The sequence below is a fragment of the Gadus morhua genome, chromosome 10, assembly GCF_902167405.1.
Source record: "Gadus morhua chromosome 10, gadMor3.0, whole genome shotgun sequence".
Lineage (NCBI taxonomy): Eukaryota > Metazoa > Chordata > Actinopteri > Gadiformes > Gadidae > Gadus > Gadus morhua.
In genome coordinates this window covers 12,021,785-12,093,873 of record NC_044057.1, presented here as the reverse complement: position 1 = coordinate 12,093,873, position 72,089 = coordinate 12,021,785, and the positions used below count along the sequence as shown (strand labels likewise).

At 46.1% G+C, this 72,089-nt stretch overlaps 2 protein-coding genes across 4 annotated transcripts in view; one reads left to right on the top strand and one right to left on the bottom strand.

The window, feature by feature from the left end:
• The first annotated feature begins 22,578 nt into the window (after positions 1–22,578).
• On the top strand, positions 22,579–45,953 carry adad1 (adenosine deaminase domain containing 1 (testis-specific)). Of its 2 annotated transcripts, none has more exons than XM_030369306.1 (13): positions 22,579–22,689; positions 22,969–23,131; positions 26,042–26,182; positions 29,030–29,206; positions 29,565–29,648; positions 29,776–29,898; positions 36,843–36,966; positions 37,339–37,509; positions 38,013–38,088; positions 38,620–38,770; positions 40,472–40,715; positions 41,584–41,716; positions 45,732–45,953. In XM_030369306.1, the coding sequence occupies exons 2-13, from the start codon at positions 22,987–22,989 to the stop codon at positions 45,843–45,845; spliced, it is 1,683 nt and encodes a 560-aa protein (XP_030225166.1). In that variant the 5' UTR covers positions 22,579–22,689; positions 22,969–22,986; the 3' UTR covers positions 45,846–45,953. The 2 variants fall into 2 exon arrangements, with proteins under 2 accessions (XP_030225166.1, XP_030225165.1); XM_030369305.1 differs by having other exon boundaries at positions 22,969–23,143.
• A 21,942-nt stretch (positions 45,954–67,895) lies between these two features.
• Positions 67,896–72,089, bottom strand: part of LOC115552915 (uncharacterized) — a 4,810-nt gene continuing 616 nt past the window's right edge. The window contains exons 2-9 of one of the 2 annotated variants that reach the window (XM_030369300.1): positions 71,829–71,949; positions 71,612–71,667; positions 71,423–71,497; positions 70,930–70,992; positions 70,675–70,821; positions 70,262–70,482; positions 69,740–69,895; positions 67,896–68,061 (exon numbers count right to left, since the gene is read on the bottom strand). In XM_030369300.1, coding sequence (XP_030225160.1) covers positions 69,863–69,895; positions 70,262–70,482; positions 70,675–70,821; positions 70,930–70,992; positions 71,423–71,497; positions 71,612–71,667; positions 71,829–71,949 — 716 coding nt within the window. In that variant the 3' untranslated portion in view covers positions 67,896–68,061; positions 69,740–69,862. Of the gene's footprint in view, positions 68,062–69,739; positions 69,896–69,925; positions 70,483–70,674; positions 70,822–70,929; positions 70,993–71,422; positions 71,498–71,611; positions 71,668–71,828; positions 71,950–72,089 lie in introns of those variants that run through there. The other variant, XM_030369299.1, reaches the window with a different exon arrangement.

Below are 72,089 nucleotides of genomic sequence, written 5' to 3'. Positions count from 1 at the left end.
GACTTATGGTTAACAGTCAGTGTAATGTGTCAACATAACTAATCTTATTGTTTTGTATGTTATTCTCAATTTGTAAATAGATAATTAACATTTGCATGAAAGAAGGATAGTGACTTTTGTTCATCCCTTGTATGGAGTATCTCATTATGCGATATAAGGTACTGAGACCGGTAGATGCAGGGGCCCCCAAATGACTGTTCGCCTGGAGCCCCCAAAGGGCTAAGTTCGCCACTGTACCTGCGTATCACGTAGACTACACCACTGGTCGAATCCAAAGGAATAGCTTTAAAGAGACTTTATTTAGTATAAAGTATTTTCGGTATGGTAAACTGATACTCTGAAGCAAAGAGAGATAGAAGATGTGCCTTAGCACGTGCGAGAAATTCTCCTAGCTGAAAAATAGACCTTTACGCCTCGTTTCCACATGCGTACATTCTCGTATGCGATCCAACCGTCTCCGACCGAAAGTCCATTCATTCCTATGTGATTCTCCGTAATGTCCGTTTTTACTCCGAGACTCCTCCCCTCTGTAAAATTTCTGTCCAGTATGTCCGTAATATACGTTCAAAAAATTTAACTTTCGCCGTCGTTTTACGGAGATAACGTATGAAAGTTTTTATGTTTTTCACAAAACTTGTAGGCTAGGTACCTTGCAGGCCAAACTCCTCAGCGATCTTTTTCCAAGCCTGTTGGTTTTGTTTTTATCTCTGTATATGTCGATCCTCATGTTCCAAAGTACCGGTCTCCTATCCGCTTATCCGGGGTCGGGTCGCGGGGGGAGCAGCTCATGCAGGGGGCCCCAGACTTCCCTTTCCCGGGCCACATTGACCAACTCTGACGGGGGGATCCCGAGGCGTTCCCAGGCCAGTGTTGAGATATAATCTCTCCAACTAGTCCTGGGTCTTCCCCGAGGTCTCCTCCCCACTGGACGTGCCTGAAACACCTCCCAAGGAAGGCGCCCAGTGGGCATCCTTACCAGATGCCCGAACCACCTCAGCTGACTCCTTTCTAAGTAAAGGAGCAGCGGCTCTAATCCGAGTTAGGGAGACGCCAGCCACCCTTCTGAGAAAACTCATCTCGGCCGCTTGTACCCGCGATCTCGTCCTTTCGGTCATCAACCAACCCTCATGACCATAGGTGAGGATAGGAACGAAGATCGACCGGTAGATAGAGAGCTTTGCCTTGCGGCTCAGCTCTCTTTTCGTCACAACGGTGCGGTAAAGCGAACGCAATACCGCCCCCGCTGCTCCGATTCTCCGGCCAATCTCACGCTCCATAGTACCCTCACTCGCGAACAAGACCCCGAGGTACTTGAACTCCTTCATTTGGGCACTCATTTCCTACCCGGAGTAAGCAATCCGCTGATTTCTCCTAACATCTTTTGTCCGTAAATAAATTCATGCCCGTACGTAAAACACTAGCGACTCCTTCCGTAAATTTACGGAAGCACGGACACGAAAAACATACGTATGTGGAAACGAGGCGTTAACCCATGTCCAATCGCTGCCGGAAGAAATCTGAAGGCCTCCACGATCTACAGGCTCTTATGGTCTGGACAGCGCGGACCGGAAGTAGTGGGAGGAACCGGTGTGACGTAACCCAAGGCTTCCCCGCCTGGTCTGTGGTGCTGCCTTCTGTGGCTAAAGTATTAATTGCAGCCTTCAGTAAGGTCTTGCTCCCCTTGTGGCTATGTGTAGTATTTACGGCTTATATGTTTGGTCCTACCCCCTAGTGGTTAAGTGAGGGAAATACAGCTTGTGTTCTTAAAATACGTAACAGCGTGTAATCCTAATCATTATAGCATTACATTATGAGGGTAATGGTCTTAGTAGTTTATAGTGATAACCTCCTGCATTCACCACTTTGGCTAAAGACAATAGCCCTCACATAGCTAGCCCTCACATTGCTAGCTCTCACATAGCTAGCCCTCATGTTGCTAGCCCTCAAATCGCTAGCGCTTCGTCGCTAACTCTCACATCGCTAGCACTCCGTCGCTAACCGTCACATCGCTAGTTCTCACATCGCTAGCCCTCCCATTGGGGGTCATCCCTTTTTTTTTCTTTTTTATCCCATGTTCCCCGTTTTTCCCAAAAAGGGTCCTATGTTCCCCTGTAGCAATACATATCGGGGAACATAGGACCCTTTTTCTGAAAAAGGGTCCTATGTTGATGACAGCCAATCAGCGTTCAACAGCGTGGCCACTGAGTGACATGCATAACGTAACAGCCGATCAGCGTTCAACCGGCCAACTCAGTGCAGTGCAGTCCGGGGTGAAACGCAGCATGGAGTAGAAAGTTATTTTTGCCGTTTGCGCTCCCCGGAGCTAATAATAATAATATAAAATAGTATATAATATAATTGTATAGATAATATCACGGCCAAAAGCTCTGTGCACCTCCGGATGGCCGTAGCGCGGGGAGCTCTCGTAGGGATTGGGCTTCTCTGGGTTTGTTTACCGGCGTTGCTATGGTTTCCGGTATTGTGTGTTCCAACGGTTTATTAGGTAGGCCTATCTAATAAATCTCTGTCTAATCAATACTTCATTCACTGCCTCTTCCGTGGTCATTACAATATTATGAATAGACTGCGTCGGGTTCTCCGACGTCTCTCCCTCTTCCACAAAAGGTAAAGACATTTAATGGTGGTTACCTCGGCCTTAATTTGGCAGTAATGGGGGAAAAAGTAACAGACAGGGGAACATAGGACCCTTTTTTAAAAAAAAGGGTTTCCCAGTCTCATACAAAGAGGGTAACATAGGACCCGGGGAACATAGACACGCTCCCTCACAAACTCTCACGTCGCTAGTGCCTCGTCGTTAACTCATTTGTGTTTTCCCTGAGCATGGGAGGAAAGTGCTTCTCCTGTTAAAGCCAGTCTTGCCTGGAGCTAGAGAACATGTAATCTGAGTTGTATAGCTAACGTTAGCTCCCTCATCACTTACTGTAGTTTCATCAACTGTTGAAAGCCCCTCTTCAATATTTAACACAAATATAAACCAGCATTCACTACCACAACTATAACCAAAATTATTATCACCAAAACATTCATTAAAAAATGCACTGTTATCACCAAAACATTTACTATAGCATGCACTATTATCACCAACATATTTACTATAACGTGCACTATTATCACCAAAGCATTCACCATAACATACACTATTATCACAAAATCATTCACTATAACATGCACTATTACAAAAATAACATTCACTATAACATCAACTATAATCACCAAAAAATTCACTATAACATGCACTATTAACACAATAACATTCACTATAACATTCACTATAGCATGCATGATTACAACAACAGCATTGACCATAACATCAAACAGCACTAGTAACATTATAACGTTCACTCTAACATGCACATGTACCATTTCATGTACCGTCCATCACTCAGAACATGCGACGCACTAGATTTAGATTTAGACAATTATGGTAGTGTGTGTGTCTGTATGCGTGAGTATGTGTGTGCGTGTGTGTGTGTGTGTGCGTCTGTGTGCGTAAGTGTGTGTGTGGGTGTGTGTGTCAGAACGCCTGCAGGCACAGGCTGAATGGGACGTGGGAATGGATGGGGGGGGGTGAGGGGGGGAACAGAGAAGAGGTCAAAATGAGCACCATCTGGGTCCAGGGAGGGAGGGGGGAGTCGAGGGAGGGAGGGAGGCAGGGACGGAAGGGAGGGAGGGAAGGAGGGAGAGAGGGGGGGGGGGGGGGGGGGTGGTCACCCGCCAAACAAAACAGCAGCACCAGCAGTACCAGTATGTAGCGGTTACCCCCGACCCCTTCACACACACGCCCCCTCCCTCCCTCCCCCCTCCTCCCCCCTCTCTCCCACCAGCAGCACCAGCAGAGCCATCAGGTGGAAGGCCCCCCCCCCCCCCCCCCCCAGCCCTGGGGGCCCCTAGGGGCCAGCTCCCTGCCAGAGGAGCCAGAGCGAGGAGCCACAGGCCACTTGCAGGCTGACAGTGCGGCCCTAATGGGCCCAGGCTGTTTATTTTGTAGCGCCTGGAAGTGGATTAGCTGGAGGTAATTATGCTTAATGATCCGCCTCGCCCCGCCGATCCGCAGGCCGCCGCCGGCTAGCGTAGCCGCCGGCGCCATTAGCCCCGGCTAATGTTACCTATTAGAGCGGGGGGGGGCGGAGCTACAGCCAGGGCGCACAGCGAGGGGGGAGGAGCCAGCCCTGCCAGAGGACACGCCTCAGTGTGGGAGGGTTTTGGGGAAGAGTGTCATGGAGGTCTAGAGATGGTCTGACTCTGTCTCTGGTCTGACTCTGGTCTATGGTCTGAGTCAAAGGTCTAGGGTCTGACTCTGATCTCTGGTCTGACCCTCAGGTCTCTGGTCTGAGTCTCAGGTCTAGGGTCTGACTCTGGTCTATGGTTTGACTCAGGTCTATGGTCTGAGTCTCAGGTCTATGGTCTGACTCTCTGGTCTATGGTCTGACTCTGTTCTATTGTCTGACTCTGATCTATGGTCTTACTCTCAGACCGGTCCACCCAGGTCCAGGTTTTACGTCTGCCCTTCTTGGTGAAGGCTGGTGCTCCGTTCTGCTGACCCCGTGGTTATTTTATGTGACAGTTTCTGTGCTCCTTCATCAGGTTCATGTATGTATGTGTGTTTGTGTGTTTGTGCATCCCCGGTTCCTGTTTTTATGCCTCTGGAGCACTTTGTCGCTTTTATTCGACCAACCTTGAGTGTTCTCAGCATTCGCTGTGTTTCAGAGGAGAGGATTATTCTATCTATAGAAGAACGCTTTCAACCTAAAGACCACTCAACCACCCTACTCCTGCCCTCTCATATGAGCCAACGTCAGCATTCATTACCTCCAACCGGTTAATCAAACTAAACATTGAATCTTCCTCTCCCAAACAAAAGAGTCTTGTGTGAGGTTCACATTAACGCCAGCTCAAGCAGCTTGTGTTACATGTCGACCTCCATTTAGAGCGAAACCAGATCAGAGTGACGTGAACATGAACACCGCCGTCCTCCCTAGAAGAACCAGCTTTAGCATTGCTATTTTCATTAGCGCCGCTACTCGCTGCAACACAGCCCTCCAGTAGCCCCGCCCCCTCCATCCGGCACGCCGCTGTGCTCATCACACACCTAATGCTACGACCGCCGTGCACTTAATGCTGCCGTCCGCACTCAGCGCTAGGCTATCAGCTCAGCGCTATGCTATCAGTGCGGCGCTATGCTATCAGCACGGCGCTATGCTATCAGCACGGCAGGAACCTGAGAGGCGCGCTGATGAAACCATCAGGAGAGGAGCAGCAGGGCGACCGGACCCTCCTCCACCGGCCCCCGTCTGCTGCCTCCATCAGTAATAGCAACAAAGTGGTTTTTCGGCCCAAAATGAAGTTTCCCGGGTCCAGCTCGGGTCTGAGGAGCACAGGACACATCAGCACTAACCCGGTTAGCGCCGGCCAAACGCTTGCCTCTCAGACACGTTTTTGCTGCTTTTTCCAGTAATTTCTGAAAGCCTCCATTCTGTAATAAAATATCACTTTTTGGTGCATTCTGTGCATTAAACGCCCTCGTCTCGTTGCTACTGATGATAATCTCATTTCCTCCCAAGCGTATTCCCATCTCCCCTCTTAAAGCACTCTGCAGCAGGGGGGAGGAGGGGAATGACACCGGAGGGGGCAAGGGGGGCTCAAAGATGGCGTCAGGGTTCCCTTTGACCTCCCCCCCCCCCCATGCTGGCCCCCGATCAGCGAGGCTCCCAGGGCTCTCTGAGGACCTCGTAATGGGCTCACAGGCCCCGTAATGCAGATCATTACCCAGAATGCAGCAGCAGCCCTCCACTTACAGCGGGAGAGGGGGGTGTTATGTATCTCTGCAGACGGGGGCACCGGGCGGTGAGGCCCCGCCCCCCCACCGCGACCACGACCTGCACCGACGCCCAGGTGTCTTCAGCGCGCGTTATTGAAACTTAGAGGGATGAAGACGAGGAGGAGGTAAGACGTCGCTGCAGGTGACCCGCCCCGGGAGCCAATCAGAGGCCGGGAAACGACTCGTCCAACGAGGACCCCCTGCTGGGAGGAGGGGCGTTAGGAGACCCCCCGCTGGGGCTAATGGCGTGTGATTATGAGAGCGTCGAGTGCTCCGGAGTCGGGGCGATATAAAACTCCTGGTTCTTTGTCTGGAGCGGAGAGCAGAGTTCCACCATCAGCGAAATTACTCCGGTGTCTTCTGGAAAGACGCCGGTGGAAGTCTGGTGTCTTGCTGTCGAAGACACAGCGCCTGTGTCCCCCTCGACCAATCAGCGTTGACCTGACCTATTCAGGGCGATGTGTTGGGAGACAAGGTGAGGACAACGTGTCTCTGCGTTGAGCGGCATGTGGCTCAGGAGGTACAGCGGGTTGACTGGTAATCGGAGGGTTGCAGAGTGTCGAAGTTTCCCTAACTACTCCCGACGAGCTGGCTGTCGCCCTGTGTGGTTGACTCCGCCGTCGTCGGTGTGTGAATGTGTGAATGCAGGGTTGTAAGTCGCTTTGGATAAAAGCGTAGGAAAATCCCCTAAATGTAAAATGTAAATGTCTACGTACGATAGGTCACAGACGGTCTCTGAGAAGCGGCGTTGATCTCAGCAGGCCTTCTCACTTCAGCGGAGCGCAGAAGAGTCGTTTGGCCTTCAGTCCCAAAGGAATGCGTCCTCCACTCTGGAACAATGCGGTCAGAGCATGCCTCCTTCCTGCCCTAACCCTGTGCAATACTTTAACCAGTCCCTGCCATCGTATCTAACTAACACCTGACAAAACAGCTAACCAGCCAGGACCGTGTTGTCTGAGTTACTTTTGTGTTACATTGCGTTACAGCCTTGTATTGTGTCATGTTACACCATGTTGTATTGTAACACTACGGTGGGCTACATCTTGATGAGGCCACTTATGTAATGTTCTCCATCTACTATTACAGTCATTGATCAGACACTAGTATCGTTAACACCTTACAGATATGGTTTAGGGGTAGGGGTTAGATGATGCTTGATCTAGGATGACCTACAGGTAGGGGTTAGATGCTTCTTGATCTAGGATGGCCTACAGGAAGGGGATAGAGGCTTCTTGATCAGAATGGTCTACAGGTAGACTGCGGAGAATGGGGATTGATCCCAGAACAGGATACATTCTAAATTAATTTCTGATCAGTTGTCTCCGAAAAAGTCGTGGAGGAGTATATCTTCATGAGGAGCAGCGAGGAGGAGGAGAAGGAGGAGGAAGAGGAAGAGGAGGAGGAGGAAGGAGAAGGAGGCGGTGGATGGAGGAGGGAGGAGGAGGAGGAAGGAGGAGGAGGAGGAGGAAGGGGGCTCCTCAGTACGGAGGCTGTAGCGGGGACAGCTCGTGCTGGCCGCTACGCTAGCAGGCGAGCCTGTAATGAAAGCCTCGTCCTCACCGCCGTGATGCCTCCAACCAAACTCCCAGCATGCCTTGCCAGACACTTTAATTACCTCTCCATCTGATGGTGAACACGACCCCTAAAACATGACAGACAGGTGCGGGCGTGGTGATTAATTAAAATAATAAAGCGTGTGTGTGTGTGTGTGTGGGGGGGGTATAAGGGGGAGGGGCGACATTGATTCGCTCGGTGACAATGGGCCAGCCTTGAGGCTCGACACGCAAACCAGGGCCTGGTGTGTACGGGAACCAGTGTGTGAGTGCATGTGTGTATGTGTGTTGGGGAGGGGGGGGGGGGGGGGGGTGTGGGGTGTGGGTGTGTGTGTGTGTGTGTGCGTGCATGATTGTGGGGGGGGGGGGGTGTGGGGTGTGGGTGTGTGCGTGTGTGTCAGTGTGTGTCTGTGTGACATTCTATAGTGCCTGGTCTATATTCTCTAGCACCTGGTCTATATTATATAATGGTCTCTATAGTACCTGCTCTGTAGTACCTGGACTATATTCTATAGTACTTGTAACTTGGTCTATACTCTATAGTACCTGCTCAATATTGTAGTACCATGACTATATTGGATAGTACCTAAATACTACCTGCTCTATATTGTGGTACCTGGACTATATTCTATGGTACCTGCTCTATATTCTATAGTAGAATACCTGATGTATGAGCTGGTGTTTGGAGATGCCGTTTTGTCGTACTAGTCTCAGTAAACCAGTCTAGATCCATCATCCGGTCTATGGGAGTGAGACTCTCTGTGTTCCCCCTCTCAGTCCCCCCCTCCCCCCCCCTCCCCTTCCATCTCAGAGATGAAGTTAATAAAAGTTTCCCCCTGGGGTTCATCAGGCCTAATGTCCGTATAGATTACAGCGCGAGACAGATAGAGAAAGGCATTCTGGGTGATCCGCCCTGAGAGAAGGCCGCTTATTGTTCCGTCAATCCCCGCTCCGGGGTGACGTCACGTCACGCCTGTCAGAAGCAGAGGCGCGCGGACGTGGAGAATGAACGAACACTCGTTCGATGTCAATGTCCTTTAGATGTTATTGTGGATCAGAGTTACCGCTGCCTGAATGATTAGGTGCAAATAGGAATTAATTTGACGATTCGTTTTCATTCTACATGGATTTTATTTATCATTAAGTGATTTTAAAAAGTCTATGAAATTGCTGAATATCCTTTCAATCCTCTAGATATCGATTTATCGGAGGAATGCCTTTTGCATATTTGAGATAATCCCAAGAACTGAGTCTGGAAATCCGAATGGATTTGGAGTTTTTTATATTCGGGATGAAATATTGTTAATTTAATCCAATTCAATAATCTCAATAATAATTAATGATCTCTAATTTAAAACTATTTCATAGAGTATTCTCTGATTTAAACCTATTTTAAAGGGTAGCATTTGATCTACAAGTCTTTGATTAAAAACTATGATATAAGTCAAATTTGATTTAAACTATTTGATACATTACTCTGTGATTTAAAAGGATGCGAAGGAATAATCTCTGATTTAAAACTATTCTATGATAGTCTTTGATTTAAAACTATTTGATACAAAAGTCTCTGATTTAAAACTATTTGATACAGAAGGCTCTGATTTAAAACGATTTGATACAGAAGTCTCTGATTTAAAACTAGGCCTATTTGATACAGAAGTCTCTGATTTACAACTATTTGATACAGAAGTCTGTTATCAAAAACTATTTGAAGCGTCTGATTTCAGTTCCAGGCAGGACGGCGACCCCCAGTCACCTCCCCGGGCGTCAGAGTCTCCACCCCGGGCCTCAGAGTGCCCACCACCGGGCCCGCACTCTGGAGGGAGCGCGTCTACCGCCTGCAGGCCCCCATCCCCTCCCGGAGACATGGGGGTCCGGGCCGGCCTAGCAAGGACTCCAGCCCGACCGGGGGAATCAAACCCGCGGGACCGCAGACCGCCTCGAGTGGAGCAGGCTGTCCAATAAACCGAATCCTTACTTCACTTCAGACAGGCTTTCAGGGTCCGATTTGGCTGCGGGTCTTTTTCGGTCACAAGAAATGACCTCAAGGGTCGTTTTAAATCAGCTGGGATATATCTTCAAATTATTCAGTTTGTCATAGCCTATAATAACTATGAATAATTATTAATAAATTATGCTACTCTTGCGCAATTTGATTAAATTAATTCTGAGAATTAAGGATCCTATTTTTACTGTGTGCTATTATACTTTAACGTAGATGTATAATATGCTTGTTTGGATGTAGCCTATTTTTATTCTTTATTTTATTTATTATTTTAATGCGAGATAGGAAAGGACACTTAAGTTATCTTATTGTAGTTGACCTTACTAGTTATCTTTTTCTCTATCTTTTGGGTCAAGTTGGCCTAAGTGGCACTAGCACAAAGAAAGTCACATGTGCACGCACACACGCACGAACGCACACACACACACACACACACACACACACACACACACACACATACACACACACACACACACACACACACACACACACACACACACACACACACACACACACACACAATATATTTTTATATAGATAATATTAGCACATATACATATATATATATATATATATATAGGCTATATATATATACTTTTTTTGTGCGAGTGCCACTTAGGCCAACTTGACCCAAAAGATGGCCTAAGTGGCACATACATACATATACACATGGATATATATATACACATGGATATATATATATATATATACATATATATATATATATATATACATATATATATACATACATACACATATATATATATACATACATATATATATATATATATATATATATATATACACATGTGTATATATGTATGTATGTACATATGTATATATTTAGTATATATGTAGGCCTATATAAATAATAATAATAATAAAAAATACATATATTATATAGATGCTATGAATAAAGCTGGTTTCAGAGGTCACCCCTCTGACTGATGGAAGCTATCGAGCTACCAGGCTAATAGAGTGTGACGCGCCCCCTAGTGGACACGTCAATAAAGACGACTTCCTGCTTCTGTCTCCAAATGAACACTTTATAATCACTAGTTCATCATCCTGACTCGAATCATTCTTATGATTACGACGGTGACGATGACGTCAACGAAGATTATCATTGGTGTTATTATGACTAGTGGTGATTGTGTTGTTTTGTAATATGATTCTTATGATTATGATTGGGCCAGGTCATTAAGCTGACTAAACACCCCGCAGACTCCTCATCGGTTACCTCTGAGTGAAGATCCACAGAACAGAACAAATCCAGAGGAAATAAAACATCATTGCAATTATGTTATTCGTCATTGCATTAAATTATTAGCAGACACTCATATCAGAGTGCTATAATCTCCTGATTAATAGTGAAGCCACTGTTACATGTGAGCCTCGTCCGGAGTGATGGGGAACACGTATCAGTGGTAACGATTTAAATGAAGTTATTTAATTGTACTCACTTTTATTCAATAATGAATTTTATTCATTATTCCAAAGCAGAGAGTTTATATGTTTAAGAGACGTTTATTAAAGATGCAATAGGCCTACATAGATGTTATGTGTGTTTATTGGATGTGAATTATGTGTCACACTTAGGTTTTATGTGTTTATTTTATGTTTATTAAAGGTTTAATGCATAGATGTAATAAATGTCTGTTCAATATTTATTACATATCCTATCTAATAAAGAGTTGTTATATATTTATTCGAATTCTACAACAGATTTAATAATCAGATGGTATATTTATTTATTACAGGTTTCTTTCAGATGTATCAAAAATAAGCAGATTATTTGATATCTGTTGATGAGATGTTTATTAAATATGCAATATATAGATGCTATATAGGTTTATTAGACGTTTATTGAAGATGAATTCATGATCATTCATTCAAATCATCAATCATTCCAGAAATATGTGTTTATTAGATGTTTATTACATATGTGATACATAGATGTTATAAATGCTTATAGATGGCTATTACAGATGTAATACAAATATCATATGTGAAATATTACTACTACTAAAGTATTGCAGATGTAATAAAGAGATGTCATCGGTCACACCCTAACCTAAACATATCTACAGTCTGTATTTCTATGTATCTCCATTCTATATTGTATATTCCTCTTATCTATACTCTGTCCAGTGGTGTTTAAAGGTCATGAAGCCATTTTAACTGTTGGGTTTCATTGAGTCCCACTCAGGAAGTTCCTTTGATTAAAATGCCTCAATGACTTCATGTAAACCTTTCTATATATTATGGACATTTCGGTTTATTATGACCACTTATTATGGGCTGTTTTGTATTTAATTAGCAGTAATTGCAGACGTTAATTAATTTGCAGTAATTGTATATGTTATATATTTACCGCTGGACTAGTTTCTCCGCAGGGCGGGGATCTGAACCAGTGGGGATCTGAACCAACAACCAGCGAGGATCTGAACCAGCAGGGAACTGAACCAACGACCAGCGGGGACTGAACCAACAACCAGAGGGGAACTGAACCAACAACCAGCGGGGAACTGAACCAACAACCAGCGGGGAATTGAATCAACAACCAGCGGGGAACTGAACCAGCAACCAGCGGGGAACTGAACCAGCAACCAGCGGGGAATTGAACCAACAACCAGCGGGGAACTGAACCAGCAACCAGCGGGGAACTGAACCAGCAACCAGCGGGGAACTGAACCAGCAACCAGCGGGGAATTGAACCAACAACCAGCGGGGAACTGAACCAGCAACCAGCGGGGAATTGAACCAACAACCAGCGGGGAACTGAACCAACAACCAGCGGGGAACTGAACCAACAACCAGCGGGGAACTGAACCAACAACCAGCGGGGAACTGAACCAACAACCAGCGGGGAACTGAAGCAACAACCAGCTGGGATCTGAACCAGCAACCAGCGGTGAACTGAACCAACAACCAGCGGGGATCTGAACCAGCTGGGATCTGAACCAACAACCAGCGGGGATCTGAACCAACAACCAGCGGGGATCTGAACCAACAACCAGCGGAGATCTGAACCAACAACCAGCGTCTGCTCTCAGATCCAAGAACTCGGTCTCCTTTCATCCCAGCTTATGTTTCCTCTTCCCTTGGATCAATTAAACTCTGCGGACCCTCTCGGCCCGCCAGGAAAAAGCAATTTCCCGAGGCAAGCTGTTTGGCCCCCTCACTGGGGGCCACGCGCTGGGGGCCCCCAGCCAGCGATCCGGGACGCGGGTAATATTAGCTCCTCTTTGATTGAGGGATCCATTAATTGCAGCCTACTACCAACGACCCGGTGACCCGGTGACCCCTGGACCTCGGGTTACCTACCGTCCCGGTCGGATCGGGTCCGGACCCGGTCTCTCCTACGCATCCCCCCCCCCCGGGCTGTCCCGCTGGGAGGGGGAGCCGGGGAGACCGGGTCTAGAGCTGTGCCGCCATCTCGTCCTCCACCCTTGTAAACAACTAATCCTCCTCTTTTGAAAAAGGTTCTTTTTTTTTGTTGTGAATTACATTTGTGTTTTGTAACCCGAGACAAACTGAAAACTGAAAACTGAAAAATGAAAAACACGAGCACGAATATTTCGCCCGCAAGAGGAGAATAGACGATATCTCAGCAGCTGAGCGACAACACATTAAGTCCGGCGGTATCGCGTGCAGCCGTGGTATGCTGGCAGCTGATTGGCTGAGAGCACTTGGCACGGCCCTCACACCTCGGGGGGCCAAAACGACACACCGTCGCTCGCGGGCCCCGCAGCACCTCGCTATCCGTCTCCTCGCCACGCCTGATACCGGTGTCCGGTTACAGCGGGATAATTCCTGACATGATTGCGAGGCTTGTTTGCAATTAAGCAGCCGAGTTGTGCTGATGATGCAAAGCTTGTGCAAGGGGAGAGCTGTCCTCGACACATCCTCCAGCGCCTCTTATCTGTCTCCACCCGCGAGGAAGTGTCCTCCATCAGCAGGGGGTATCAGGGACGACCAGCCACCTCTGAGCACCAGTGCCGGCGTAACTTTAGAACGGATCGTCTCCGTTTTAAACGCCACTCCCGGTCGCTGGGTCGGTCGGTGGGTCGCCCGGGTCGGGGCTGGACGGTGGAGGACCGGGGCGTTGAAAACAGATACCTGATTGTATTAGTGTCTCTCCTGCAAGCTGTTGTCACCTAGCTGACCGATTATGGGCAATTACCTGCTCTGTCGGAATCCTAGCCGAATAGATTGAATTCAGATTGATTTCCGCCCAGGAAAGAGGAGGGAATTTAAAGCCTTTTTTAATTGGGTATTTGGTGTGTGCTGATCTGTACAGCGAGGCCCTCCCCAGGGCTTCTTTATGGGCCAATAATGGCATTGGAGGAGGTGGGAGGAGGCAGAGGGAGAGGGAGGGAGGCAGTCTCGTCTGCCGTCTCTCTCCCAAGGCCATAACCCTGCATTTGCGCTGAGTGCTTTTCTATTATGCATTGATAGTTGAGCATCAATCAATAAGAGGAGAAACAGAAAACCCAGCGAAACCAACTTCTTAAGTGTAAAACGCCTCTTAATACCCGGGGCCTTTCAAACAACTTAACCTGGACGCTTTCTGGCCCCCTCTCTCCCCCTCTCCTCCCTCTCCCCCCCTCCCCCCCTCTCCGGGCTCTGTGAGGGACCCTCCCCGGCGCCTGGCGACACACGTTTGATTCGGGGGGGGGAAGTCTGGGAGTACGCCCGCCCCTTGCTTAGCATCACCTCGCCGACGCCGCGCCTGAGTCAAATGGAACGACTCGCCGTCCATCAGAACACACAACACACTCGTGGTTTAATCTGAGGGGCCCCCACTGGGGGGGTACAAGCCCCCGGGTAGAAAACCGAGGACCGAGATGGCCCCGAGAGAAGAGACCAAAGCCTTCACATCGACGCGGAACGATCGCATCCAAATGGCCATTCAGTGACAGAGGGGCTGTGGTTCTGCGGGCGGGGGGGGATAAGGACAGCCGGTCCCAGGCTGATCGCATTATCAATATAGTGATGTCCTCGAATCAAATCCCCTCCGTGATTAAAAGAAGATACCGAACAAGATGGCTGCTGCCCTCCTGAGCGGCTGCAGCGGGGAGCGGGGAGCTGGGAGGAGGCAGCAGCAACAGGCCGGCGCGTCCCGCCCCGCATTACCCCCCCCTGCAGCCCGCTAAACGCCCGGGTTCCGGGAAGCCGGTCCCAGGGAACTCCAGCCTCCCAGATAAGAGCTGGGGGGGGGGGGGGGGCAGGACCCCTGCTGACACAGATAAGACTGAGACAGTCACAGCAATGGCGGCAAGCTAATACACAAGCCCACCTCGGGCCGTCTAAACCTGCCATGGGGCCGGGCTCCCGGGGGCCCCCCTGTCACCACTAATGCACGCCGGGCTCCGGGACGGAGCACGGCGAGCAGAAAGCTTATCTGAGCCTCGCCAGGGTTTCTGGGAAGCGGCGAGTTCACCTTTCCTCGGGTGGCGATGACAGCAGATGATATAGTCTCGCGGCATCGATCGCCCTCCCAGCCGTCCCTCCCCCCCGCTTCTGACGGCCGCCGGCCCTTCAAGACCCCACTTGAAAGTCGGCGTTTGGTTTGTCTGTACTTATCTGTGATAGAGTAGTGGAGTTCTGTAGTAACTTTAGAGTGGGAACAGCGTTTAAACGGCCGTGGAGAGGAGCAACGGACCGGTCTGTCCATCCATCTCTTTAAGGGGGATTCGCTTTGCTCTTGTTTAAGTCACAATAACAATATCTGCTGACCGGGTTCCGATGAAGGCTCACTAAGTGTCCTCTTCCTTGTGTTCAGAACAGGGTTCCTGGACCGGTTCCTGCTGTCATCACACGTCCAGGAAATAGACGACTTCACACAAAATACACTTTCTACTTTTAACACGGCCTGACTCACAGATACATCTCACTCACGCTTTTATCCAAAGCGACTTACAATAAGTCCATTTGTCAGAAGGAAGAGACGCAACAATATATCGCTGTCTGTACAGGGAGGATGTACATAGAAACAAGTGCCAAGCACTAACAATCGCTAGGTTAACCGATTCCCAGGGGGTAGGGTTGGGGAGGGATGGTGTGGTGTGGGGGAGGAGAGGTGGGATGGGTTGGGGGAGGGGGGGTGTGTAGGGGTGAGGAGATGGCCCTTAACTACTTTGGTTACACAAACTTTGTTTTCGGCCCCAGTGCATCAGAGGGCCTCTCTCCATCTGCCATCTGCTCGTGAAGAATCTGTTTCACTGGCTGAGCCAAGCCCAGCCTTTATTGGTCCTAATGGCACTATCAGCTGAGCCGCCAAACCCAATTACCTTCTAGAATGGGAGGCCACCCGAGCTAATCATGGCTGCCTAACCTGATTTGGTTGTGATGAAGAGACGGGATAAAGAGCAGTTAATGGAGGGAGAATGATCTCACAAATACAAAAAACTCAATTCATTTCTCCGGGAGAGCAATCTGTCCGATTCAGCCGTAATGGAGTGGGGATTCATTAGCAGGCCGGCTTTAGGAGACGCCGGAGCGTCACAGTATCAAATGAAGGACAAAAGAAGAACGCCTGCCACCGCGTTGCTCTTATAATGTCGCCGGTGAGCGGGGCTAGCGGCCTGAGCGTGAGCGTCAAGCACCTCCGTGACACAGATGTGTCACGGAGGTGCTCGGCGCTCATGCTCAGGCCGCTATGCCCCGGATCAATCAGGGGTGGTTGATCATTAGCTGGAGGGTATTGATTCATCGTTGCTACATACAGGCCGTGTCGGTCTCAGCGTTGTGTGAAAGCAGGGTGACAGAAGTCGGCCTCCTCCCACAGAGGGACGGATCACCTGAGGAGACCTGGGTCCATGTTCTAGCAGAGACAACAAGGCATGGTTCATCGTTGGTCCAACATCACATTACCTCCAAGGTCATAAACAAGCCGGCAGCCGACCAGCGCTGCGTCCGACAGCTCGAGGCCCTCCCATCCAACGAGTGTAAGTGAGTTACAACGGTCTTCTTTCTCCTCCAGTATTCAGAGGGCCTCCAGCCCTGCTCCTCTCCACGACTGGAACCTCTGCAGCTCATCCTAGCCCAGTCACGCTCTCCCTCCTCCTCCATCACATTCTCCCTCCTCCTCCTCCATCATCACCATCTCCCTCCTCCTCCTCCTCCTCCTCCTCCTCCATCATCACCATCTCCCTCCTCCTCCTCCTCCATCACCATCTCCCTCCTCCTCCTCCTCCATCACCATCTCCCTCCTCCTCCTCCTCCTCCTCCTCCATCACCTTCTCCTCTTCCTCCTCCATCACCTTCTCCTCCTCTATCCGGTTCTCCCTCTCCCTCCTCCTCCTTCTCCCTCCCCCCCTTGGACGGGGGAATCCTGACGGATGGCCAGTGTCTCCTCTCTGGGACCGGGGCCATGAGTCACAGCAGACAGGCCCGAGGGGCCGGGGGCCCTGCCCCCCTTCTCCAGTGCGTCGGGACCCTGGTTCGAGGGTCCGTCTCTGGCGGGCACAGGAGCCAGAGGGCGCTGCAGTCCGGGCACAGGCCACCGCCGCCCGCCTCGCAGACGGACATTAGGCCCTACCAGAGTTAAAATCCTATTAGTTTGAGTCGGGAATCGGATTATCGTCGTCGAGAATCACTCGTCTGGCAACGAGGGTCTAATTTACGCCAATCAACGGCAATTATTGAGGGGAAGAGAGCCCCTATTAGGGGGCTCATCCACTTAGTCTAATGAATGGGGAGATGGAATCTGGGCGGTGGACGGCCAATAGCAGGCCGCAGCTGAACGCCAGTGACCAGTGGCTGAAGAAGAGCCACTGTTATTCCTCTGGAGAGACGGACTGGGCCAAGGGGCTGGCAGGCTCTGGTCTCCCCCATCACGGGGGGGAGAGCGGGTGAGGGAGGGGGAGGGGGGGGGGGTGGGGGGCGGTGCAGACAGCCTGGCTACCCTGGAAGCCATAACTCGACGGTTTGGTGAGACGGCGGTGAGAGATGTTGTTTCCTCAGCTGCAGAAGGTCGGAGCTGCTCTCTGTCTGCTTAATGTCCTTCTCTGAGGCCCAGCAGCAGACTGCGTGTCAGTCTGGCGGCCGGGGCTCAGGACAGCGGGGTCATCGGGGCACGGAGCGGCACAGAGAGAGAGAGAGAGAGAGAGAGCTGGAGGGTCCTTGGCGTTTGGGGCCGCCGTCAGTGGATTCGGGTAGAAAGCGTGATAGCTCAAAAGCTGAAGTAACACTCCCCTCTGCTGTCAGACGACAGAACTACAATAAATAGTATTTTAGAAGAGGGTTATAGCTTGATGCATGAGAGCAGCATTTGCTTCAGGTAAAAAACAAGGCCATGTATTGTTCATCTCTGTGTAAATAAGGTGTGTTGAACGCATGTTTTCAACTTCAGTTGTGTGAGCGTGCTTGCGAGATCAAAGGTCAAAGGTGAATCTGAAATGGAAAGCTGCATTAGAGCCCTAACCCTGATTCATAAGACTTTTTAAATCAAAGCCTTCTCCGTCAACATGCAGTCGGTTCTCGTCCCCATACTATCACAATGCCAACACTGGTATTGTTGTATAAGTATTTTCTGAGCAGATCTGCTGAATATTATTGAACTGAATATTAACAACAGTGTTTCAGTGTGGATGGAAGGGTTTTTTGTGGGGCTTTTATGCCTCACTGTTGTGTTTCTTCAAGATTTTAGACTGCTGAACCTGACTTTTCCAGGGTTCAGAGAGTTTCCGTTTCAATCAGTAACCCACTGTGGTGACAAACAACTAAGTGCAACAATCCACAAAGGCAGGGCAATAAACAAAACGAAAGACAATAGGCCTAATACACTCACTTCACACTCAATGTTAAACCTAGGGGAGGGGAGGGGGTCTTTGACTGCATACAATAACACAAGCGATGCCGTGATCTGGAAATCGCGTTGCAACCAGCAAGCTTCCGATTTCTGCACGACTCGACAGTCAGGGGGAGACAACGGCAACACACAATGGACTCTCGTCAAATGCGTGTCAGTTGTTTCCATTCCGAGGCGTTAATACAGTGAAGTACATATTTATGACTCATTGTTTCCCCGGGCCCCGCGGGTATAGCAGGCTTTCAGAAGAAGACGACCAAGAAAGGCAGCGAGCCTGTCCTCTCTCGGTTCCCCGGCAGGGTGAGGGATTGCTGGGACCCACACCAGCCTGCCACAGGCTGCGTGGGCTTTATTCCATCACTCTCTCTCTCTCAGAACAGCTCATCAGCTAGTGGCCTTCAGGGTGGAAACTTGGAAGAACCGAGGTGAATAAGTGTCCCATTTCAAAACAAGTCACTTCTATTAATAAAGTGACTTATATTAATAAAGTGATGCTCCAATCTGCAGTAACGTTTTAACTCAGAATATGGATATCGAGCATTTGTTGGTTTAGTTATAGTTATGCATGTAGTTATTCTACATGCTCTTATTTTCCTTTTTAATAGGCCTATTGTTTAATTCTGTCCTGTTATTCTGCTGCCTTGACGGACTCACTTTCCTCTTAAAATTGATTAATAACCTACTTAATAATACATTAACTTATATTATTATAAGTTAATGTTATCTTGAAAACTCAAATGGTCACAGAGCCAAACAAAAAGCGAACAATTATCTCATGAGCAGCCCTAATGACTATGGCTATGGATTATGTCTCAGAAACCCATGAGAAAGGAAACGGAAATTTCAACTTTTGAGTGGGTTGGGGTGATAGTGCACATAATTACACATCTGAGCCGCCAATACTGTAACTCAATAAAATGGAACTCCTCAAAAGGATGTCAAATATGAGGCAAGGAAGAGACTTAAACAGAGTATGTTTCCTGTGAATGGACCTTCCATAACTTTAAAATAAGCAATATATATGAAAACTAAATAATAAGAATAACTTAATTAAAAATAATCGGTAAGCCTACGTATGATAACGAAATTATTCAATTAAATGAATTAAAAATAAGCTATACATATGAAAACAAAATAATCAAAATAACTGAATTGTCCATTTCCGAATGCGTACGACAGAACGGCTGTACGCCTCGTTTCCACATACGTATGTTTTTCGTATCCGTGCTTCCGTAACTTTACGGAAGGAGTCGCTAGTGTTTTACGTACGGACATGAATTTATTTACGGACAAAAGATGTCCGATTTGGGGACTCATCTCGGACTCAGACTCACAGAGTTACCCTCCTCTGTAGCCTCAGGAAGACCTCCAGACCTGGGGCCACCAACTGCACCATTCAGTCCGATTTGGGGACTCATCTCGGACTCAGAAGCAAAGTGGTCCCGCTCCCCTGGATGATTCTCAGGACCTCCAGAACGTTGGCAACCAACCTCACCGCTCAGTTCGATTACGGGACCCATTTCGGACTCAGACGCGACGTTGTCCCGCTACTCTGGAGCTTCAGGAAGACCTCCAGACCGTTGGCAACCAACCGCCACACTCAGTCCGATTACGGGACCCATTTCGGACTCAGACGCGACGTTGTCCCGGCCGTTTTTAGGAGACCGGTACTTTCGAACATGAGGATCGACATAGAGATAAAAACAAAACCAACCAGGCTTGGAAAGAGATCTGCGAGGAGTTTGGATCGCATACGAGAATGTACGTTTTTGGAAACGAGGCGCGCCTCGTTTCCACATACGTACATTCTCGTATGTGATCCAACCGTCTCCGACCGAAAGTCCATTCATTCCTATGTGATTCTCCGTAATGTCCGTTTTTCCTCCGAGACTCCTCCCCTCCGTAACATTTCTGTCCGGTATGTCCGTAATATACGTTCAAAAAATTTAACTTTCGCCGTCGTTTTACGGAGATACCGTATGAATGTTTTTATGTTTTTCACAAAACTTGTAGGCTAAGTACCTATGGAGTCAGTTTCCTGCCATAATTCAAACCTGAAAAAAAAAGTTTCACAGACTTGTAAGTCTGGGTTTGAAAACTCAACACCTTGTAAAAAAGGTTTTGCAACACTGAAAAAAGAGATTATAACCTGAAAAAAAATAAAACTAAAATTCAAACATCTGTAAACATGATTTTGTGTTCTATTTTATCTTCTTCATCATTTTCAGCAACACATTTTCAAAGTTCAAACAATTTCACCACCGCATTTGCAGAGTTTCAAATCTGGCACTGTTCTAACGGTGTATTTCATTGTTGCCCGGTTTTGAAACCTTGTAAATGGGATTCTGCAAACAGGTGTTCATACATTGAGAAATACGTTTTGAAAGGTTGAATATTTAGTTTTAAAAACTTGTAAAGGTGTACGTTTACGACATTGCAACGTATTTTTTCAGAACTGACTTTTCAGAGATTTGAGCGCAAGCTTTGAGTCACGTGAATATTGGCAGTGTTCTGACGCCACTCGTTTTGAAACTCCTGACAGTCGAATCTGAAAACGTTCCTGGGGGCGGGACCATTTAGCTCTAAACCTATTGGTTGCTCTCGGCTGACGTACATTCCAATCACATGTGCCGTTCACCGGGCTGTTCGTGATTGACAGTGCTCTGCCGATGACACGAATAACAACGGGTTGATTTCGCGGTTGATTTTGATTTCCATTTTCTGGAACCAGAGTCTCATCTCCATAGGACGCGACTAGCAAGGAAGCGTCCTAGCAAGGCTGCAGCCTTCACTTTGGGAAACAGCCATGGTTCCAGAAAATGGAAATCAAAATCAACCGCGAAAGTCGCTTGTTATTTGTGTCATCGGCAGAGCACTGTCAATCACGCACAGCCCGGTGAACGGCACATGTGATTGGAATGTACGTCAGCCGAGAGCAACCAATAGGTTTAGAGCTAAATGGTCCCGCCCCCAGGAACGTTTTCAGATTCGACTGTCAGGAGTTTCAAAACGAGTGGCGTCAGAACACTGCCAATATTCACGTGACTCAAAGCTTGCGCCTGTGTGGTCAAATCTCTGAAAAGTCGGTGCTGAAAAGTCAGTTCTGAAAAAATACGTTGTAATGTCGTTAACGTACACCTTTACAAGTTTTTAAAACTAAATATTCAACCTTTCAAAACGTATTTCTCAATGTATGAACACCTGTTTGCAGAATCCCATTTACAAGGTTTCAAAACGGGGCAACAATGAAATACACTGTTAGAACAGTGCCAGATTTGAAACTCTGCAAATGCGCTGGTGAAATTGTTTGAACTTTGAAAATGTGTTGGTGAAAATGATGAAGAAGATAAAATAGAACACACAATCATGTTTACAGATGTTTGAATTTTAGTTTTATTTTTTTTCAGGTTATAATCTCTTTTCAGTGTTGCAAAACCTTTATTACAAGGTGTTGAGTTTTCAAACCCAGACTTACAAGCCTTTGAAACTTTTTTTTTCAGGTTTGAATTATGGCAGGAAACTGACTCCATAAGTACCTGGCAGGCCAAACTCCTCAGCGATCTCTTTCCAAGCCTGTTGGTTTTGTTTTTATATCTGTATATGTCGATCCTCATGTTCCAAAGTACCGGTCTCCTATCCGCTTATCCGGGGTCGGGTCGCGGGGGGAGCAGCTCATGCAGGGGGCCCCAGACTTCCCTTTCCCGGGCCACATTGACCAACTCTGACGGGGGGATCCCGAGGCGTACCCAGGCCAGTGTTGAGATGTAATCTCTCCAACTAGTCCTGGGTCTTCCCCGAGGTCTCCTCCCCACTGGACGTGCCTGAAACACCTCCCAAGGAGGGCGCCCAGTGGGCATCCTTACCAGATACCCGAACCACCTCAGCTGACTCCTTTCTAAGTAAAGGAGCAGCGGCTCTAATCCGAGTTAGGGAGACGCCAGCCACCCTTCTGAGAAAACCCATCTCGGCCGCTTGTACCCGCGATCTCGTCCTTTCGGTCATCACCCAGCCCTCATGACCATAGGTGAGGATAGGAACGAAGATCGACCGGTAGATCACGGGTAGATCTTTTCGTCACAACGGTGCGGTAAAGCGAACGCAATACCGCCCCCGCTGCTCCGATTCTCCGGCCAATCTCACGCTCCATAGTACTCTCACTCGCGAACAAGACCCCGATGTACTTGAATTCCTTCATTTGGGCACTCATTTCCTACCCGGAGTAAGCAATCCGCTGATTTCTCTAACATCTTTTGTCCGTAAATAAATTCATGCCCGTACGTAAAACACTAGCGACTCCTTCCGTAAATTTACGGAAGCACGGACACGAAAAACATACGTATGTGGAAACGAGGCGTAGGGCGGTCCCCTGTAGTGGGTGCTGCGTCACCGTAAAGCGCAGCTGGAACCAACGCAGTACTTTAACCCGCATTTCGTCTCGTCGGGGGAAATAGAGAACGACGCGTCGCGGAACAATGTATTGTATAACGGTCAAAACGCAATGCATGTCATGTATGAAACATAACCTCGACGCCAGTACCGTGTTTTTTTTACACTTTATTCTCTCTTTACCGTCGCACGTAGCCGTTTCATTCCTCAGGGCGTGATTTGAGTAGCGCTCGTCGGTCATTGCTAGCGACCAACGCTAGTCCGGCCTAGCTTAGAAGATGACGCGCGGCGAAAAGATTTCATGTGTGCGTTGTAATGTAATGTGTGGAAATAAAAACAAAAATTCCCCTTTTCCATCTCCTTCAAGAGTCCAGACTAGAACACGATGTTTGCAACGAACAGAGGAGCGAGGCGGACTCGTTTCGACCAGATCCTCCAGAGGAACCACATCGGTCTCCCCGATTTCCCTGGCCCGGCGGGAACCCCCAGCTCCCCCGGCCGCGCGGGGACCTCCAATGCTACCAAACAAGGCGAGGCTAGAGGTTAGCATTAGCTCAGACTTAGACACATGTTGTTGCTAGGTATTACAATCAAATTAAATAAAGTTGCCATGTGGCACCACGATAGGTGCGCACTTTTAATTTGAAATCGATTTGAGTACATGGGTAAAGTGTATTTATATTATATGAATGCATTAATATTCATATAATCAGGGGTGCACATAACTTTTTCAGTGGGTTACTCAGGTGAGTACCAGGAGATGGCGTTTGGTACTAACCTCATAAGTAGCGTGGTCTTAAAGTCTTAAAAGTGCAGTCGTCCTCAGTGTCGCCCCCACTGTCCACTGCTTCAGCTTCCTGCATGGTAGATGATGAAGATGCTGCAGATGCACCTCCCTGTCCTTGGTTGAGCCTCCGATTAGCTGTCTCCATCCACAGGTCAACAGCCTGATTTGGGTCAAATGTCTCTGGTGTGCATTGACAGGTGAATGTGCATCTGGGCTGAGAGACGAGCATGTGACAGACGAGATCTGTACTTGGTTTTTATTATGTTGAGATGTGAGAATCCCCTCTTAAAGGCAGTGTAAGAGACAGCTTAACCACCTTGAGGATGTTGGAGTAAGCATCTGGGTTACTTGTATTTACTATTTGGACTAAGTCATACACAGAAGAGGCTCCCAGGCGTTTTCCTGCTTGCTTTAAAGGGAAACTTCATCCATTTCCATTAAGCTTCGTATTGTTAGAAACCCGCAGAAACTAACATCCACAGCATCTGAAGCTAAGCTAACAGAGGCTGTTGATAAAAGTGAAGTACAATGGCGGAAGGTACCGGATCTTCACTAGAAATGTTGTGTGAAATGATTTTCAAGCAGTCTTGCGGTATCAGCTTGGTAGATGGAACAGCGAGGTGTCCAATAGGAGGAGATCTAGATCAGCGGGAGTGGCCAGCGAAGCTGTGCATCGTGGTGCATGGTGGGAGTTGTTGTCTTCAATCCACAAGCGCCAAAAAGTCACTTTCTGCCTTTTCTCGGTCAAGACGGCACCAAATTAGAATTTTATTTTATTATTCGACTACATATAGGACCCAATTTCAATACATATTCATGCCTCCACCGATGAAATGCTTCTTTAAGTGCATCCATTCTGTCACAGTGGTTTCTTTGTCATGTTGCAAGGTGGCCTCATATTTTTTGAGAATGCTGCAAACTGTAGTGTTTCCAAAACTGTGGAGGTCTTGCATTTCCTGAGGCCATGTTGAAGGATCAAATACTAAGAAATGATCACATGACTTGAGGGAGTCATATCTGATTTCAAACTCTTCAATTAACCCCCTGAGTAAGTTTGTCTTGATTCTGTCATCAGCATTAGAAACTGTGTGCCCTGCTGTGGCCTTCACCATCAAGCAGAAATGTGAACTGACCAATGGCCACCATGAGTTCATCCTTACATTCTCCAATGGTCAGTTTTTCCTTCTGAAACCTAATGGATGTGGTCTTCAAAATGTTGCCAATGTCGAGCATGTTTGATAGAAAGCACTGAAAACGCTCTGTGCAGATATGCTGCAAGTCACTGTTATCACTCGAAGCCAGTTGCATTTTAATGGCTGGCAATAGTCTTGATACTTTTAACAGAATTTCATGCCTCCATGCAGACCACCTGATATTATGAAACTTACCCAGTTTCACAAAGGAAATCTCACACAGTTTCTTCAGTGCAGCAGTTTTTTTTGCTCCACCTTTTTGTAAATAAAACTGCAGCAGCCTGACCACAGCGCGATTGAATGTCTCGCAGTAAGGAACGTTGCAATCAGCTGATTTTGCGCAATTCTCCAGTGTATGTGCTGTACGCAGAACGTGCACAAGGGAGTCTCCAACTGCTGCAAGTCGCCGGAGTTTAGGCACAACGCCGTTGTACACACCGACGTTGACAGCAGCCCCGTCTGAGCACACAGCGACCAACTTTGTTGTCCAGTCATCCAAGCCTTTGTCCTGGAAAAGTCTCACAAGTCCGTCTGTTATGGCCTGCGCGGTTCGGTCAGCACCCAGTTCAATCAGTCCAACAAAGTCGGAGGAAATTTCTCCGTTGCTGGACACACACACAATGTAAACGATTTCCTGCTCAGTTTTTCGTGATATCCTCAGATCCATCAAACATCAGCCCCCAAAATTCAGCAGACTGCAACTTTGCTCGTAAATCCGCGCTGATGGTGTGCGCGATGCTCTGCATGATCCGTGTGCCCCCCTCACGTGAATGATATGCACCTCCGACGTTTACTCCTAGCCGCTTCGGTAAAGGAATATCCTCAGAATAGGAAGACATGGGACGCGTGTGTTTAGCTTTATGGAAGGCCAGGAGAAAAATATTAAACGGAGCTTGCCGCTGTTCCTCATTCAGCTTGTCTCGCCATCTGGTAAGTGGGCGACAGGCTATTTCCTCTCTGCTAGCTTGTTTATTAGCAATGGCTTGCGCCACATTCGTGTGCTCCTTGCTCTTTTCATGTCTGTCAAATAAAGGATGGTTGAAATTCTTTGAGCCTTTATAAAACGCACCTGTTTTGTCTGGTAGATGTGGATGTTCGCGGCAAAACTTGCACCACATTTCAGTGCGCTCATCGTTAGCTTCAAGCCACTGCACATCTTGCAGCCACTTTTCCGAAAAAAGTATTTTTTCGGCTCTGGCTCCAGGTGGCGAAACGCCAAAGACACTGCTTACTGTTGTCTGTTGCTTTTTGGACATCTCTAATAGTAGTTGACTAGCGACACGTGTGTAAGGTTATAGGAGAGATCGGTCAAGTACGCAAAGGCGCGCAGTAACACAAGTGGCATTACGCAATCCTGATTTTTGACGCGCATGCGTACCTGCGTACCAGTTATGTGCACTCCTGCGTATAATATTCATGTTCATGCTACATAATAATGATGTATTTCTAATCGCCCATAGGCTACACCAAGAGGCCTCGACTCCCCATCAAGGAAGTGATCGCCAAGTACAAGAGCGGGGACATCCACCCCATCAGCACCCTGTACGAGCTGGCTGAAGCGCTGCAGAGATCTCTGGAGGTGAAGGAGACCAGCACCCCAGGTACTGAACCCCTGACCACGGACTGAACCCCAACCTGGTACTGAACCCTCGCCCAGGTTAAGAGAAGGTACTGAACCCTCAACCGTTTGAAGAGCAGGTACTGAACCCCAACCGGGGAGACCGCTACCGATAGCTCCCTCCCCCACGCTCCCTCCCCCACTCTCTCTCCCCCAAGTTGCAAATCTCCCAGCTTTCTTGCGGCATTTCACTGAGGCACGCCCCCTTTTGGTCTGTCCCGCACGCTATTCTGAAAGTAGAGAGAGTTCAGTGAGGCCCAACGTACGACTCAACAACAAAAATGGCTGCGCCCGTAAAGAGATTCATTTTCTTCGTATTTGCGCCACGTTGGTAATTTTAATGTAGATTTTAAATGTTCTTAAGGTGCGAACACACCAAGCGCGTACCTCGCGTATAGACGCGTATAAAATCGGCAATTTTTCCATTGGGAACCATTGGTTTACGCGCGTATGAGGTGCGTACACGCGTATCATGCGTACCAAGCAACATTTTACTCGCGTATGGGGCGTATGAAATAATAATAATACATTTAATTTAGAGGCGCCTTTCAAGACACCCAAGGTCACCTTACAGAGCATATAGTCATCATTCAAAACTATGTAAAACAGACAAGGAATAAAAGGAAAACAGAGGTTAAACATGAAGAATAATAATAATTAAAAACACTCAAAGACGCCTAAAGTGAAGGGGGGACCTCACTAACCACCGGTAGCGGTATGAGGCGAGTACATATACGCGCGTACGCGAGGAGTTAAAAAAACTGAACTTTTTACGCTCATACGCGTGATACTTAGCCGCAATAGCCAATCAGCGTGGAGCTTGACCCGACGTCACTGGCAGAGAGTAGTGACCCTTGCACAGAAGCATACGGCCGACATCTTTCTTTATTCTGGGTGGAAATAGTAACATAGTTAAGCCATTAAATGCGTTTATGGAAACATTTTTAGCGAGAAATGTGCATTTTACTTTCATAATGTTCACTCGGTGAATGTGAAGGATGTTTGGTTTGATAGTTATGACGAAGAGTGAACGCTCCGTTCACTTGCATGGACAGAGTCTCTGGTTGCTAAGCAACCTCAACGTCTTGGCGGACTATTTCTCTGCCGATCAACACTACGAATGCTGGAAACACACCAGACACACCATGTGAAGTTATTTAACCCGATTATTGTTATTTATATCCGAGATTTATTTAATCTAACCCGATCAAAGCTCTATCATGCACCCAAACACGGTTGCGTTTGGGTTTCCTTCCTCGGACTCCTAAATCCAGCGCAGCCACAGGCGCGTAGCTGCGTACGTAGGACCATTTTTGACACAAAATGGTCAAGCAACATTTTAGCTGCGTATCGCGCGTACATGGTACGCGAGGTACGCGCTTGGTGTGTTCGCACCTTTACACACTTGATTACATTGCTACTTTATGCCGGTCTCCAATTTATGCATTGCACGGTCTTGCTGTGCGTGCAACACAATGTAAAGTTGTGTTGTTTGTTTTCGAGCTGGTTTGCTATAGAGGCTAATGTAGCTAACAATAAACAACTTCTAGCCGATGAGAAACGGAAAAGCTACTACGACCAAAAGGGGACGTGCCACCACAAATGCCACAAGAAAGCTGGGAGACTTACAACTTACGACTTGCACGTACCGGCGTACCATCCAAATGGATCACACCATCAGTCTCCTTGGTGTCCTGTACTCTGACGCCTCGTTTCCACATACGTACATTCTCGTATGCGATCCAACCGTCTCCGACCGAAGTCCATTCATTCCTATGTGATTCTCCGTAATGTCTGTTTTTCCTCCGAGACTCCTCCCCTCCGTAAAATTTCTGTCCGGTATGTCCGTAATATACGTTCAAGAAATTTAACTTTCGCCGTCGTTTTACGGAGATACCGTATGAAAGTTTTTATGTTTTTCACAAAACTTGTAGGCTAAGTACCTTGCAGGCCAAACTCCTCAGCGATCTTTTTCCAAGCCTGTTGGTTTTGTTTTTATCTCTGTATATGTCGATCCTCATGTTCCAAAGTACCGGTCTCCTATCCGCTTATCCGGGGTCGGGTCGCGGGGGGAGCAGCTCATGCAGGGGGCCCCAGACTTCCCTTTCCCGGGCCACATTGACCAACTCTGACGGGGGGATCCCGAGGCGTTCCCAGGCCAGTGTTGAGATATAATCTCTCCAACTAGTCCTGGGTCTTCCCCGAGGTCTCCTCCCCACTGGACGTGCCTGAAACACCTCCCAAGGAAGGCGCCCAGTGGGCATCCTTACCAGATACCCGAACCACCTCAGCTGACTCCTTTCTAAGTAAAGGAGCAGCGGCTCTAATCCGAGTTAGGGAGACGCCAGCCACCCTTCTGAGAAAACTCATCTCGGCCGCTTGTACCCGCGATCTCGTCCTTTCGGTCATCACCCAGCCCTCATGACCATAGGTGAGGATAGGAACGAAGATCGACCGGTAGATCGAGAGCTTTGCCTTGCGGCTCAGCTCTCTTTTCGTCACAACGGTGCGGTAAAGCGAACGCAATACCGCCCCCGCTGCTCCGATTCTCCGGCCAATCTCACGCTCCATAGTACCCTCACTCGCGAACAAGACCCCGAGGTACTTGAACTCCTTCATTTGGGCACTAATTTCCTACCCGGAGTAAGCAATCCGCTGATTTCTCCTAACATCTTTTGTCCGTAAATAAATTCATGCCCGTACGTAAAACACTAGCGACTCCTCCGTAAATTTACGGAGGCACGGACACGAAAAACATACGTATGTGGAAACGAGGCGTGAGCCCCCCCAGTTTTGACGCGGTCAGTGTTGTCTCCGTCTCCATCTCCAGGCAACACCCCGGGCTTCTACTTTGCGTTCTGCGTGCTGGTGGACGGGGTGACCTACCAGACGGGCATGGGCATCACCAAGAAGGAGGCGCGGAGGATGGCGGCCGAGCTGGCCCTCAAGGACCTGCTGCCCCTGCTGGAGGCAGACCTCAGCGCCGCCACCGGGCCCCCCCCCAAGGGTGACCTTGGCCTTTGGTTACGCATTCACATGTCACCGACACGAAACGCCATTGAGGATCTCTTGCAAACTCACACACACACACACACACCACACACACACACACACACACACACACACACACACACACACACACACACACACACACACACACACACACACACACACACACACACACACACACACACACACTTCTCTCCATATCCGGTGGGTGGACCCGCCCCCTTGTGATGTCAAAAATGGGTTAATTTAGCAGTTTCTTTGAATGACTAGTCAACCTCCCACCGGGAGGACCTTTACATAATTGGACCCTGTGATTGGCTGTCTGATGTGACCTTGTTTCCTGTTGTGGTGTGAAGCCCCTCCTCTTCCGCCGTTCCCGGAGCAGCTGGTGTGCAGTGAGGTCCCGACCCGCGGAGCCCAGAACGCCAGAGCTCTCCCAGGTACCAGACCCTGGCTCAGGCCTCTCCCCCACCCTCCCCCACGCTGCCTTCCCCACTCTCCCTCCCACTTTCCCTCCCACAGTCTCCCTCCCCCACTCTCTGGTCTGCTGTGTCCTGTTACCTCCAGGCTACAGCTCTCAGAGCGAGAGGATGTCCCAGGCGGTGAACGCGCTGCTCAGCGGCTTGCTGCGGGACCAGCCAGAGTTCTGGCCCTGCGGCTCCACCGTCGCCGCCTTCCTGCTCCACAGCCGTGAGTCCAAGCGCCGAGCCCGGCATCTGGGGATGATGAATGAATCCTAGTTCTGATTGGTTTGAATCCGTCGGGTCATGGATCCGGTCGGTGATCACAGCCATCGATGCTGAAGGCTGCAGCTTTAAAAATGACATGTTTAAGCCTCAGGTAAACTGAGACGGGCGGAGGACGTTATCTAGTACTGCAAATGATCCATCATGAACAAGCGTTGTCACTTTCTCTGGTTCCACTGGTTCTGTTGGCAGGAAGTGAGTCATCAAGTAACGATTGAAAACTAGTTTTTCAGCACCTTTATCTATGCTGCACTGGCACCAGTGTTTCCACTAGAAAAAATTGGTGCCAGTCATGTGACCTGGAAGGTTTCATTTTAACCTTTTTTTTTTCTTTTACTTCTTTCGATATTTGGCAGCTGTGAAGCGTGCCGCTGTTGACTTAAAGTCAAATGCATTGAGAGTGTCTCTGCTGCTTGCAATGCGCATAAGCCTCGTGACTCTTCCTTGCCCAAGGCGGCTTCGCTGAGCAGTCTTTATTAGAGCTTAGATCGGGCCCAGAAAATCAAGCCCGCACCGGCTCGAGCCGTGTACGTTCTGTCCGAGCCCGGTCCGGTGCGACACATTAACTGTAATTATGAGCCCGAGCCCCGACGCAGAGTCCCCGACGCAGAGCCACGACGGACAAAAAAAAACTCAAACAAAGTGTTTTGGCTATTATTTTTACTTAAAGGTCCCATGACATCCCATGACGTGTTTGTGTGAATACACGCACTGTAACGCAAGTGTTTCTTGTCGGTTCTTTGACGTGTCTTGTATTTCCACAACGAGACTGTTGTGGGGGTTATCTGAGCCATGGTTGAGAAGGAATTGGGGGAAAGGAACTTTGGCTTTGACTCGCTGAAGTACATGAACTGTGACATGCCGCCGGTTGCCGCAAGGCACCATCGCCCGGCAGCGGGCAGCCGGCAGCAGGCAGCGCGCGATTCAGTCGACTTCAGGTTGATGTGAAAGTGGAAGAACCAGAGACGTCGCAGAACCTGACAAAGTCGTTTGTGATTCATAATATCGTCTGGAGGCGCACACAGCTTTTTGCCGTGATAATATGTATTATATGATATAGATATCTATGTATTATATGATATTGTTTAGATATAGAGCTCCAGGACTGTAACGCAAGTGTTGTACACTTCATTGTTACTTGGATAACCGTTCTGCTTTTGGTGTTATGGCGCATAACACGTCGGACTCTCGTCTCTGGTATTTCTACAACGAGACTTGTATTGGGGGTTATCTCAGCCAAGGTTGAAAATGAATTGGGGGGGGAAGGAACTTTGGCTTTGACTCCCTCAAGAACATGAACCACGACATGGAGGAGAAAGGGATTGTTGGCGGCGAATGTCTCCTGCTTGAGCCCCGCTGAGGGACCACCGCCGGAGGCAGAGGTGCCTAAGCGCTGCCCGGCAACGATCCCTTTCTCCTCCTTGTCGCGGTTCAGTCTACTTCACATTGATGTGGACGTTGAAGAACCAGGAACGTCGGAGAACCCAACGCGGTCGTTTGAGATTCATAATATCGGCTCACACAGCTTTTGGCCGTGATAATATATATTATATGATATAGATATCTATGTAGGCTATATGATAATATTTAGATATAGAGCTCCAGGACTCCCGTGTGTTCTAGAATATTTACAGAACACGGCTAAAGGCTGTGTGCGCCTCGCCATTGCGATACATCCACTGTAAACAGAGCGCATGGTACCGTGGCTGCAAGCTGCTCAGGGCCACACCCCCACCCTCCTCCTTGACCCGCCTCGCTCCTCCTCATTTGCATTATAGCTACAGACACCAAAGCAGCGCATTTCAGGGAAGCTCAATGTGCCACTGGCTCGGAGTAGCTGTAACTCTGCACCACGGCTGAATTTCGGGAACGTCTTTGAATACTGTGTTAGTTGCCCACTAATACCTATATTAAAGAATACATAAAATAGCATGTCATGGGACCTTTAAAAAATGAAAACTGCAATGGTATAACCACCAAAACTGAAATGGTAAAAATACTATAAATAATTATGTACAAATAAACAAAAATAAGTAAAATTACAATAACAATGTGAAAATAAACAAAAATAACTATTTACATGATTCCCTCTCTCCCCCTGCTTTCCTCTCCGGGCGTTTAGGCATCTTTCAAAATGTTCATAAAACCAAACTCACAAAAGTAAGTAAAAATAAAACCAGACACATGCGCGCAAATCAACCACTTGCTTCACACTCGCACTCTGGGGAAGAGCCTGCTAGTTTACGCACACCCCTTGCGCATTTGTTTTCTCAACCACAGGTGAGACGGTGTTTGACATGATGGATATCGTCAGAAAGGTATTTTCATTGGCTATTAGGATATCTAAGGCCCGTCCCCGACCCTTGCTGTCGGCGAACACAGTGGATTCCATGAATCAAACGACAATAGCGGAATTCAAACCCTAAATCGCAGTTTTCTACCAAAAAAACATTGCAGCGTTTTCGGTTTTCTATTTTTCGGCTGCTTTGTATAAGATGGCTTGTGCATATACACAATGTAATTAGACTAAAATAATATTGATATTCGATTTCTGTGGACTCTTATGAACATTTCAAGACCCAACATGAAGTATCAACTCATTGCTAAGGATATCCACAACGACGAAGTTAGAGTGGACCAAGGGAGGAGGAGGGTGAGGGGGGCTATTTTGACCTAAGACACTAGGATATTTTTGAACTATATTCGCTAAACATATTTATTCCACCGAATGGTTGACATTTGATGACATGCCTGAGATTCTTAGCTTTCAAACGGTGTATGCAGGCATGCAAACTAGTCACCTTTCGGCGAAATTCGCCGTTTTGAAGACAAAATTGACCACTTGTGTGATTCGTGGAGATCCGTTGAGAAAACATTTGGGGGGGGGGGGGGGGGGGGGGGGTCTGATGGCCAGCCATGGAGTCCTTGTAGCGCCTGCTAATACATTCTCAATGGAGAGGCGAGCGGACAGTGAGAAGGCGCAGCATTCTGTCAGGCGGCACGACAAGTGGGCGCACTCCCGTGGAACTGTCGCTTCCGTGCTCGTCGAACGCATGCGCGCGCTCGTGAAGCCGCGCGGCCAACGGACAGCGCGAGCGGAAAGTCGCCTACCATCTGAAACGGCCAAGCGTGAGCCCACCGGAGCCTTTAAATGCCTCGATTCCACCGAGCGTTTCCACCGCCGACAGTACCCTCATGGTAGGCCGGATGTCGATCGCAGCGGCAGCTACGTAAACATCCCGAAGGTGAACGACGAGAACTGATTCCCAAAACAAAAATGGTCACGTAAATAAAATATACAAACGAACAGAGCTTCGTCTCCCCGCGACCTTATATTATCGAAAACGTTCTCATCGATTCAGCCAATGAGAGTGCAATCGCGTTGCCATGGCAACGCGAGGGTAAACAAATGATAAGGCACCACCACACAAGTTAAGTAACGATCGCTGTAGGCTTCAATATCATGCAAGCACTTTATTTTTATTTTGTTCCTCCTTGTTCGCCCAAGCTAACGTTTTACGCGACACGACCGTTGTCCAGAATAATGCCTCGCGGTTTGTTTTTATCCCCATGTCACGCCCACCTTTGGCGGTGGAAACGCGAACAGTGCCGCAACTTTGCGAACCGAACCGAACGCACCCTCCGGTGGAAACGCGCCAAAAGAGAATTTTTCAGCGGGTCACCAGTTGTGTTGATACATACTAGTCGATATAGCCGAGAAGTCCCTGTTTTGCATGCTGCAAAACAGCGAAAGCGGGCCCTTGAGACACTGGTCCAGGCCAAGAAGAAAAATAAATAATGGCATACTCCTATTGCCCTGTCCTCCCACCTCTTTTTATTCTTCTCAATATTCTTTCTTAATTTTGTAATAAGTTATGTACCTATTGGGGCTGCCCTTGCACATAATCAATTAATGCTTTGTTCGTAATTGTGGGCAGTCCTGTAATTTTTTTTAGCTTGTGACTAACCCTAATACATTAAAAAATGTAAAAGAAAACTCCCCGGAGTATAAACCTGGAGGCTGGAACCCTATAGTGGGTCTGTGTTTTTCTCAGCTCACGCATCATTCTCACCTTTTTCACCCCGAGCCAGTTTGCATGCCTGTGTATGACATGACTACGTATATCACTCAACTAAATGATGATTGACCCAGCATGTTTGGGGGAAGGGGTGGTGTAACTTCAACTTGCCCGCCGGCGGGATTTGACGATTAAGTGGTTAAACGCATTTAAAGTGTTGGAGTTTGTATCATTCAAAATTTTGACGCCAATATTTTCCTTTTTTCTGTAAATTAATATAGGCTCCAAATGTCGGTTATCGGCCCCCTTGACTACTAATAATCGGTATCGGTATCGGCCCTGAAAAAAACCATATCGGTCTATCTCTAATTTGAATCCAAAATTTTTATTGATACATGTTTAACTTTGTACACATTTGTTACTTAGGCCTACTCTGCTAAATATATTTGTAAGGAATAATGTATAGAACGCCGGTCATTATCTGGAAAATAAGCCCTGAAAGGGCGAACAGGACACCGACGAGCAGCGGAGGTAACTTGCTTCACCCTGAGAGTGCTTATTTTCGATAATGACCGGCGACGTTCCATACATTATCCCGCTTATTAAACGGGTACTTGCCAAAACGAAAAAATAACTTCGCATGGTGTGTCGTTTTACAATTTATTCGTTACCAGCAGGGCTCCAGACTAACTTTTTCACAGGTAACACTGGTGCCACCTATCTTTTCATTTAGTAGCACCAAAACAAATTAGGTAGCACCATATTTCTTTTTTTTGTGAACGGGAGTTCCTCTTTAGTGATGTTGTAGGCGGTGTTAAACTTGATGATTATTTCTTCATTCTCCGCCGAGCGATTGCTCTCATCTATCCTATTAAATGACGTGGGGAGGGGCTGGGAGCTTCGTGTGATGCAGCGGTCCCTGCGCGTCTTGTGCTTTTGGCTCGTTGTGTAATTTTAATGACTGAACTTTGAATTGTGTAGATCTATTTACAAAATGTGTCCTGCCTGCAACGGACGGGCCACATGTCCTGCAGTACACACACACCATGGCTTGTCCCTCATATCGTAACCACGGGAACTGCACCAGCCATTGTTGTTGAAAACTGTACTTTTTTTTTTTCTCCCCACTGCCCCCCGCCTTTTTCGCCAACATGTCACTTTCGTCTTCAGGAGAAGAATCTGATATTCTTGTCGCTTCCTCTGCTAACCCTTCTCCACCACCACCAACAACAGTAGGGGTGCAATGGATCACAAAACTCACGGTTCGGATCGTGTCACGGTTTTTGAGTGACGGGTCGGATCATTTTCGGATCAACAGCAAGAAAGATAACAAGACAAATGTTACTTTAAATGAAATCTTCAAATGTGTAAAAACAAAATAAAGTGATAAATTAGGTAATAATCCTGCTTCCTTTAAGCATAGTCAATATTTAAAAAAATGCAATCTGAGGCATTATTCCTTCTTTTTAACATGGATAGTAAATAATCCCTAACCCTAGATTTACAACTTTAAATTCAGGATGTCTGCATTGCCTGGGAGAGTTTAGAGTCTACACTCTCCCAAGACAATGCAGACATCCTCATCTTCTTTTTGTATGGTAGCGAAATACAGTTTCTGTCGTGTTTTATTTGGCATTTTGTAAATCCATTGATTTCGGTTGGAAGACTCATTGCTCATTGCAAGGGTCATTTCGCTCGGTTCTAGCCCTACTGTTGATACGGAGATCTTTTCAATGCATCCTGGACCGTGCATCTTTTCAGGGAATTTGTACAATAAATCCATAACAAATACAGAATATTGATTGTCTTATGTGTCCATATTATATCCATTATATTGACCGGGTATTCCCAAGACGCTCACGCTCTGCAGCAAGCCAGTCACAGTTGATTGGCGCAGCGCTGTAAAGCGAACGTAAACAAACAACTAAGCTAAGGTTAGCATTTCGCTAAGCATTACTTTTCCTCCCAAGATCCCGCTAATGTTGTGTTGTAAAGTAAAGGGAAACATATCTATTCTTCCTCCACCTCTCTCGCTTCTCTGCTTGGTGTCGCTTATAGTTTGCCTCCCTCGCTCTGGTAACGTCAGGCACGTGAAGAAAAAAAAAACGAAGCTCTGAATACTGATTTAAGGCTTAAATACTAGAGCTGTCAGTTAAACGCGTTATTAACGGCGTTAACGCAAACCAAATTTAACGGCGTTAAATTTTTTATCGTGCGATTAACGCAATTATTTTATAAAAAAAAAAAAAAAATTTTTTTTTTTTTTTTCTTTGGCTCAAAACAAAGAAGCAGTAGCCTGACTGCTATGTTCAAATGACATTTGTTCAAAGCAGTCGTTTAATTGCACTATAGGCTCTTTTTTTGTATCGTCCTGTTTTGATCAGTGTATATGCCAATGTTGTTATCAATAAAAAATCATTTGCACAAGGCATGCCGATGCACTTCACCATGTTGATAAGAGAATTAAAATGAGAAGAATTATGGGACAAAAAAATCAAGGGATATTTAGCATAGAAAAATAATTTGCGATTAATTAGTTAACTATGACATTAATGCGATTAATCACGATTAAATATTTTAATCGCTTGACAGCTCTATTAAATACAAATTTTCCGAACGAGTATTCGAATATTCGAATAATTCGGGCCAGCCCTAGTAATAACCTGACAAAGGAAACTCTGACGTGCACGTGGTTTTCATTATAGCGTTTAATTATTTTCGTAAATTGACCGTTTTGATTGATTTCTTTGATTCTTGTCAGCCTTGTTTTGTACGTTAGAAGATCAGATGTATCCAAGCCGTGACCTTTGACCTGTAAGCATGGCTGTCGTCCAATGACACTGTTCTCCCCTCCCTCCTTCCGGGCCAGCGGCCGGGTACGAGGTGGTTGCCTTGGGAACCGGCAACATCAACACCAACAGGTGCATTACAGCCAACGGGCGCGTTCTGCACGACTCTCATGCCCTGGTGGTGGCCAGGAGGTCCCTGATGAGGTTTGTACCCCACAGCCCACCACCCCCGGCACCCAGTCCAGTAGAGTCCAGTCCGCCTTTTACCTCACCACTCCAGTACCGCGAGCCACTACTACCAGCACTCCACTCCAGTCCAGTAGGGTCCAGTCTACCTTTTACCTCACCACTCCAGTACCGCGAGCCACTACTACCAGCACTCCATTCCAGTCCAGTAGAGTCCAGTTCACTTCTACATCACTCCACTCCAGTACATTCCAGTCCACCACTAGCAGAACTCCAGTCCAGTCCAATCTAACTCAATGGATGCCACATGTGAAGTGTATGTCACTATGTGGAGAGATAAATAGCCCATGGCCGTTGAGGTGCTGATCCGCCCCGGTGGTCCATGTCCAGGTTTCTGTACCGCCACCTGCTGATGTTCTTCAACAAGAAGCAGCAGCTGAAGCAGCTGTCGGTGTTCCAGCGGAGTGCCGCCAGCCCCCTGCTGGCCATGAGGAGTGAGCTCAGCCTGCACCTCTACCTCAGCCTGCTGCCCAAGGGGGCTGCTCAGATGAACCCCACCATGTGAGGCCCCTCTGTCCCTCTGGGTGTCTGTCTGTATGGCTCTGTCTCTTGCCGTGTTTACATCCATACTTCTATGAGTACACTTAAACGTAGTGCACTATCCGCACTCACTAAGTGCGCTAATTTTTAGATGTCAGTGTTCACTCTTTACGCCTAGCTGCTATAAAAACTAAAAAAATTACTATTCATGCAGGCTATGTGGAAAATGCGCAGACTTTGGCTCAGTCTGGCTCCGCCCTCTTCCGCTACGTAGCTAAGATGGCTGCCGTTGAGTGCGAAAAGTGTACATCGATCCACACTCCGCGATTTGACCGTTTTGAGAACACCATCCGGGTCCTTTCAGTACACTTATTTTCGCCCTATCAGAATTGGAACGCCCTACGTACTCAAACTAAGTATAGCAAGTACGGATAGCATGGATATTGGAACACAGCATCTGTCTTTCCGAGATGTCCGCTGGGTTAATTAGGCCCATAGCCCTTAACCTCTGTGTGTCCGTCTAGGCGTCTGAACCCTATGTCCACCAATGCCTGGGAGGTCGTCAACCAGCTCAGCCTGCACCTCGTTGCCGAGGGCAAGGTGCTGTACTCCACTTCCTGTTCTCATCCTCTACTTCCTGTCTCCGGGTACTCTGTTATGAATACAACTGGATGTACTACTGTGTGTGGGTGTGGGTGTGGGTGTGTGTGTAGGTGTTAGTGTGTGTGTAGGTGTTAGTGTGTGTGTAGGTGTTAGTGTGTGTAGGTGTGTAGGTGTTCGTGTGTGTGTGCAGGTGTTCGTGTGTGTGCAGGTGTTTTCGTGTGTGCAGGTGTTTTCGTGTGTGCAGGTGTTTTCGTGTGTGCAGGTGTTCTCATGGTGTCTCTGGTTTACCTGTGTGTGCATGTGTTCTCATGGTGTCTCTGGTTCACGTGTGTGTGCTTGTGTGTGTGTGCAGGTGTTTTCGTGTGTGTGTTTGTGTGTGTGCAAGTGTTTTTGTGTGTGCAGGTGTTTGTGTGTGTGTTTATGTATGTGCAGGTGTTTTCGTGTGTGTGCAGGTGTTTTCTTGTGTGTGTGTGTGCAGGTGTTTTCATGTGTGTGTGTGTGTGTGTGTGTGTGTGTGCGTATGTGCAGGTGTTCCCCCTGTCCAGCTTGGAGCCGGCCCCCAGCAGGATGTCCAGCCTGTCGTGCAGTGATAAGCTGACCCAGTGGCAGGTCCTCGGCTACCAGGGGGCACTGCTGAGCCACCTGGTAGAGCCGCTCTACGCGGACAGCATCCTCCTGGGTAGGACACACACACACACACACACACACACACACACACACACACACACACACACACACACACACACACACACACACACACACACACACACACACACACACACCCCCCCCCCCCCCCCCCCCAACCCGGTCTCACGAAAAGTCGTGACACTGTCACGTTATTTAATCTATTGAAACGTGATCAGGATCACGTATTTTCAAAATTTTCATGTTTTAAAGCACAAATTTCCGGCCGTGGTGCAAACAATATTATTCAAGAGTTATAATCAAGCCCAACACATCAATATTAGTGACAACCCATTAAATACGATATGATTTCTAGATGTCATGGCAACGTCCGCTCGCGACACTGGACTTGCGAGGCGTCGACGCGGACTTTCATTCACATAACCAAAAACAAGACAGTAGATGGCTAGATAAAATAAACATCAAGACATACAGCGCACCTGCATTTAATATATCCGTGAATTGTTACAATTTCTCAGAATCAAAGGTGAAAGTAGAAACGGGTGGCCTAAAGCTGTCATATTGTTCACAGACAAGTTTAAGTAGAAATGGGTGGCCAAAAGCTGTCATATTGTTAGTTATCCTTGACTTGAAATACATGGGTTTGAAATTTGTGCTGTAAAACACGAAAATTTTGAAAATACGTGATCCTGATCACGTTTCAATAGATTAAATAACGTGACAGTGTCACGACTTTTCGTGAGTCCGGGTTGCACACACACACACCTCTACACAGACAGCATACACACACATCTCTACACAGACAGCATACAATGCTGTGCTCCAATATCCATACTATCCGTACTTACTGGTCTTAGTTTGAGTACGTAGGACGTTCCAATTCAGATCGGGCGAAAATAAGTGTACTGAAAGGACCCGTGACCTCAAAAGGGTAAAAATCGGAAAAAAAAAGTGTGGATCGATGAACACTTTTCGTACTCAATGGCAGCCATCTTAGCTACGTAGCGGAAGAGGGCGGCATTACACTTTAATGATGTCATCGTCACCAAAGTTGTGGTCTTTGACGCACTTTGTGGTTTCAATATCATCACTAACGATGAAACTGACGTCATCGCTTGGAGGACAATTCTGGTATTTTCAACATTGAGCCCCCTTTCTGGTTGGCTAGGATGAAATAAAGTAGTTAACTACGAAAGTTTTAATATTGGTCCTATCTAGCTAATTTCGAATCGCCCCTTCCTGCTTCACAATGGCTGGCTATGTGCATTCAAAAACACCCCTATACGTTTGTTTTCCGAAATGTGAAACTCATCGAGTGGTTAGTGGTGTTCATTGGTGTTCCTCATCAAGTATCGTTGCGAAATATAGTTTCTGTCGTGTTTTATTCGGCATTTTGTAAATCGGCTTTATGTAAATGAAACGGAAACGGTCCTGTAGTCTTTTCGCTCGGTCCTCCGTATCAACAGTAGGGCTAGAACCGGGCCAATAGACTACAACCACCCCCCTTTTCGTGTCCGGTTCCGATCCGGTTTCCGTTTCATTTACAAAATGCCAAATAGAACATGACAGAAACTGTATTTCACTAAATTTTGGTGTAACCAGTCTATTTCATGCTAGACAAACCAGAAAGGGGGGCTCAATGTTCACGAGGTCGTCCTTAAATTATGAACTTGTTAACCCATGACCTTGTTAACCCATGAGCTCGTTAACCCATGAGCTCGTTAACGACCCCCAGGTGAGGAGGGCTGTAGCAGCATACGGGGCCTGACGCTGGCGGTGAGCCAGCGGGCGGAGGGCGTGACGGTGGGCCTCCCGCTGCACTACTGCATGGTGCGGCCGATGTATGCCCTTGCCCCGCCCCTAAGAGGCCCCGCCCCCTCCGGGCCCGGCCGTGCCCAGCGGAACCTCAGCCTGAACTGGAGCCAGGGGGACGGCGCCCTGGAGGTGGTGGACGGGCTGGAGGGCGTGGCCGTCGAAGAGTAGGCCCAACCCCCCCCTCCCTCCACACGCTACTCTCTGCCCCCCTCCCTCCCTCCACACACTACTCTCTGCCCCCCTCCCTCCACACGCTACTCTCTGCCCCCCTCCCTCCCTCAACACACTACTCTCTGCCCCCCTCCCTCCACACGCTACTCTCTGCCCCCCTCCCCCCCTCCCTCTACTCTCTGCCCCCCTCCCCCCCTCCCTCCACACACTACTCTCTGCCCCCCTCCCTCCACACGCTACTCTCTGCCCCCCTCCCCCCCTCCCTCCACACACTACTCTCTGCCCCCCTCCCTCCACACACTACTCTCTGCCCCCCTCCCCCCCTCCCTCCACACGCTACTCTGCCCCCCTCCCTCCACACGCTACTCTCTGCCCCCCTCCCTCCCTCCCTCCACACACTACTCTCTGCCCCCCTCCCCCCCTCCCTCCACACGCTACTCTCTGCCCCCCTCCCCCCCTCCCTCCACACGCTACTCTCTGCCCCCCTCCCTCCACACGCTACTCTCTGCCCCCCTCCCCCCCTCCCTCCACACGCTACTCTCTGCCCCCCTCCCACCCTCCCTGCACACGCTACTCTCTGCCCCCCTCCCTGTCATTCTGCCTCCCCCTACTGTGTGTGTGTGTGTGTGTGTGTGTGTGTGTGTGTGTGTGTGTGTGTGTGTGTGTGTGTGTGTGTGTGTGTGTGTGTGTGTGTGTGTGTCACTCTCAGTAGACCATCAATCTAATGCCCTGCCCAACAGCATTGAGGGGAGTGGGAGAATTGATGTCATTAAGGAGCGGGATGGAGACTGTAGTGTGTGTGTGTGTGTGTGTAGCGCTCTCTTACCTGAATGTGTGTGTGTGTGTGTGTGTGTGTGTTAGTTCTCCATTTAAGAGCAGCCCAGAGTTGGCCAGCCGGCTCTGCAAGGCGGCCATGTTGAGCCGCTTCAACCTGGTGGTGGCGGAGGCGGAGAGGAGGGAGCTGCAGCGCGCCGTGTCGTACAGGGAGGCCAAGGTCACACACAAACGCGCACACAGGGACACACGCACACAGGGACACACATACACACACAGGGGCTTTGACTCCGAACTTCGTTATTCTAATATAATTTGAATATAAAAAATAAATCAAAATTCTAACGAATATAAGGCAGCCCTTAAAATTTGAACCTGTTATGGACAGGCCAAGAGGGAGAAACGTCGGAGAACCCGACGCAGTCTATTCATAATATTGTAATGACCACGGAAGAGGCATTGAATGAAGTATTGATTAGACCGATTTATTAGAAACCTAATAATCGGTTGGAACACGCAAGACCGGTAACCATAGCAACACAGGTAAACAAACCTTGCAAAGCCCAATCCAGGTCTTACTGAAGGCATTTAATGGTCAAAATATTATTCATAAATATTTTAATATCAATATTAGAGCTGTCAAGCGATTAAAATATTTAATCGTGATTAATCGCATTAATGTCATAGTTAACTTGCGATTAATCGCAAATTCTTTTTCTATGCTAAATATCCCTTGATTTCTTTGTCCCATAATTCTTGTCATTTTAATTCTCTTATCAACATGGTGAAGTGCATCGGCTTGCCTTGTGCAAATGATTTTTTATTGATAACAACATTGGCATATACTGATCAAAACCGGACGATACAAAAAAAGAGCCTATAGTGCAATAAAACGACTGCTTTGAACAAATGTCATTTGAGCATAGCAGTCAGGCTACTGCTTCTTTGATTTGAGCCAAAGGAAAAAAAAAATTTTTTGTAATAAAATAATTGCGTTAATCGCGCGATAATTATTTTAACGCCGTTAAAATTGGTTTGCGTTAACGCCTTTAATAACGCGTTTAACTGACAGCTCTAATATTAATAAACAAACAAACTTTGAATATGATTTTTGGGCAATAGTCAAAGCCCTATTACAGGGACACACACGCACACACAGGGACACACGCACACATGGACACGCCGTTAATAACGCGTTTAACTGACAGCTCTAATATTAATAAACAAACAAACTTTGAATGGGCAATAGTCAAAGCCCTATTACAGGGACACACACGCACACACAGGGACACACGCACACAGGGACACACGCACACAGGGACACACGCACACATGGACACACTCACACAGGGACACACACACACACACAGGGACACACACGCACACACACAGGGACACACACGCACACACACGGGGACCAGAGATGGAAATTAACTTTTTTGCCCACCAGCAACTGTGGCAGGTAGATTTCACAATCTACCAGCCACTCATCTTTTTTACCAGCCACTTTTTATACGATGTATATATTTTTTAATATATGCGTACATTTTAAACAATATAATAGTAGCCATAGATAAGAAAAGTACATATCAGTTGGTGTTACGATGACAAGTTTGGGGATAATTCATCTATACAAAGTATTTTCATTAAAAAACGAATTGACATAATAATAATAAAAGAACATGCATGGCTACACCATCACAAGTCAATAGGAACATTTGTTTTTTTATATTTACATGTGACTGCACACAAATGTGTCCACACAGACATGGTAACTAACGTATGATAGTAAGCATTATATGCCCTTAACACTAATATTCAGAAAAGAACACTGCCTCAAAAAGCTATTGGCTTAAGCAATGCAAGTAGAGGCATATGCTTGAACTTTATACTCTGAACTTTAAACGTTGGAAACGTGCAAAAACATAATTATATATTTATGTGGCATTCAGTCCAATGCTGAAAATATATCTGTGGCATTCAGTAGGCCAATGCTGTGGTAAAGTGTGTAAAGTATGACCAAGTGTTTCTTTCTGTTCAATAGATAGAACTTTATCAATCCCCTGTAGGAGAAATTTGTTAATGTTTGTCCCTATAAAACAATAATGGTAAAATAATAAATACAAAACACGACGGTAACTGAGTAAGTCAAACCGTCCAATCTGAAGGCTCTACTTAACCACTCCCCCTACTCACTTTCACCAATGCAAAGCGAACAGAACTGAGTAGGGGAGGGCGTAGCCTAACTAGTTTGTGAACGACCCAGAGAAACACAACTCAAATTCAATGTGAACATATATGAGGCTTTAAAAAAAATCCCGGACGATTTTGAAATTCCGCCACACATTTTTTAAAAGTGTGTCAAAAAGAGGGCATGTCCGGGCAAAAGAGGACGTCTGGTTACCCTACTTACGGGAACCCCATTTGATTCCTACCTGTAACACCTGTTAAATAGCGCCTCAAATTGGTCGGCGCTATCCTAGTCATTTCTCTGCGTGAGAAATGCGAAGTGTGGCGTGTGAGCGTGTGCATGGGTTGAATTGCGTGTGTCTCACGCCAAATGCGTGAGACTTGAGAGCCCTGTTACCGATATTATCCCGGATATTGACAGTTGCAGTTCAGCAAAAGAGGCGTAGAAGAAGAAGGGGGCCAGATGTTGACAGTAATGGTTATGGAACTGTGCAGCGCCGTATAACGAATGTATTAAATATGCAAATTTGATCGGACCTGACTGGAAAGTATTACCCGACAAAGTGGCGGGTGAAGTGAAACAATTCACCCGCCACCATACAAATCCACCCGCAAATGGCGTGTGGCGGGTGTTAATTTCCATCCCTGACAGGCACACACACGCACACAGGGACTCACACGCACACAGGGACACACACACACAGGGGCACACACACACACAGGGACACACACACACACAGGGACACACACACAGGGACACACGCACGCACACACAAAAACAGGGACGCACGCACGCAGAAACACACGGACACACAGGGATGCACACAGACAGGAACAGGGACACACACACAGGGACACACACACACGGGGACACACACGAACACAGCTTCCTAGTAGGTAATTCAGGCACACACACACGTAAACATGCACAATGTTATATAGAAGGTGTCGTTAACAATGTCGTTGTTACAATTTTTTTTAACCCTGCAGTTTGCTATCGCTATAGGTTGTGGTTACCAACATCCTCACTAACGATGCAACTGACATTAACAAGGTACTAGGTTAACGAGGTCATCGTTAATGACACACACACACACACACATTTGATCAGCCTATATTACGGCACGGTTACTTTGATTTAGGATTTCACAGGACTACAACTTTCAGGCGTTGGCGGAGTATCACCGTAGCGTAGCGTAACGTCTGATCTGAGGGGGACCAAGAAAAACAAACCAATGAAGTTATTTAAATGTAATTTAATTATAACCGTCAATGTATGTATACATAATTAGAGACAAAGTGTTGGTGATGGTATGGCAGGTTAACGCATGGATGAGAGAGATCATTAGTGATTGATGTAGTGGTTGGTCATTCAGGAGGCTCTGTTATGATGCACTTGGTGTGTTGGTTTCTTGGCTATTTCCATCCAGAGACGTCCCGATCTTAGATCCACCCCACCTCCGCTCTAGATGTTTAGCATACCGGTCATTCCCCGGCTCTGAGTCCCCGGTCGGCCACCCCTGAGATGGACCGGCACACTCCAAACGCCTTCGGAGCGGATGGACGGAAGGCCAACTCCGCGTTCCTGTTATAATATTTCAAGCTTTAATATTTACTCTGCAGGCCCGATGAGGCCGGACGGCCTGGGCCGGTCCTGAAGCCCCTTGCCTTACGTCTGTGCATAAACACGTCACACACGTAAACATGCACAATGTTATATAGAAGGTGTCGTTAACAATGTCGTCGTTACAATTTTTTTTAACCCTGCAGTTTGCTATCGCTATAGGTTGTGGTTACCAACATCCTCACTAACGATGCAACTGACATTAACAAGGTACTAGGTTAACGAGGTCATCGTTAATGACACACACACACACACATTTGATCAGCCTATATTACGGCACGGTTACTTTGATTTAGGATTTCACAGGACTACAACTCTCAGGCGTTGGCGGAGTATCACCCAAATCAACTCCCATGATGCATTGTGATGTTGTTTTGTACGATGTGGGTGTGAACGTGTGGTTCTGTTTGGTCGTCTGCAGATGACAGCCAAGCAGTACCAGGAGGCCAAGAACATCATGAAGGTCCACCTGAAAAAAAACGGCTTTGGGGTCTGGCCCTCCAAGCCCCCCCACAGCGACAACTTTAACATCTGATCTTTAACCTTTAACCTGGGCCCGGTTCTGTTGTAGAAAGGCCTTAGTTTCTCTTTCCTTTGGTTCTGTAACAGCCTGCTTTGTTCTGGAATAAACTGTTGAAAGGTTGAGGACTGAGGTGTGATCTGTGTGCTTAAAGGTTTATAATATTGTTTGAATCGTTTTACCGCTTGCAATAACCGTAGCGTAACGTCTGATCTGAGGGGGACCAAGAAGAACAAACCAATGAAGTTATTTAAATGTAATTTAATTATAACCGTCAATGTATGTATACATAATTAGAGACAAAGTGTTGGTGATGGTATGGCAGGTTAACGCATGGATGAGAGAGATCATTAGTGATTGATGTAGTGGTTGGTCATTCAGGAGGCTCTGTTATGATGCACTTGGTGTGTTGGTTTCTTGGCTATTTCCATCCAGAGACGTCCCGATCTTAGATCCACCCCACCTCCGCTCTAGATGTTTAGCATACCGGTCATTCCCCGGCTCTGAGTCCCCGGTCGGCCACCCCTGAGATGGACCGGCACACTCCAAACGCCTTCGGAGCGGATGGACGGAAGGCCACCTCCGCGTTCCTGTTATAATATTTCAAGCTTTAATATTTACTCTGCAGGCCCGATGAGGCCGGACGGCCTGGGCCGGTCCTGAAGCCCCGTGCCTTACGTCTGTGCATAAACACGTTACACAGGAAGTGCTGTGGTTTCCTGCAGTGTAGTGTCGAGTCTGTGCAGCAGCCGAATGTGTGTAAATCAGTGTGTAGCCAGGCACCCTACCACAGCTCGGTCCACAGCAGGAACCAGTGGGATCTGACTGGACGAGAGCACCCGACACTCGTGTACGTATCACCGCCGGCTCGCTACACAGCACTTATCGATGACGCAACGTCTCACCGGTGTTTGCTTGAATTTGCAGCCAGATTCTGAAGACCTTGAGTCAAGTGGAGAGCAAGCAGTTGCCAAGTCCTTTCTTGTGCGTTTTATGAATGAAGCTGATGGATGCTATGGTTACCATGGCTACTACGGTGACTTGGGTGGTTATTTTTTGTTGATGTTTCCAGTTCAACAAATGTTTCATATGCTTCTGCAGGACTGATGTTTGCAGAATACCATTACAGAATACCAGTACAGAATACAAGGACAACATCAGTGTCTGCTGTGTTTGTGCATTATACTCCGAGGTGAACAGGAAGTGCTGTGATGTGGTCGCTGCTCGCTCGGAGGTACACTCTCACCTCGGTGGTACACTCTCACCTCTCTGGGTTTCAGACGCCGTTGTCGTAGAATCTCCTGGGGGGGGGGGGGGGGGGGGGGGGGGGTGCTCACGCAGGGGTTCTACTGTCAGAGATTGGAGGGTTCAAATATTAGGGGGTTCTACTGTCAGTAGAGACTAGAGGGTTCTAGGTAGAGGTCTGTGTCGAGATTCCACCTTAGATGTTCTAAGATTGCAGTATCAGTGTGTGTGGGCAGGAGGGAGGGTTTGTGGTTTTCTTGTGGACCATGTCACTGATGATTAATTTTTTCTCAGACTAGACTGAAGAATGTCCCCTGTGTTCATTAGGGGGTCCTTACCCCTCCCCAGATTTTCCCCACCCACATACTGCTCCTCTGAGCCTGAGACCCCTGTCACCACCGGTCGGAGGACAATGTCGGTCTCTCTCGATTCAATTATATTCTATTCAAAGGTTGAATAGAATAGGGAAATGACAAACGTTAACTTTTTTTTAAACATTATTAATTGTATGGGTCAGAATAAGCACCTGTGATCACATCTGGTTTTCATCACATTTTATTATGCTGCCTTAAATTATCAGAGCACCGGTTCAAACAAGTTATTAAATAGTAATAATTATAACAGTTCGTAATATTAAACATTGTGTTTGGAGCTTTACAAGACCTTACATTGGATGAGAAACATTTTTTTCCATTAGGGTTCAAGCTAATAAATAATAATAATTTAATAGTGATATAGTAAATAAAATAAGGGCACAAAATACATACATAAAGTATATATCAATACATAGATATATGTATAAAGACCATGTTGAGGAGGCAGCATCAGAACAAGACAAACGTGTCCTACTGTCGGCCTGTGGTCATGTAGCAGTATCGTCTTGGTACACACACTCTTAAATAAAATAAATTAATCGAATGGCAAGTGATTTTGTAGTCATAACAACCCCTGCTGATGGCCGCCTCTTGGTCTTTTAGCCCTTGGTGGCGTCGCCGGCCGTCCTTTGCATGGTGTTGTACATCTGCAGCAGGCTCGTCAGGTTGCCCAGGAAGTCGTTCCAAGAAGCGCCGGCCGCGCACACGCACGCGGTGGCGTTGGACGGGGTCGGCAGCTGAGGGGGGGGGGGGGGGGCATCATGAGGTTAAGAATCAATGGTCCAGGGTTCAACTCGACTCTGCATAGCCTCCCCCTTAATCCCCCCTCTAACACATGTATTGTGTGTTGTACGTCCTGACACTTAAAAATAGTACTTAGCATTGTGTAGCATCTTATCCTAGCTATCTGTGTTGTATACGGGGAATGAGTTAACCTAGTGATGGTTAGTGCTTGGCTCTTGGTTCTATGAACATCCTTACTGTACCGACAGAGATATGTTTCATCTTTCTTCTGACAATTGGACTGATAATTAGCCGCTTTGGATAAAAGTGTCTGATAAACGACCTGAATGTAAATGTAGGTCTTTCTGAAGGTCCACTAGCGAGCGTTGATCCACTGGCCTGGGCTTGTAGTAAAGAGGACTTACTCTATCCTTATAGTTCTCCAGGTCATCCAGAACCTGTTCGATCTTAGCTTTGTCATCTTCACACCGGTCTTTGGTGGTGAGCTCTGGGATCATGGTGGTGTGCTCTGGGATCATGGCGGTGAGCCCTGAGATCACGCACTGCAGCGAGGCCTTCATACAGTGATTCTGCGGAGGAACACACACGTCTGTCTTTAGTAGACTGCAGTCAGCAGGCTCTGCTCAGGAGGTAGAGCCGCCACATCCGCTACTAGAGAGAGCGGTGGGGACGCAAGCCAGCTCGAAGGGCACCCATCAAGAGACTGTTCACTGCCAGACACCAGCTGTGTCTATAGGCTCACTGGCTCTGTGTTTCCTGTTCTACCCTTGAAGTATTCCATCCCCCTCTTTAGTTTTATGCTCCCAATAAAGGGGTTAATTGTTAATTAGTATTAATTGTATAGGGTCAGAATAAGCAACTCTGTTCACATCTGGTTTTCATCACATTTTATCATGCTGTCTTAAATTGTCAGAGCACCGGCTCAAACAGGTTCACATCAAGTTAATAAATAGTCAGAATAATAACAATACGTAATAGTTTACAATGTGTTTGGAGCTTTTCAAGAGCTTACATTAGGCTCATTGGCAGTTTGTACACTGTTACACCTGAAGTATTCCATCCTCAGTAGGTCTTGCTTTAGTTACAACATTTTTATTGTGTAGTGCATGTTTTCTAAAATGAGTCTGTTTGAGTTAAAGAAGAAATATCAAACTTTTTGCACTTACGTTCATTGATGGTGTATAGAAGCTCATATTAGCTGGCTGTTGGGATGGAAGGAAAGTGATGGAATCAGTGAGTTTTGTTGAAAGACAAACATGGAGATATCGGTACAAAATTGATAGATAGAAATATTAGAAAACTTACACAGAAGACATTCTGACGGAGGAGTGCTTCCGGTTTAATGACGTCTGAGTGGGTGATTGGTACAGCCAGCACCATCCAAGACAGAGCGATAGTCCAAAAGGCAATCCTGAAAATATTCTCCATTTCAACGGTGAGGGGTTGAGAGTTCAGCCTTAGAGATAGAAGTCTTCTCGGTAAGTGGCTTCGGCTCTTAAGTGGTGAGTTTGTGGTGTATTGCATGCTTGTATGTTATTTATATACAGTAGGTGTGGGGTGGAAATAGTGTGGTGAAAGGGTTTGGATATTACCTAATACATAGAGAAGAGTTTTTCTATAGATGACTGTTGGGTTTTTTCACACTTGATGGCTGAGGTGAAACCCCTTGGGCTGGTTGCACTTGCTTGCCTTTCATCATCTGTCAGTGGAGCTTCAGCCATCCCCTGTCCCTGACCTATTTAGAGGTCACTGGTTTAACATTAGTTAGATAATACTGAGACATTCAGGGGGTCTCCGATTTTTCACTTTGGTTCCATTAACATGTCACAGCTCGGCAACACAAACGTCTACTGGGTGTCCCCCCCCATCGCCCCCTAAAAGAAAAACACAAGGCTGAAATTTTCCTGCCTTCCCAGACTCTTTCAGTCCTGTCCTTTGTCTAAATGGGAAGGGTCCTCTTCCACGGAGCCCGCCATGTCTCTACAGTAGCCCAGAACGGACAAAAGGCTTTACATGTTTTACTCAGAATCTTCATCGCTTTCTTGCTTGCAGACTATGAATTATAGTTTTACAGACTATATAACTAAATCCATATTCTAGATCTATCGGGGAACCTCATCTCTTGACTTGTGGCTACTCTGTGTGGTCGATGATGAGGAAATACCTAGCGGAGCTAACAGGCCGACGGAGCTGTTCCTATGTCCTTGGGGAGGGACTGGGAGGGGTGTGGAGGGGGGTATGCAGAAGGCGGCATTCTGCAACCTCACCACTAGAGGGCACTAAATCCTACACACCGCACCTTTAACAGTTTGAGGTGATTTATTTTGTTTGTTATTAAAGTTATTTTATACTTCCTTTCAATGTTGGCCTGGGTCGAGAAGTATAAATCAAGTTACGTTGTTTTAGCCTCCTAGTGGTTGAGTGACAAACTGCAGCCATTGTACTATTTTTAAGTGCCAGGAAGTACAACATACAATAAGTGAGTAAGAGGGGTGTGGGGGGGGGAAGGGGGGGAGGCTATGCAGAGTCCAGGTGAACTCTGATAAGTTGTTGAGGATCAGACAGGGTGAAGGAAGTTGGACATTTTGCAACTAGACATCACATACAGCTGAACCTCAACACCATGATGATGACAATCTTTATCGTGGTGACTATGCGTTGAAGCATGCAGCGGTACATTGTTGATGTGGCCCAGAACCATTAGAAAGTGTCGACTTTGATATTGAAGGAGGTTAATCATGGGGGGGTTTCCCCCTTGCAGAACCCTGCCTCTCTAAACCCAGGGCCGTGTGGGGCTGCTAACACGTTCACACTCATACCCTCCACCATCTTCGGGCCCACTTTCCATCTCCAGTGCCCCACTGGTGATCTCTGGTGTGGGGTTCAGAGGACGGGGGAAGGCGGGGGAGTTTCATCCATGGAATTAATAATCGGTTTCCGTGCTTCAGTGAACACTTCTTTAGGGTGGCCATTGTAGATCTCACGGTTTCCTCTGTGCTCCAGCCTGGTCTTCAGAAATGGGTCGGATGTCTGTCGCTCTTGTCTAGTTGTTGCACTCCTTCTAAGATGTTGGAGTGGTCAGGGATCTTGTAGTCCGAACACTGTAATATTTAGTTAATATTAATGATATTAATATTAATTAATTCATAATTAACTAATATTTATCCAACGTTTAGATCAATGAGGTGAAAGTGAAACAAAACCGAAAATAAAAAGGAATTTGGTCCACGTGGTAAACATGAGGACCTGTCCCCCCGTCCCCCCCCGCTTGAGGAAGTTGTTGTTATCGTAGTAGGATACTTGTAGAGAGTCCTTTGACTCTCGCTGGTGTTCTGAGTCGGCTCCACCACAACGCCCACAGCGTGCAGAGTATCCTCACTGACGCTTCCTACCGTGACTTTCCACTCTTCTTGGTTCCACCTATCATCTCCATAATTTACCTTTTCAAACAAACAAGCTCTGCGTGGGAAACGGTTTCAGGGAGATGACCCTCAGTGGGGTGAATGAGTCTACGTTGTAATAACAAGGTTCATATCCTAATCTTCATCACTGGCAAAGAAACAAAGCACTGATGAATATTGTGTGTGTTTCAAGGTGTGTGAGATAACGTGTGTGTGTTTTCGTTAGTGAGTGAGTGTGTTTGTGTGTGTATTTCAAGGCTTAAACAGTGTTTTTAGGGTCAAACATTGTTTCTAGGGTTGAACAGTGTTTCTAGGGTCGAACAGTGTTTCTTGGCTTAAACAGTCAGTGTGTTTAAATGACAGTCAAGAAAATCGAATTATTGTCTTAGTCCGAATATGATTGGATTATTAAGATGCATGTATACACCTAAATCTAAAATCGAATCTAATCGGGTTACTCATAGTCTTAGACCCCTAGATTATTTGATTGATAGTCGCAATAAGCATGCATGTGTACATTCAATTTGATTGGAATCGGATTTTGTGCTCTGCGCATGCTCGAGATCTTTTCCCGGGGCCCTGGGGCAAAAGTATAAGGAGAAGATAGTCGTGTTGTTGTCGCCGTCGGAAAATACAAGAAACTGTGATTTATTTTAAAAGGTGGCGAAGAAGATGGAGGAAACCGGTGTCGTGCCAATGTAGTTACACCCTAGAAGAAGTGTATCATCATCAACACGCATTCAGTACACACTAGGCTTCGGTTACGAGAATGGCAGTGTGTGTGTGTGTGTGAGTGACCTCAGCGAGTGAGTGGACGAGCGAGGAAAGCGAGTGGTAGCGTGTGTCAGTTTAGTTAATGAATGAGTCCGGTTGTGTCTGTGCAAACGTGTACTGTAAAGTTAGTACGGTCGAGTACGGTCTGAGAGCCGACAGCAGGAAGGGTGAAACACTTTGATTTCACCATAGGCTGAATTAAAAGTACATGTTTTTCTACATGTTGGTCATCAACAAGGTTGTAAAGTAGTAACTTCGTGATATAATTTTTTTACGATCTTCATTCATTCATTGCGCCGAAGCCGAACTGACGGGGATATTCTCTGATATTATGATGTTATGAGTGGTGGTGAGTTAGGTCCCCACTTCACTGTAAGCGTCTTTGGGTCATTGGAAAAGCACTGTATAAATATAATGAATTATTATTATTATTATGAATCTTAAAGACTGCACTGGGTTCTCCGAACCTCTGGTACTTCAACAACAAGTAACGACTCGTAGTGGGGGTTATCTCAGCCATGGTGGAGAAGGAATTGGGGGAAAGGAACTTTGGATTTGACTTTCTGAAGTCCAGATTGAACCACGACATGGAGGAGAAAGGGATTGTTGTTGTATGCGGACTCCCGGAGGAGCTGCTCCGCCGCCGCCGGAGGAGTCCGCATACGACCGAGAGGTCGGAACAATGGAGCGTCTGAGAAATGACATGGACCCGAAGTGAATTGACAGCTGTCTACTGGAAACATCTTCCTTGAATGCCGCCTGAGTTTGTTGTTGCCGGTGACGTAAAGAGGTCAGCCGGTGTCTCTACCTTAACTAGTTGAAATTGGTACAGCGCCATATATCGTACTGGGGCATGAAATGCTTCGCTCAATGTATTGATTTTCTCACGCCATGTATGCACGGACAATTAGAACTATGAACTATGGCTCATAGAACTATGGCTTTAATCTGAATAAGCTGTACATGTAAACGTACTGAGTGTTTCTAGGGTTTAAAAGTGTTTTAGGGTTGAACAGTGTTTTAGGGTTGAACAGTGTTTCTAAAGTTAAACAGTGTTTCTAGGGTTGAACAGTGTTCCTAGGCTTGAACAGTGTTTCAGGGTTGAACAGTGTAACAAGGGTTTAACAGTGTTTCTTGGGTTTAACAGTGTTTTCTGTGTTTCCAGTGCGTGCAGAGTCATTGATTACCCTTATTCCTGTACTGACCACCTTCTCACACCCTGTCAAAATGAAAGTGCGTCACTGACATGAAGGTTATAATTAACACCAGCATGGAGGATTATGAGGAGGACCTTCACCTCAAATCGCCTGATTTGGTGTGTTGAACTTTTAGGTCAACGGAAACCTCTCTCTGTACCTCCGTGGTCCGGTGGGGCAGCTGTCACCTTCACAACTGCAGAAACCTGTCATCTCTGGCCGGGGCTTAAGGGAAAAGAGAAAGGGATTCCATTCAGAGAGTCGACAGATGAATGGTGCGAGGCCGCCGTTCCCTCCCACGGAGGGGAAGGTGGTGGTTAAGATGGGAGGATGTAGCAGCCGACAGACGTCAGTGCAACACCCTGACTGGGAACGGAGGGTAACCTGGGCTGGGCCCGGGGAACCACATCAGTCGAGTGATGAGTCAAACCCCGGCAGCACGGCCAGGGAGGGAGGTGGGAGACTGGGGGCTGCTGGGAGCTCTGGTTTACACCCTGGAACAGGGATAACGTTTCCTGCTGAACGGACTTCTCTAGCCAGTGGCCACTCAAAGCTATGTGCAATACTAACATTCACCCATTCATGCACACATTCACGCACCGCCGGCGGTGTCAGCCACGCAGGGCGACGGCCAGCCCGTCGGGAGCAGTCAGGGTGAGGCGACTCGCTCGGGGACACCTCGACACTCCGCTAGGAGGAGCCGGGGATCGGACTAGCAACCTTTTGGTTACAATTCAACCCGCTCTACCTCCTGAGCCACTGCTGCCCACTAGGCTGCTGAACATCCAACGTGTGTATTTATCCAGTGTCCTGAGCTTCCGTGTGTCCCGAGCGGGGGGGCGATGGAGCCCCTTGACGACAGCGTTAGCTACGAGCCCGTGGACGTGAGCACGGACACGGACATACTGTATCACAGACCATTTATATCCAGGTTTTCTTTTTTTTTGGTATTAGTAAAGTACGTTTATATTTCTACATTGAGGGTGAGACACTTTTAACCAAAGCCTTAGATACACAACAATATACCGCTGTCAGTACAGTAAGGATGTTCATAGAACCAAGTGCCAGGAACTAACCATCACTCGGTTAACCCATTCCCCGTATGCAACAAAGATAGCTAGGATAAGATGCTACACAACTAAGTACTATAATTAGGTAAAACATACGATAAGGGCGAACATTAAGGCCTAACCCCGTTACACCCCTTGGCACAAACCCTTAACCCAACCCCTACCCCTACCCCTTAACGCTACCCCTCAATGCTAACCCTACGAAATTGGACGACAACCCTTCAAGACCCAATTATGTAATTCGTAGTCGTTGACAGGGTTTCGATCGGTTTTTTGATCTTTTGATCTGTCTCTGGAATTATTCTGTATAGTTTGAATGTCTTAGGAATGTAGCCTCACCCACATGGAAAAACACGGTATGATTAGATAAGAATATCATTCATTCTCACAATCTGTTAGGAACTGCAATATTGCACTTTATTTTGGATCAAACATTATACAAGATCAACATAATATATAAAAGCAGAATAAACATAGAACTTGAGGTAGTATGACAACCATGTTAAACATAAAAGTCATTCAAACAAGAACCAGTGATATAATGGAACTAATATTGCATATTACAAAAAGGCATCAACAAGCACATTTTATTAATAACTTTTTCAAAGGGCCCCAAAAAACCGTTGGTTTTAAATCATCAGTGGATGGTTAATCTTTCTATCTTCCTGGGGGTTGGGGGGCTTAGGGCTGTATTGTATACCAATGCAGAAGAGGTGCTTGAGGTGGAGGGAAGGCCTCTGTGGTGGCAGCGGCCTCAATGATCTCCTGAAAGAAAACATAACAACTAAGAAGGAATTATATGGCAGAACTGGGTTATATGGCCACATGTTATGTACAATATATAATAACTGATATATATATAGATAGAAAGATATTTCTATCAAAATAAATGAAAAAATACATTGGTTTATAAACAAAAAACTAACTATTGCATTACTTGGTAGAAGCTTATCTTCAACCTAGACTCCCTAAAACATGGAACATATGGATACCATTGTCCCATTTTGTTGAACAAAATGGGACATGGAAATATGTCCAGTACTGACTTCCCTTTATCGGCGGCCGGCATAATGCAATGGTCCTCATCATTTATTTAATGACTAATAACATAGGAAACACTTACATTTGTGGTTTTCGATCCTGTCGCATCTTTTCATATTGCCTATGATTTTTCTTGGTTTTCTATTTTATCGCAAGGTATTGTGGGAGCCAGTCACAACCTTAGCGTTGCTAGGGTGCCCATCGAAAATCTTAACTTCAAGGGGATGTTAGCCCTCTGCCTTACCCCTTTGCCCTCAATGGGACGACCCTATGCCGCGAGCAACAGCGAGGCGTAGGGTTGAGATTGTGGTTGGGGCAAAGGATTGAGACTGACTGAGCCTACCTGCCAGGACGTATAACATACAATAAGTGAGCAAGAGAAGTGTGGGGGGGTAAGGGGGAAGGCTATTCAGAGTCCAGGTGAACTCCTCCACAATCATGGATCTGTTCTTCTGCTTGAAGTTGTGCTGCTGATTATGTTGTTTGTTATTCGTTGTAGTATTTTAATGTATTGCCATGATCAATAATGCCAGGAATCCATATTGTACAGTAATCTGATCATTTTGTGACACTTAGGGAGTTGTAATCAGTCTGCGGTCAATGTCGTTGCTGAACTGGTTATACTTATAGTTATAGTTTAAAGCCTTTCATTTAGGGAACAGCATTTGTTTACAATGTTGGAGTGAGTCCTGGAAATCTTCGCCACAGAACTACGTCAGTGATTCTGTATTAACCATTGTGGCTTAGTGTGTAGGCGGTGTCAGAAGGTCAATAGTAATCTGGAATTACACATTCACACTTATTTGTTATCATGGTATGACTCGCATTCGATTGTTTCCCGTCAAGATATGATCATTTCAAGCCCATAGATTTACTTTCCCCTTCCCACTCTGGCAACACTGGTATCAGGAGTGCAAGAAAGGGACAGATGATCGGCTAAGAGATACCAAGGAGAAAGACATTACTTGTCGACCCAGAGTATGACAAACACAATGACACATGACTTATATCGGTCAGTCTTGTGTACATAAACACACATCTGGTGGTGGTTAGTGAGGTCCCCCCCTTCACTGTAAGCGTCTTTGGTTCATTGAAAAGCGCTATACAAAATAAATGAAAATAATTTATTTTCTTGTGATAATGGGAGGTAACCGTGTGGTCTTCAGAAAGCCCCCTCTTCACTGGGAAGTCCAGGGTCCTGTAGCCGTGACGAAAGAGCCTGTGGTAGGCCAACTCTCTGCACTCGGGGCAACCTGCTGCAGGCAACACCTGCTGGAGGCAGCTGTGTGCATGCTGCTGGTGCGCACTTGGGCTGTGCTGGCGTGCACGTCGCTGGTGCACGTGCGCAGACAGGCTGACTGTGATCAGTGATTCCAGAGGGTTCTGGTACGTTCCACCATGAATGGTATCATATGACCCCAGAGATGCCACGCCAGCGCTTTGTGCACCAGACCATTTCCTTTTTGGAAATGGTCAATTCAGTCTGCAAACTCAATTTAGTCTGCAGCCACTCTCACACGTCACCTGTTCTACACGATCAAATACATCAGCTTCCTTCTTTACAAAGTATCTTGTTGTGTTACTTTGTGATCTCTTGATGCTTCCTACCTTTAGTCTTAAGTAATTCATGAGCCGATAGCATCAAGCGTTTGTGTTCCTCTACACATTCTGCTGGCAGGATGCTCCACAGTATTGTTTTAATTCTAATAACAAAAATTAAACACATGTATGAAACACATGTATCATCTGTCACCACCACTGCAACCTCCAGTAGGGGTTGCAGTAGTGGGGACAGATGATACATGTTATTTTGCAGGGTTGCCAACAGTCACGCCCCTGGCGTGACTCTCACGCTTTCACCATCAATCTCACGCAGTCACGCACACGCAAGAAATGTCACGCCAAAATAAAAAATCCTCCCGTTCTTTTTCTGCGGGAGCAGACTAACAGCTGTAACATCTGCCTACCGGCAGTATTCTCTGATCGTTGATTCGCTGAAAACCACGCACATGATACTAAGTTGCGTTTGAAAAGGTCAGAGAGAGTTCAGAGCCGGAGTCGGAGCCCACTGATGCGCGTTTGGGGATTGGTCGGTCGCGACCGATTCGTTCACAACGAATGAATCCCGAACGTGAACGACAAGAACTTTTTTCCCCAAAACAAGAAGAACTGGTTCTTTGATTCTTTTTTTTTTTTAACATAAAACAAAAATATGGTCACGTAAATAAAATATACAAACGAACAGAGCTTCGTCTCCCCGCCACCTTATATCGATTGAGTCTACAACGTTCTCAAAGATTCAGCCAATGAGAGGTAGCAATGGTGTTGCCATGGCACCTGGGTAAACAAATGACAAGGTGGTACCGTCGAATTTGCGCGCTTTCTCTGTCTGACGCATCTTGGGTCATACCATTCGACGTGGGGCCACTAATATATCCCCCTACATTTCCGAAAATAGACTTGACCTCCATCTGTTTATTGGATAAACGCATTTCCCAATCCCATGAGCCTTTTCTCCATTCTACGTCAATTCAAGAACAAACAAAGAAATTAAACTGCAGTTAGTATTTTTTATTTATGACCATGAAAGTTCTGTAATGCCTGAATTATGAAGAATTAAATGTAAAGTAAAATAAAAATTATAAAAATAAAACCATGAATGATATATAGAGAGTAAGCAAGTGGTATAAATATTGGTGGGATGTTGGCCTATACAAAATAGTATATCTTGTCGATTTTCACAGGGGGTAGAGCGTAGCCCAGGGTATATCTTGAAATACTTGAGAATCGGGCGAGTGGCACTTTTAAATTCCCCAAATGATTCAAGGTGGCCCAGATTGTACATTTTGAAAAAGCGTTTCCATTCTTTAACTTTTTTTCATAGATGAGGCTTTATACTAAACGAGGACTATTTTGTATGAAACATTTTTTTAGGGTTAAGGGTCGTCCAAAAAATTAGCCGCTCACACTAATATTTTAGAGTCTCACTCCAGCCAAAGTCCCAAAGTTGGCAACACTGTATTTTGGCTGCATGCAGTGACGGTAGTTTACCAGCTGGGCTGCCTGTTATTGAAACGTGTTGAGCAGCTAGCTCGCACATGGTCTGAGTTGACGACCTGCTTAGCATCTCTACGTTCTGACAGCTGGAGAGTGTGTCTTTTGACCCCATGTGCAACACAACCTTTTGCAGAAAAACAACAGCATTGTTTTGACATGACTGGAAATTCTCAAGGGGAAATCTACTGTCTTGGGTTGGAGTGGTGCATCCTTTGACAGGGGGTTCACTGGAGCCACAAAACCTGCTGAGCACAGTCAGCCTCTAGATCCGACCTCGTTCTCAGTCTCAACAAAAACAGCTTGTGTCATGGGGCTGCATAAGGGAATAATGATGTGCACCTCATCTCCTTCTGGAGTTCATGCCAGGTGACCATGTGGTCTTCAGAAAGCCCCTCTTCACTGAGAGGTGGGCTGGTTCTCTGAACGCTAGCACCATCGGACCAGGTGACCCTGATTACATGCATCTACCTACAGGCAGCTGCTCTTCCTCTGTGGTCAGGTGGATCACCTTCATGCCTGTCTCGTATTTGCATTGATCAAACGTGATAAGCAACTTTCTCCAGAGAAATGTGAACCGCACCACCTCGTTCTCCACCGTCTCCTTCTCCACCTCCTTATACTGTGTGTGTGTGTGTGTGTGTGTGTGTGTGTGTGTGTGTGTGTGTGTGTGTGTGTGTGTGTGTGTGTGTGTGTGTGGTTAATTATGTCTGTATATCTGTGTTCCTCCATTCCTGTTTGTGTGTATCTTTCCCTGTCAGTCTCTATTCCTGTTTGTGGATCAGCCGTCTAGCTTATGTTTATACGAGACATATCGTGTTCACATGCAACATATCTGTTTGTAGTAACGTTATATCTGTTGACTATTACTATTAAGACCTAAATAACAATCCACAGACGTGCACAGACCTGTGGCCCAAATGTACCATTTACTACTCTGGTAACATTATCACATCATCTCGGATTTGCTCTCAGAGTTTAGTGAGGTATCAGCATTTATAAATATAGCTTTTTAGTTCAATTTGTAGAGATCGTTTAGATGACAGGCGTTCGCAAGCAAAAACGGGAGGTAACCTCGCGATAATTAGATTGGTTGGGCGAGATTAGGTTTGCTGATGCATCAATCCTCTACCCGTCAATTGTCGCCAGGGGGCGCCATATAGCTGAATAAGGACCAGGATAGTAATGGGACCTCTACGAATGGTCAAATCTCCTAAACTTTATCCTTCCTTTATTTACCTTTGTGGAAAACGGCATCGGGTCAAGGAAAGATGAAAAGGTGCTTCCTTTCGAAAATAGGAAAAGACAGAACTGGTCAAAATTAATTCGACTCCACTTTTCCTAACCAACGTCATTGCACGATGGCGAGTATTGCTGACCTCTAGCGTCTCTTGTGTTGAACTACAGTTTTCCAAAGTTGGGACTACAACAAACGCTCTTTCGATCCAGGCGTTCTTGACGTAAGCTTATTGATTTCAACCAGGTTGTCGGCAACAGTGAGAATCACTTAGGTCGGACTTGGCCAACGGGAATATTTTGGGCCACTTGAATCCCAATTCACATGTGAATAAAAAGAGGCTCAATTTATGTTGAGGTTGAATTTAACTGCCCCAAGTAGGCTAGTCTTTCTTAAATGTAAAGTCAGCGTTGTATTTTCTTACGTAATGAAATCATTTCAAATAATTTCTTTCTGAAATTTATCAATTGTATTTTCTTCCCTTCCCTCCTTCTGCTTTACCGCGTCTCTCATGCGTCTTCGGTAGAGTCAGTAAACTTCGTCAATAGCATGTTGCTTAAGTTTAAATATTGCCGCCGTAAAGGATTATGGGATACATACGATATCTCCTTTCCTTTCGCAAAGGTTGCTCAGGGGCATCTATGAATTCTCTTTTTTGCATAGGAAATGTCCTTTCCTAACAAGATGGCCAGGAAGTAGGAGGAAAGGGGGTTCGAATTCTGAAAATGCTTAGGAAAGGAGCCTCGATGCTTCCTTTAACCCTCGTTTAGCATATGTTACTCCTGAGCTTCCTTTATGAAGGTATTATTGTAGCAAAAGTCTTTAGCACCTGTAACCGCAGAATTTGAATGCGTACACTAAAGTCACAGTAAATTTGAAGTCGTATATATTTATTTTGCAAGTGTACTCTAAAGTCACAAATGTGTAACAGTACATTTGTAGTCGTAAATATTTTTTATACCATTGTAAACACAAAATAGGATCTACGAGTAAATCTGTGTTACAGGTGCACAAATCCTTTTGCTACAATTATTGCAGCGCAGTTGGTGCAAAACACATTCGCACACCCGTGTTTCATAATCTGAGAACATGCCCAAAAGGTGTGCATTCGTAAACCCAAATTTGAACTAATCCATCAGAAGATGCACATCTGTGAAAACTTTCCTCACAAATAAAATTATAAAGAACGCTATGTTAATTCAGCATTTTAATGAGCAAACACCAATCCATTTTACAACTGCTCGAATCTGCTCCTGCAAGTCTCAGCTGTGGGTTTTTTTGCAGGTTTTTTTGCACCACGTATTGGTGGTAAATGTGTAGCAAAAGTATTCGTACTATCCGTAGATGCCAGAGCGTCCGTGGGCGGGACAAAATAGTCCCGCCCATAATTTCCTAATCCAATGAAAATCGCCGGCAGGGATGCATTTCTCAAATTACACTGGGACCAGTGACGGCTGGTGGTGATTTTGGGTGGGTGGGCTAAAGAATGCATTACATTTATCAATACTTCACAGGGCTCCAGACGCCATGAGGTCACCTTTATATCTTTGTTCATAACTTTCATATAATGTGAATGATTTTTAAACAAGATTAAGGTGTAGAGAAAGGCATGTCTTTATTTGAAGCACAATTATAAATAAAAAGAAAAATAAGGTGTTTAAAGTGCTTCACTGAGCTGAAATTGAACATTTCGAACTAAGCCATTAAGCAAAATAAAACTTTTTTTGTGCTTAAAGTATTACACAATTAAAATGTTGACTGGTCTCACTTTGCGCAAAATGCGGCTATAGACGATCACACACTCTTTGGTAGAGACGTCTGTGTCGCCGTCAATCATGAAGGACATGTAGGCCTATGTGGCGTTTCCGACGTCCGCAGCTGTCTTTTGCTTTAAGGTGTCGCCCATTAGGCCTACTGCAATGAATTGTGAACATGCCATCTCATTGCTATACGTCGGGTTGATGTTTAATCCATTTCTCTTCATGAGAATAATTTCGGATTTAAATTGACAATGGCAACTCCTCTTTGGCAATGTTGTATGCAACATTAAATGAGATCATTTCCGATTCCTTAGAGAACCTTATTGTTACTGCCTATCGCTGAAATGCAGCTTGGAGAGGGGCCACTATCTCTACACACTTGTCACGTCATGTTGGGTTATTTAGACAGCTTTTTTAATGTTTCGATACGAAACGTAGTTGACCCGCTTACAAATGCACCATTACCGGCCATATTCTGACCGCACTCCTGACAGTAAATCTCCACATCGTTTGGTTGATGTGTCCCCAATCTTTTCACTTCCAATTTTTCCTCCAAAGACATTAAAGAAAACCGAATAGAAAGTAAATAATCCACTTCGTTCATTTTCATGCTAACGCCCGCCATACTGCACTTGCGCTACTGTGCCGTGATTAGTCGAAGGTCACTGTAACTAGCTACTGTGCTAGGTCAGCCTTTGCTAAAGGCTGACCTAGGGAAGCATATGGGAGCAAAAGTACTCCGCGCCGGATCCGCCGCGGAGGTATCGCGGCTTCCGGAACGGGCCCGCGAAACGGACCCGTATCGGGGTCCACTTGCACGCCGCGTTGGATCCGCCACGGAGGTGGATCGCGGACCCGCCGTGGCTCCGCGCTGCCTCCGCTCCGCATCCACGACTAAAACCTTACCTCCGCGACGGGTACGTTCGTATGGCAAGCCGAGTGTGCCACAATTCGACTTCAATTAAACGCGTTCTGAAACGCCAGCACGCGTGCCCAGAACGCGTTTTGGTTTTCCAGAACGCGTTCCGGCGTTTCAGCGCGCGCGCCCAGCGTTTCAGCGCGCGCGCCCAGAACGCGTTCTGGCATTTCAGCGCGCGCGCCAAGAACGCGTTCCGGCATTTCTGCGCGCGCGCTCAGAACGCATATTAGCATATTAACAGCACGCGTGCTGTTAATATGCTAATGCGCTCCTCCCCTCAATTTTCTCAGCCAATAGATTTGAGCCGTTTTCACCCAATCATATGCTAGGGCAAACACACAGACAACATCAGTCGAGACCAGGGCCCCGTTTCCCGAAAGCGTCGTTAGCCTAAGTGGATCGTGAAGTGCGTCGAAAGGGCATCGTAGAGTTTTCACCGCGTTTCCCGAAAGCATCGTGGGGAACGAACGTCTTGAAAACGCTCGTAGCTAACGAGTACTCCAGGGGTGCTCGTAGGTACTCGTAGGACTCTAAGAGAATCGTCAGCTATAGCCTCAGTGGCGACACCATCGGACATTCCGTCTATTGGATGCGTTTTATTAAAACGCATTGCGCCTTTATGTTCTTAGTTTGGTAATTAATAAAGATTATTAATTAATTTATTAATAAAGATGTTAAAATGGCCAAAATAAAACGGGACAGTCCAGAAAATGTTTGCGCAGGCAGGGCACTCAAAATGTTTGAGAGAAAGTGGGGGGATTTGTGCAGACTGACATAGGCTACTCATAAAACGTAGCATAAAATAATGTAAAAAATAAAATAAAATTAAAAAAATTAAAAATAAAGAAATAAAATAAATTATAAAAAACAAGCAAAGGAGCAGGCAAAAGGCTGGGATATGGTGGGGATTGGTCACGTTGACGGGAATGTTTAGTGACATGTGGGAGGGTGGAGGGGGTTAAAAAAAAGTCTCAATCACTCTTCGACGCGCATGAAAACCAGCCGCGTAGTTATGAGGGAGGCCGTCCTCACACCGATCTTCCTCGTCGTCATCGTCCTCAGCGTCCTCCGGTTCAAGCAATGCCACCCCAGCCTTAGCTGCAATGTTGTGCAACATAGCCGTCACACATATCACGGCGCATGACTTGGCCGGCGAAAACTGGAGCGCTCCGCCTGACTTTTGAAGGCATCTAAAGCGCAACTTCCACCTCCCGATCGTGCGCTCAACGATGCACCGGGCCAGACGGTGGGCTTCGTTGTATTCCTCATCAATACATACCTTAGCCTATTTCCGGAGGGGCTTTTATAGCCAATCAAATTATCAATCAAGGAAACCCTTATGCGGAATCAGATTAAGTCGGCTCTCTTTGCTGCGCAAAGCATGTTTCAGAAATCAGCCCATTAAGATAAATGTAGTTGTCACACAAGCTATTTTTAATTTTTTGTCATATGGAATTATTTCAGGGGGGAAAATGCCGTGAAACGCACAGTGCATTCAGGATTAGGACTGATATATGTCGGTTTAAGCCTAATCAATTGTGTTTTAATGTCTTTAGCATTCATATAATTGCAGTCTATTTTTTTCGTAGGCTACTCTGCTGTTGTCCTTGATGGGGATATATTTTAACCCTTTTTAACACAATTTTCCTGCGACATTCCTGCGTCTCCCCCTCCTACAGAGCCCATTTAAGCACCGTGTCAGTAGACAGTTACAATCCTACGACGTCGTGAGTGCAGCGAATGCGCGTTCACGTACGTTAAGAGGAGTTTCGGGAAACGCTCCAAAGAAATTATCGATGGATCGCAAGATCCATCGGGAGAATGATCGTACGAGCGAAGATCCATCGTTATCGGGAAACGGGGCCCAGAGCTCTTCTTTCGCGAATCAGTTTCTCTCACTCCTAATCAGGAGATTGTCGGCAGGTGCTGGTTGGACCGGGACCGCAGTGTATAGAGCCTGCCGAGACAGGCTTCTCCCTCCTCCCGGCATTTGATTTCTGCTGTTTGTTTGTAACACATGGACTGATGTTCACTTAATAACAATATAGTAATAACATACTAACTAACTAATATAAATATATGATTAATATATTCCTCACCATGACCTGACGTGTAGACACTGTGAAAAAGAAATAGGAAAAAGGTGACCAAAACGTTTCACTAAATTAAAGGCTATGAGTGAGTTTGTAGGTGAGTTACAAATGTATCAAGAGTAGAGGCCAGTTTAATGTGAAAAGGGATGGTTAAATGGTAAATGTTGTGAATATTTTGGGGGCAATTTTGGCTGCAATATTTTCTGCATAGGCTATACACCAACTATTTATGTAATGTGACAGGAGCAGGATGGAAGTCTTCCTAAAGGGCTTGGTCTGTTGGGTACCAATACCTACCAGTTGGTTACCATTAGTATCAGTTGTAGTAGTATCTATCTCCTCACCTCCCTATATTATATATATATATATATATAGTTTTTTCTATCTGTCTCATTCCAACTGATGAAGTGAATTATACCTCGTCTTATAGGCTACTACCACGTACAGGCTAAAACCTGCAACTGCATGTTAATGCTTCAGACGGACTTATTTACTTCTAATGGAATTTTAACTCTAACTTCTGAACTCTTTTATTGTTTTTATTGTACTCAGAAGACGAATAAGCTGACTCATGTAATGCTGTAATAAATAAATGTAATAAACGATACGCTATAAATAAAAGTATTTTTTAATTATGTTATCATAGTTGCCACGGCACTTACCATACACAATGTTCGGTCAAGTAGCTTAGATAGTGTATAGTCAAAGTGTATGTACTTGTAGTGTTCACCACCTCCACATTAACCACCTAATTTGAAACATCTTAACATCTTTCGACTTTAAGAACGACACAACAGAAAAGATTCGCGAAAGAAGAGCTCTGGGCCCCGTTTCCCGATAACGATGGATCTTCGCTCGTACGATCATTCTCCCGATGGATCTTGCGATCCATCGTCAATTTCTTTGGAGCGTTTCCCGAAACTCCTCTTAACGTGAACGCGCATTCGCTGCACTCACGACGTCGTAGGATTGTAACTGTCTACTGACACGGTGCTGAAATGGGCTCCGTAGGAGGGGGAGACGCAGGAATGTCGCAGAAAAATTGTGTTAAAAAGGGTTAAAATATATCCCCATCAAGGACAACAGCAGAGTAGCCTACAAAAAAAATAGACTGCAATTATATGAATGCTAAAGACATTAAAACACAATTGATTAGGCTTAAACTGACATACATCAGTCCTAATCCTGAATGCACTGTGCGTTTCACGGCATTTTCCCCCCTGAAATAATTCCTCTTCACACCTGTGAATAACCCGGGAGACGTCCATGATGAGGAATACAACGAAGCCCACCGTCTGGCCCGGTGCATCGTTGAGCGCACGATCGGGAGGTGGAAGTTGCGCTTTAGATGCCTTCACAAGTCAGGCGGAGGGCTCCAGTTTTCGCCGGCCAAGTCATGCGCCGTGATATGTGTGACGGCTATGTTGCACAACATTGCAGCTAAGGCTGGGGTGGCATTGCTTGAACCGGAGGACGTTGAGGACGATGACGATGAGGAAGATCGGTGTGAGGACGGCCTCCCTCATAACTACGCGGCTGGTTTTCATTGAGACTTTTTTTAACCCCCTCCACCCTCCCTCATGTCACTAAACATTCCCGTCAACGTGACCAATCCCCACCATATCCCAGCCTTTTGCCTGCTTCTTTGCTTGTTTGCTTTTTTATAATTTTTTTTATTTCTTTATTTTTTATTTTTTTTAATTTCTTTAATTTCGTTATTTTTTATTTTTTTTAATTTGTTTAATTGAAAAAAAATTTTACATTATTTTATGCTACGTTTTATGAGTAGCCTATGTCAGTCTGCACAAATCCCCCCACTTTCTCTCACACATTTTGAGTGCCCTGCCTGCGCAAACATTTTCTGGACTGTCCCGTTTTATTTTGGCCATTTTAACATCTTTATTAATAAATTAATTAATAATCTTTATTAATTACCAAACTAAGAACATAAAGGCGCAATGCGTTTTAATAAAACGCATCCAATATACGGAATGTCCGATGGTGACGCCACTGAGGCTATAGCTGACGATGCTCTTAGCGTCCTACGAGTACCTACGAGCACCCCTGGAGTACTCGTTAGCTACGAGCGTTTTCAAGACGTTCGTGACCAACGATGCTTTCGGGAAACGCGGTGAAAACTCTACGATGCCCTTTCGACGCACTTCACGATCCACTTAGGCTAACGACGCTTTCGGGAAACGGGGCCCTGGTCTCGACTGATGTTGTCTGTGTGTTTGCCCTAGCATATGATTAGGTGAAAACGGCTCAAATCTATTGGCTGAGAAAATTGAGGGGAGGAGCGCATTAGCATATTAACAGCATGCGTGCTGTTAATATGCTAATATGCGTTCTGAGCGCGCGCGCAGAAATGCCGGAACGCGTTCTTGGCGCGCGCGCTGAAATGCCAGAACGCGTTCTGGGCGCGCGCGCTGAAACGCTGGGCGCGCGCGCTGAAACGCCGGAACGCGTTCTGGAAAACCAAAACGCGTTCTGGGCACGCGTGCTGGCGTTTCAGAACGCGTTTAATTGAAGTCGAATTGTGGCACACTCGGCTTGCCATACGTTCGGGACCCGTAAATTGATACATACATCCGTCGCGGACCCACAACGGACCCACAACGGACTCATACAAATCGTGGCTCATCCGGCCCGGATCCGTTTGTCCTTCCAAAATCCCTTCTGTTCTCGTGTAGGATAAAATAGGATAAACTAAACTATTTGATAAAACTAAAAACTATCGCTAGAACTAGGCCTCTACAGCAATATAGCCCTAAAGCTTAAATCTGCATTGCATATTTTCAACCTTACAATACAATAGGCCTAACAGAAAAGGTTCAATTCAAAACATCAGTTTACTGTACAAAAGTAATAACTTCTCAATGGAAAATGGACATTTATGGAAAGATACCGGTTATAGCCTATTCTGTTTTTGCTAACCTGTTAAATGAATGTGGCTACATTCATTTTGTGGTCAGAAACTCATTTAGTGCTTTACCGGCCTATAGTGCATACATTTTATATATTAGGCTACATCTTCAATGAAATTCAAAAAAATGTTGTGCAATGCACAGCTAAAATATCAGAAAATTAAAAACTGGTTAACAACAAGAATCAAACGTTCAATAATTTGAGTAATTTTTTTATTCATTATGTTCTCAACTGCTTCATTACGGCTTCACTACGGCTGTGAGGGACATGTCGGGGGACGGACACCTCCTCGTCTCTTTGTCGCCCGATCCATGGCCAGGTTAAACCACCTGATGGTGTGCTTTGTGACCTCCGCATCGGTGATGGACTTTGTGAGGGAGTTATCCTCACAGCACCTGAAATCAGACAAATATGTTTATGTTTATGGTATGTAGCATTCATAGCCAAGTAGGCTAAGACAATACAATAAGTAAGGAGATTAAATAATAATAATTAAAAAAATTACGAGGTGCAAAAAAACCTGACTTGCAAAGTTATGAAGGTTGTGGGGATCAAAATAAGAGGTGGGTAAACTAAGAATTTGATAATTTGGGTAAATTAAGAATTTGTGATCAGGGCAAGGTGTGCCATGATTAAAAGGACATCCAAAATGTTCAAACAATATCAGTTGTATTAAATGTTTCCCTGATCAGAGCACATATATTGTGATGTTGATAGGTTTTCAATGTAGTGAGTCCCCGGGACCCACAGGTGGCGAGTTGGGTTAATGTATGTTCAAAATGTGGAATGCGCGATGTATGCGCAGGCGCCGTTTGGGCATAACAATATGGCGGCTGCCGTTCAATGTAGTTTTCATCACCACCACCGGATTATGTTTCATTTATTTCATTACAGCACGTCCCCTAAACGTTACAACATAATCAACACGAATGAGCACAGCATCGAGCAGTGGAAACGTGGGTTTATTTACTATGAAGTTCGTATTTTTAATTGTTGAAATGAAATCAGCGGTGACGAGCTAGTTGTTTTGGTAGCGGCTAAATTAGCATGTCGCGATACTTTGTACAGGGGATCACATCTGCGCCGAGTAGATGCGCAGAGGGTTGAAACAGCGCTTGTCCGGTCTGCTCGCAAGAAGGTTTCTTTGGCCAGTTACTGTGATTAAACACGAGTTGTTTAATGTTCACAATGTATCGTTTTTCATAGGGAAAATGAGATGCGTCCCCGGGACGCATGGATAGTGAGTTTAGTGCGTCCTTTCAGATTTTAATGCGTCAGGGACGCAGGAGGCGTACCTAGCGACATCACTAAATCGGGGTGGTTTTGTAATGTTTTTAATTTTGTAGGGTCCAACAGATACTGTAGGCTACATTCTATTTGAAGAAGACTAAATCCAAAACACACCGCTGCCGAACGGCACGCCTCAAAACAGAACATTTCTATGTAGGCCTACACCCCCCACACCGGCGGCGGCGATGCGCCGCTGTCACGTTAAAATTGTACCGGCCTACGTCATCAGTTGTTTACATCTTGACAACCTGCCGACAACATTCGGCTCATGTTTCCAAAAGACGAAATAACATAATACAGATAACGGATCGCTAGATAACACTTGTTTTTACTTTATATTTGTATTGTATTTAATTGTTTAATCGAGGCGATCGCGTCAAATGACGTAGGAATGTACAAGAACCTTCCTACGTCATTTGACGCGATCGCCCGTTTCCCGGCAACAGACGATCGCGTCGTCTGTTGCTATTCGATTAAACAATTAAATACAATACAAATATAAAGTAAAAACAAGTTTTATCTAGCGATCCGTTATCTGTATTATGTTACTTCGTCTTTTGGAATGTTTCGAATGTTTTTTGCAACCTGCCCGGCAACAGACGATCGCGTCGTCTGTTGCGAGGCAGGTTGTCAAGATGTAAACAACTGATGACGTAGGCCGGTACAATTTTCGCCCCCGGTACAATTTTAACGTGACACCGCCTTGCTACACTTCACGCCACTGTCTACATAATGCTACACAACGCCACAGACAATCAATATTACTTCAAATTATATACTTACTGAAAAGCAAGCTCTTTGCCGACATCTGGCTGAAGGCCTTTTTGGTGTTCACACCTTTCCAGTTGATCTGGTGGGACACGTCGTCTGTGTAAAGCCGGCCAAGAATGTTCCAAGTCACCCTCTTCAAATCCTGGCCTCCAATTGTGGCCAAAGAATCTAAAAGGCAAATATATATATATATTTTTTTAAATATCAGCAAGGTAAACAATTCTAAGCTTATGCATCCCGAAATGTAGAAAAAGAAAAACGTCTATATTTGTACTATTTGCTCTCAAGAAAAAAATCCTGTTCCCTTGAATTGTTCTTTTTCTAAACATGTACTTGGCTCACACTCTCATGGACATGTGCCACCTTACACACAATGTCATACCGGTAGACTGTCGCTCACTGACACAATCTGGGAAAAGGGGGTTCAGGACAGGCCTGTTTAGTGCTGCTTCAATAGAATACTTGCAATAATCATGGTCAATCAATATACCTAATAGCATTATAGCATGGACCATTCATATTAAGAAGACTCACTATTCTCTGTCGAGCTGGGTGGTTTGAGGGTTCTTTTAAAAACACCTCAAATTCCTCCACTGCCTCCAGGTGTTCCAACGGGAGATTAATATTTTCAGGCATCTCAACTTCTGTCCCCGGGGTGCTGTTCATCCTGCTGCAGAGGTAGTTGACCTTTGCCACGAGCTGGTCTTGCTGCTGTTTAATCGTCTCCAGCAGGTTCAGGATGTGCACTTCAGCCACTGATGACAAACATGAAATATAGCTAAAATGTAGTGTGTGAAATACATCACGTTTCAGTGCTTATCCTCATTACTCACAATACTGACATTAGTTATTGATAAAGTTTGAAGAAAATATGTGAGAGTTGTCATAATTTCTTCCAAAATCTGTAGCATAGAATGACCCTCCAGTATTTGCCAGTTATTGCTTACCAGAGCAGGGAATGGACTCATTCATTCTTCCCCCTCGCCATGTTGGTCCGATGGCGGGGATGGAAGAAGGCTCCTCTGTTGGCCGCAGGCTCAGGGTTGATGTCGGGGGTGGAGGGGGTGGAGGGAGAAGAGGAGGGACTGCCGTTCCTGGCCCAGAGGGGGAAAGAATTGTATTAAATCAGTCATCTGTTAATCATGACTGATAATACACATGGGACCGTTCTATTCACTAATATTTCAGAGATCAGTCCTTACCTTGAGTAACTCTCCGGAGTTGTTTTGGCAACGGTTGTTGCGGTCCTGCCCCATGGTGAGGTGCTAAGGGAAAGAAATTGTTATTAAATTATTGTGATTTGTTAACCATGGTAGACTGTCAGCTAGAGGACCAAACAATTGCAAACGAAAAATCTCTGGTCATGCTCTGGTTGTGCATTCATTTGTATGTTGCAACATTTTGGAATGCACTACCTATTTAAATCCCATGAATGGATTGACGATGTATTTCAATACAATTTGGTATTGATGAATGATAAATATTGCATGAATGCAGATGTTTTTAATTGACAAAATATGTGGCTGACATTTAGATATTTTTACAAAAAAAAAAAGTTACAATTTCAGTGGAGTATGCAGAAAATCTAAGATGGTAATGCAGTTGCAATCTGTTGATTTGAAACAGAGTGACCATTGCTGTGTTAATATAGATGGGGCCACTGTATTCAATATTATTTCGGAGATCAGTCTTTACCGAGACAGTTTTCCTCAAGTGCAGAGAGCAGAGAGACTCTGCTGCTGCTGCCTGGCCCTCGGCGAGATGTTGGAGCTGGAGGAATGGATACAAGGTGAGGTGATTATCTTTAGCACTAAGAATGTTAACCATATCTTAATATTAAAGTTATGATTATGTTATTTCTGATGGCAGGAGATTATCCCTTACTCTGCCAGTGCAATTGGCCACCATCTTCACTCTCATCAGAGTCCCCAAAGTGATGCCTGTTAAATAACCATATTATATTATTATTGGGGTAACTGTAATCCCAAAATTGCCAAATATACATACAGTATAGCACAAACATCTCTGGTCTATTTTTGAATGCTACGGGAAATATCCTTCCTATCAATACAAAAACATAAACAAGACAGAACACACTTACACTGCCTTCCTTAGTCGTTTATCTGGCGGCCCACACTCCTCCTCTGCCTCAGACTGAAGATCAGTGGTGTTGCAGCCCGTCTGGTACTTCTCCATTAGCCTACAGGCATCTTTGTAGTTGTCTAAAATTGAATATGTTAAAATGATCATAAGGTTGAAATTAGCTGCAATATTATTACTAAAGATAAGTAAACTAGGCACAAAAAGTAAGCAAACTTGTGTTTGGTTGATATTTTCATTGCTATAACAATGCTTTTTTTAG

What these genes read in the sequence shown, in the direction of transcription:
- adad1 (XM_030369305.1), top strand. Translation starts at nt 22,987, where the DNA reads ATGTTTGCAACGAACAGAGGAGCGAGGCGGACTCGTTTCGACCAGATC. An exon ending in GAAGGAGACCAGCACCCCAG is followed by an intron (nt 26,183 to 29,029) that starts GTACTGAACCCC and finishes CTCCATCTCCAG; the next exon opens with GCAACACCCCGGGCTTCTAC. An exon ending in CGCGGACAGCATCCTCCTGG is followed by an intron (nt 38,771 to 40,471) that starts GTAGGACACACA and finishes AACGACCCCCAG; the next exon opens with GTGAGGAGGGCTGTAGCAGC.